Genomic DNA, 72,089 nt, shown 5'->3' with positions numbered 1-72,089 from the left:
CACCTTTGTTGCCTTGGCAAAAGATTTGACGGTACATGGCCCCGTCCATCGTCCCTTTGATGCGGTGAAGTTGTCCTGTCCCCTTAGCAGAAAAACACCCCCAAAGCATAATGTTTCCACCTCCATGTTTGACGGCGGGGATGGTGTTCTTGGGGTGATAGGCAGCATTCCTCCTCCTCCAAACACGACGAGTTGAGTTGATTGCAAAGAGCTCCATTTTGGTCTCATCTGACCACAACACTTTCACCCGGTTGTCCTCTGAATCATTCAGATGTTCATTGGCAAACTTCAGAGGGGCAGGTATGTGTGCTTTCTTGAGCAGGGGGACCTTGCGGGCGCTGCCGGATTTCAGTCCTTCACGGCGTAGTGTGTTACCAATTGTTTTCTTGGTGACTATGGTCCCAGCTGCCTTGAGATCATTGACAAGATCCTCCCGTGTAGTTTTGGGCTGATTCCTCACCGTTCTCATGATCATTGCAACTCCACGAGGTGAGATCTTGCATGGAACCCCAGGCCGAGGGAGATTGACAGTTCTTTTGTGTTTCTTCCATTTGCGAATAATCGCACCAACTGTTGTCACCTTCTCACCAAGCTGCTTGGCGATGGTCTTGTAGCCCATTCCAGCCTTGTGTAGGACTACAATCTTGTCCCTGACATCCTTGGAGAGCTCTTTGGTCTTGGCCATGGTGGAGAGATTGGAATCTGATTGATTGATTGCTTCTGTGGACAGGTGTCTTTTATACAGGTAACAAACTGAGATTAGCAGCACTCCCTTTAAGAGAGTGCTCCTAATCTCAGCTCGTTACCTGTATAAAAGACACCTGGGAGCCAGAAATCTTTCTGATTGAGAGGGGGTCAAATTACTTATTTCCCTCATTAAAATGCAAATCAATTTATAACATTTTTGACATGGATTTTTTTGTTGTTATTCTATCTCTCACTCTTCAAATAAACCTACCATTAAAATCATAGACTGATCATTTCTTTGTCAGTGGGCAAACGTACAAAATCAGCAGGGGATCAAATACTTTTTTCCCTCACTGTATATGTCACTCCCTTTGGTTCCTTCCCCAGGCGTCATTGTTTCTGTTTGTTCCTGTGTCTTGTCTGTGCGTTGTTCGGGTTTTCTTGTTTTGTATTATGTTATGTTTATTTATTAAAACACTCACTCCCTGAACTTGCTTCCCGACTCTCAGCACACATCGTTACAAGCAGCCATGGATGTAAGGACGCAGAACCACGAGCCACTGCGGCCCCTCATGATGTGTTCCTTTTTTTGTGGCCCCCACCCCCATCAAAGTTGCCCATCCCTGGTCTATAGAGCTCCGCTCCACGGTTCTCTAGGAGGGCCCCTGGATGGAGATGAGAGTCTAAGGAGGGCAGAATTGTTTATGTTTGCATACGACAGACAGAGGTTGCATCCCAAATGGCAGCTTATTCACAATGTAGTGCACTACTTTTGACCTGGGCCCATAGCGCATATTAAACCACTGTACCTCATTACTTTTGACAAGGCTTGTAGGGCTCTTGTCAAAAGTAGTGCACTATGTTAGGAATAAGGTGCCATTTTGGACGTTACCAGAGCCTTGTTTCCTCTCCAGGATGATCAATACATTTCCTGTTCTGAAAACTTTAATGAAAGTTTGCCGGTCCTTTTGACTGTTTTAACTGGTTTCATTTGCGCTAGCTAAAACATATCTTCTGAGTCAGCCATAGCTGGTTAGTGTGCACCGTTAACCCACACTGATAAGACTGTCAGTGATCCTCCAACAAGTGTGTAAATAGGGATTGTCTGTCAAGTTAACTTGTCTGTAAAGTTTAAATCACATGAAGAGACGCTGTCAACGGCGACAAAATTTGCATGCGAGAGTAGAGAGCGTGAATTCACATACACTGTGTAGAGTTTGCCAACCTAATTGTCATGATAAACATTTGTATTTGTTATGTTCGCTATGTAACCCTGGTAAATTATTGTTGTGTGTTTTGACTCACCTTATATGTCCTACGGGAGCCAGCGTACCTGCCTGTGCTAAACAGTTATTTTATGAGCTTACGAATGTGAGAGTTGTAGCTAGTACAGCTGAGCAGTTTATAAAGAATTTAGCTAGTCTCGTTCGTTTACATGACAGTATTCTCTCTTGAAATCAGAGTTCCTCTAGTTTCCCAGCCGTTGCCTGCCTAGGTTATACAGGTAGGCTGCAATGGTTTTAGAATATGTAGCCTATTTGACTGATAAACCTTTGCTTACAGCCAAATACATTTTAAACAACATCTTTAGTCTACATAACATAGGGAAGATCATAACAATTCCTCTAACTCCGTTTATACAAACGATCCACGCAATTGATCAGCTTATTTTACCAGCATTGCTCTGCTGTGAAAAACAGACTTGATTTTTAATTTCATACGTTACGATGCCGTAGCAGACACTCACAGCGGAGTTGTGCATTCTAAATCCAGCATGCACACGCTGGATTTGGGTTTAAGGCTAAATGGATGTGGATATGTATGGAGAGCAACAATACCCAGATTTAGCAATTTAGAGATAGTTTGTGGGCAGCATTGTCACATACTTATGAAACAGTGAGGAAGGGTGCTAATTAGATATACTTACAAAACTCTGTGAAGTGCAGGGTGCTAGAAAGCTGGATAGTGTTTACAAATTGGCGGCTGACAGGTACAGGACCCTGCTGGACATGCTGCAGGACCCTGCTAGAAACTCATAGATTAGTTAGGCAGCTCAGATAGATTGAGGAGCTGATAGAGACCAAACAGTTGGCCCATACTGTATCCTCCCTCTAGCAGGTGTCCATAAGACCTTGGACGTAATGCAATATCAAAACCAAGGACACGTGGTTAACTCCTTATCGTATACATTCAGGGTTTCCACAGCCTTTTTTGTTGCCTGTTTTGCATGTTATTTTGGCAATAATACGTGTCACAGATCAGTTTGCAAACAATGTAAAATAATAAGAATAATTCATTTAATACAAACATGGTCTCTTCTTCTCTTTCTTAGTAAGGCAGCTCCAAAATGCAGGTGTTTCAGCATAGCTCAGTGCTTTCTGTGGTGGTGGGGCAGCCAGCGGAAAATACAGAGCGTAGGGGTTGGTAATGTTCTCTAGTTGCGCAGTGATTGGCTCAGTGTTCTGTCACTTGGGGACACTAGGTCACCGCAAAATGTACGGGGAGAGCTCAAAAATTCAAGCGCCTTGGGTGCTGTCATGAAGCCACAGATAAAAGGACATATAATCTCATTATATCTACCATAGGTTTGATTGGACTGATCATGTCAACATAATACTTTCAAAATCTTAGCTAGCAGTCATCATCATGAATCAAGTCGACAATCTACTGGCAAATCCTTTTCAATCCTTGTCATGTGTAGAGAAATTATAGATAAAACTTATCGGTGCTCATCGGCCATTGGACATAAACATTACACAACAAACTGGAAATTGCAAATTCAACAATGAGTGATTTGGAAGGTATCAGTGGCTAACTGCAAGCGTTGCAAAGCAATCTCACGCCTGCTATTCAGTGGAGTGGGTGTGTGGTCCAAGTCTGGGTTTAAGGGTCTCTTTTCCAAGCTTAAAAGGATAAACATTCAACATTGGCCATGCTGTCAATCCAGCATGATTTATGCCGTGTTCAAAACAACTGGAAACTCAGAACTGGTAAATCTCAGACTTCAGTGAGTTCAAGACAACTGGGAACTTGGGAAAAAAATAAGCTCCGACTGGGAAAATACGCTTTGAACGGTCATCCAACTCGAAAATTAGGCTGAATTAATTGTTTCACTGCGAGACAAGGCTCGCTGATAGCCAGGTATAGCAGTGGTAAGGATTCGCTCCATGGTGCTGAAAAGAAAGCTCTGCTGTTGGGACAGATTTATGTAGGTGTAACAGAGTTGGTTATGTTTCCACTTGCCTCTAAAGAAATGTGTATTTCATGTTCAAGCATTCTTATTGGTTAGTTCAATTCCGATGACAACAAGGCGTGTTGTTATTGGCCCTGCTTGCAGATAGGGGGAGATCACAAACGTCAGGTCTCTCCAGTATGAAAATGTGATGCAAGGGATAGGTCACGTTCTGAATACTGAATACTGTATTCTATTTTTATATTTTACAATGTGTACAGTACAAGTTTACTGTACATTCCTGATTCATACATGTGTAGGTATATGGTACCTGTTAGGGATTGAGGGGATTTCTGGGATGTGCTTTCTGTATAAGTGTGTTAGCTAGCATGCGCTAATGTAATGGTCGCATAAGCTCACTGCTAACACTGCTAATTTTACCATCGACAGCCATCAACATCATTAAGCCCTGCACAACTAACGTGCTGTTTCCTATTTAACTACAAGTATTTACACATGTTATATTTTGTATTGTATTTTGTTTATGCCCAGTATGAAAATGTGATGCAAGGGATTTTTACCATTGACAGCAATCAACATCATTAAGACCTGCACAACTAATGTGCTGTTTCCTATTTAACTACAGATAATAAATAATGCTCAACTGGGACCACCGGCTGGGGTGATTTCTTTGAACACAACGCAAGTAGAGTACGATTAGCATCTGTTAAATAGGCCCTATGTAAAGCGTCTGTGTGTAGCTGGTGAGATGAGTCAGGCGCAGGACAGCAGATATGAGTAATGAAAGCAATTTTACTCAATATCACAATAGACGTTGTATAAATACAAGGCCACAAATACCGACCGCAATACAATAAACAATTACTCACAAACAAACATGGGGGAACAGAGGGTTAAATAATGAACAAGTAATTGGGGAATTGAAACCAGGTGTGTAAGACAAAGACAAAACAAATGGAAAATGAAAAGTGGATCGGCGATGGCTAGAAGGCCGGTGACGTCGACCGCCGAACGCCGCCCGAACAAGGAGAGGGACCGTCTTCGGCGGAAGTCGTGACACCCTAACAGTTTTTGGGCACCGTTATAGTGCAATTAATGTATTGTTTAATGTTGTGTAGTGGCTTTGCTGGCATGCATCTAAAACATGTTTGGGGAGTTTGCCCCACCAAGATTTACATGCTAAAATTGCCACTGCTTACTGTAACACTTAAAAGGCTGCAAAAGAATGACTGAGGTAAAAACTTTGCTAAAACACCGGTCAATTAAGACAAAATTAGCTGACCAATCAGAACACTCAAATAATTACACACATGACTGCAATGGTTGAATGGGTGGAAAAGTACCAGGAACTGGATGGTTTGGTAAATTACTGATGAAAGAAACATACACAAAACAACTTGCTCTTAAGTAAATACTTGAATAAATGTGCAACAAATAAATATTGTTCCATGAAGTGGCTCCTTAAAGTTTTTGACAGCGGTCTTGAGGCATACAGAGACCAACGCTGTCACATCCTGACCATAGAGAGCTCTTATTTTCTATGGTAGAGTTGGTCTGGGCGTGACTGGGGGGTTGGGGATCTAGGTTATTTAGTTCTATGTTGTTTTGATTCTAGTTTCTTTTTTCTATGTTGGGATTTTTGTATGATCCCCAATTAGAGGCAGCTGGTCATCGTTGTCTCTAATTGGGGATCATATTTAAGTAGTTGTTTTTCTCACCTGTGTTTGTGGGAGATTATTTTGAGTTTGTGCATGGTGCACCTCTTTCGTCACGGTTTGTATTTTGTTTGTAGTTTATTGTTTGTTTTGCAAAGTTTCAAATTAAAATGAAAGATGTGGAACGATACCCACGCTGCGCTTTGGTCTCCTTCCTATGACGAACATGACAGAATCTCCCACCACCAGAGGACCAAGCAGCATGGCCAGAAGTGGACATGGGAGGAGATCCTGGACGGCAAGGGGCCCTGGACGCAGATTGGGGAATATTGCCGTCCAAGGGAGGAGATAGAAGCAGCAAAAGAGGAAAGGCGAAGATACGAGGAATTAGCACGGCAACGACGGAAATCCGAGAGGCAGCTCCAAAAAAAATTGCCGGGGGGGCACACGGGGAGATTGGCGGAGTCAGGGTTTAGACCTGAGCCAACTCCCCGTGCTTACCGTGGGGAGCGTGTGACCAGTCAGGCACCGTGTTATGCGGTGATGCGCACTGTATCTCCAGTGCGCATTCATAGCCCGGTGCGCACTGTGCCTGCGCCCCGCATTTGCCGGGCTAAAGTGAGCATTCAGCCAGGATGGGTTGTGCCGGCTCAGCGTTCCTGGTCTCCAGTACGCCTCCTCGGTCCAGGATATCCTGTGCCAGCTCTACGCACTGTGTCACCAGTGCGCATTCACAGCCCAGTTCGTCCAGTGCCAGCGCCTCGCACTTGCCGGCCTAAAGTGAGTGTTCAGTCAGGACGGGTTGTGCCAGCTCTACGCTCCAGACCTGCAGTGTGCATCCACGGTCCAGTATATCCTGTACTGGTTCTACGCACCAGGTCTCCAGTGCGCCTCCACAGCCCAGTACGTCCTGTGCCTCCTCCTCGCACTCTCCCTGGAGTGCATGTCCTCAGTCAGGTACGTCCTGTGCCTCCTCCTCGCACTCTCCCTGAAGTGCGTGTCCTCAGTCCAGTACGTCCTGTGCCTGCTCCTCGCACTCGCCCTGATGTGCGTGTCACCAGTCTGGTGCCACCTGTCCTGGCTCCACGCATCAGGCCTCCAGTGCACCTTCCCGTTCCAGAGCTTCCGGCGACAGTTCCCAGTCCAGAGCTTCCGGCGACAGTTCCCAGTCCGGAGCTTCCGGCGACAGTTTCCCAGTCCGGAGCTTCCGGCGACAGTTTCCCAGTCCGGAGCTTCCGGCGACAGTTTCCCAGTCCGGAGCTTCCGGCGACAGTTTCCCAGTCCGGAGCTTCCGGCGACAGTTAACCAGTCCGGAGCTTCCGCCGACAGTTTCCCAGTCCGGAGCTTCCGGCGACAGTTTCCCAGTCCGGAGCTTCCGGCGACAGTTTCCCAGTCCGGAACCTCCTGAGACGGTCCACAGCCCGGAACCTCCTGAGACGGTCCACAGCCCGGAAACTCCTGAGACGGTCCACAGCCCGGAGCCTCCAGCAACGGTCCCCAGCCCGGAGCCTCCAGCAACGGTCCCCAGTCCGGATCCTCCAGCGACGGTCCCCAGTCCGGATCCTCCAGCGACGGTCCCCAGTCCGGAGCCTCCAGCGACGGTCCCCAGTCCGGAGCCTCCAGCGATGCTGGCGGGTTCGCAGGATGAGAGGGTTCTTCGTCCTGCACCAGAGCCGCCTCCTATGCTGGCAGATCCGCAGGATGAGAGGGTTCTTCGTCCCGCACCAGAATCGCCTCCGATGCGGGAGTCTCCGCGGGATGAGAAGGTTCTTCATCCTGCACCAGAGCCGCCACCAACACTAGACACCCCACCTAACCCTCCCTTTTGGTTTCAGGTTTTGTGGCCGGAGTCCGCACCTTTGGGGGGGGGGGGGGGGGGTACTGTCACGTCCTGACCATAGAGAGCTCTTATTTTCTATGGTAGAGTTGGTCAGGGCGTGACTGGGGGGGTTTATCTAGGTTATTTAGTTCTGTTGTTTTGATTCTAGTTTCTTTTTTCTATGTTGGGATTTTTGTATGATCCCCAATTAGAGACAGCTGGTCATCGTTGTCTCTACTTGGGGATCATATTTAAGTAGTTGTTTTTCCCACCTGTGTTTGTGGGAGATTATTTTGAGTTAGTGCATGTTGCACCTCTTTCGTCACGGTTTGTGTTTTGTTTCGGAATTTATTGTTTGTTTTGCAAAGTTTCACATTAAAATAAAAGATGTGGAACGATACCCACGGTGCGCTTTGGTCTCCTTCCTACGACGAACGTGATAAACGCGGAAATATTGTGACATGAACACTCAATCGATATAGAACACACTTTTTGCTCTGTCATAGTTCACTGAAGCGCTGTGCCATTGACATTTTGCTTTTCTTTCACTCAAACTGTCCCTAACTTTGTTCCACTATGCTATTCACTAGAAGTAAATGTTACACCCACTATCTGTCTATGTAGAATGTACTGCCCCTCTGTCTGTGGCCTTTATTGAGTGTGTGGGAGAGGGGGAACCTGATAGCTTTGTGTGAATGGCATTTCTCACATAGGGAAGGACAGCAGATGCTATGAGGGGACTTCCTCATTTTTAAAAGTCAATGGCACCCTATTCCCTACATAGTGCATGACTTTTGACCAGGGCCCATAGACAAGGACAGACACACAAAACCTTATCAGTGTTTTGTTAATTGTCATGTTTTGTGTTTTTTTGTGGACAGCAGAAAGAAAAGCTGCTGCCTTTGCAAAAGTTAATGGGGATCCAAATAAACAAACAAAATAACAATAATGAAAACACTAAAAACTATATAGGGAAAAGGGTGACATTTGGGGTGCAGACAAGGGTATTCTACCTAAGCTGAATGAACTAACTTGCTAACAATTGCTACCTCTTTGGCAGAGATCTCCCACCTCCCCCTCAAAACAATAATGGGCACTTGAGATAGTTGAGGAAGTTGCTACAATATAATCCTTCTGACATAAGACACACAGTAAATAACACAAACACACACTACCAGAGACATAGGAAATCATTCAGATCATCTGTTCCTCAAAAATTCAAGGTTAAATTCTGTCAAAGACCCGCTGACATGCTATGGCATTTTATCGAATTATGACATAAGGCAAAATAAAGATATGACCATACAATGTCGCTGTAAAACAAGAGACAATAGAGATATATGATGGCAGAATCTAAACAAAATACATGGAAAATGTCCATTCACATTTATCAAACACTGCTGACTGTCTGACCTCTTACAACCTTGGAATATATGACAGTGAGGAGCTGAGTCTGTCTCTGGGAGGGAACATGAGAAACCAAGAGGTCAAAGGTGACCTTCAGACAGAGTTATTTATGCCCTCTGCTGTTTCCCTTCCCAGGCAGACTCGCTTTGGCCCTTTTTTTGCCGTTCTTCAGGAAATGCTTTCCAGAGGTCAGTCCATCCCCCTCTCCACTCCATCTTCCTTTCCTCCTCCTTCTCCTCATCCTTCCCTTACTTTCCCTCCAACTCCTCCCTCTCCTTGACTTTATCTCCCTTCCTCCTCATCCTCTCCCCATCTATCTTTCCTCCTCTCCACCTCCTCTCCCCTCCTGCTACTGACCCCTTACCCTCCTCCTCTCTCCATCCTCCTCATTTCCCTGTCCTCCTTCTCGCTCCCTCCCCCTCTCTGTTCACTGTGGGAGTGCAGTATAGCACAGCCTCATTCCAGTAAAACAGCATGCTCTCTCTCTGACCAATCCAGGGCAGTCTGTGTTCAGCGGGGCAAAACTTATTCAGTTAGAAAAATATTATATTGAACAAACATGCTTCACTGACATGTAGTATAAAGAATCATGTCAGCTTATTTATAACATTTATAACTGCGGCATTCCACAACGTTTGCTTACTGAAAGTAGACTAAAAGAGTTTGCTACAGAGAGCCTCAATGTTGGACCAACGTGGGTTTGAGGCCTTTAAACATTATAGGCATTGACACACTGTCTGATAATGGTTAGCCGTTGATAGATTGAGTTATAAAATGGGCGCTACAATAGCTGTCCACGCTGATGAGGTATAAAACGTTTAACTTTATCTTAAGTGTTGATGGCTTTGGCTGCTCTGTCCGTCTAATTTACTTGGAATCACCATGAATCAGGACGTGTTATAACAATAATATTTCAATTGGAGCAGTAAAGTGATAAAAAAACAGAAAAAGGCTTTTAAAATGCACTGTAGATATGTTTACCTCACCAGCCCAGTACATATCAGTCACAGATGTTGGCATACACTTCACATGTTGACAAGAACCTTGGTGGTGTTCCTTTTTGTAATGATATATCGGAGAAGATGGGAGTTGTCATCTAGCAGCATGCTCACAGAAATGCACACACACACACACACACACACACACACACACACACACACACACACACACACACACACTAAACCAAATAAATAATATTTACACAACTACTACAAAGCTATGAGTTACAGCTGGAAATTCCTTCGAAGAGGGAACATAAATTAATCTGCTGACCCCAGCGAAATCTTAATCTACATAAACCAAGGGCCTGCCTGTGTTCTATCACACACACACGGACACACACACACAAGGTCTGGGATTCATTTCCTTTTAAAATAATTCCTATCCCTGTTATACCATGCAAATAAAGGGAGTGGGGGAGAGAGAGTGGGAGAGGGAGAAAGAAAGAAAGAAAGAAAGAAAGAAAGAAAGAAAGAAAGAAAGAAAGAAAGAAAGAAAGAAAGAAAAGAGAGGGCCAGATGAGGGTTTAGTGTGTCTCTTTCACCCGGGTGAGTCAGCGAAGCGAGGAAAGCCGTGTCACACACTGGGACTTGGCACATTCATCACAGCTTGAGGAGTGACCGCGGGGGGCAAGAGGGGGAACGGTAAGTCAGCTTGCCCCTCAATAGAGCCACACTTCCTAAGGGCCACTTCCCAACCATGTCTGGGCTGCCGGCTGGATCTCAGCCCCAGGAGGACATGCTCAACCCTCAACCCAGGATATCACTTCCAAAGCAGGGGAGAGGCAGACCAAAAGCGGGCCAGGTCAGTGCATACGGGGATACCCAGAGGCCTAGTCACTGCCAAAGAAGCCGCTCCTCTAAGCCTGGACAAACATCGATATGATGGTACAAAAATGGTGACACTCCCGAATCTATCAGGGAGAAAGCCACAGCAGATGAATACAGGGTGGAATATCATATCAGGGTCTGTATACATCAAGAGTCTCAGAGTAGGAGTACTGATCTAGGATCAGGTCCACCCTGTCCATGTGGTCTTATTAGTTGTGATTTAAAAGGAAAATCTGACCCTAAATCAGCATTTCAACTCTGAGACACTTGATACATACGGCCCCAGATGCCCAGTCAACTCCTTCCACAGACACCACAGTGAAAGTGTTAAAGCCCTGGGATAAGGTTAACCAGGAGTCTTACCACAAACCAGATTCTAGATGACCCGTATACACTGAAGTTATACAACTGAGGTACAATGAATTTGGCACAATGGTTGTGATCCAATGGATTGTTTCTGCACAAAAGCAATGACACAAACATTGTGGAGAGACACAGGGCAATGGTTGTGTAAACTTGTTTGTGCACACAAACTATTGTATCACAACCATTGTATCAAATGCATTGTACATCAGATGTACAACCTGAATGTGTATACGAGGCCATTGAGGTGCAAACCAGAGCAGGGTAATCTGAACTCACTCCCCTCATGAATACCCAGCTGGTGGATTTTGTACTATGTGAATTCTTGTTCTAGAGCTGCCAGTGGATGTCTTAGAAGGACAGGCTTGATGTGCTAGGAATATGGGACAAATACTAAACCTTTGACTACTTTAGTACACACAGGTGAAATTTCCCAATACTTTTGGTCCCCTAAAATAAAGCGGTCACCCGATATGGAGTCAGCACTTTAACGTCATAGTCATGATATAACTTCAAATCCAAAGTACTGGAGTACAGAACCAAAAGTAATAATAATGTGTCACTGTCCAAATACTTTTGGAGCTCATTGTATCTTGTAGTGAACCTACATTAAATTATCTGAACCTAAAGAAAAATGATCTATGTGTGAGTGAAAAAAATGCACACTACTGAGCTAAGCCAAACCGAACAAGCCACACTGTATTGGGCTGGCCTGGTTACGCATCCACCAGAGTTGCTGGAATCGTACTGGAAAGGACAAAGTGAAATGAAAATATCTGAGCCAGTACAGTACAGTTTGAGGTCAGCACGGTTAGGTAAAATAGATTTCTATATTGAGGCACACCTGTAGGGTGCCAAGAATGCTTGCTTGCCCCAATGCTGAGGTAGGTAGCGGAGTTGAGTGGTTGTGTTAAAGTTGTGGTCGCACTAGTTGATATGTGGTGGCAAGGTCTTATAATACACAGAGGTTTGGGAGCCTGAACCACACGCATGGCAGTGAAAGTGCTCTCAGTTCCTCTTTTATGAAGTTATATTCAGCAGTTGAGACTGCTGAATATAACTTTGTATTCAATGGAAAAATTGTATTCAATGGAATAAATTGGAACAGGGTTCAGATACAGTGGATACTAATTGACATTCATCATGACCAAACAAATAGTTCAATCAGCTTTTGCTATGACATCCCACAAGGGGCTTCCCGTGTGACCTCACTTCCTTATCTCTCTTAAGCCTTGTTCACACTGCAGGCCTAATGCTTAAATAAGTTTTGTTTTTCATATCCGTTTTGGAATACTGACTGTCCAAACAGCAAGTTACATGTGCCCAAATTGAATGTGTGTGTTCAGACAGCAGTCATTTGCTGACATGGCAACGCTAATTGTCACAGTAATGACAGGTGTGCACACAGTGGTGTAGGCTGATTGGTGGTGGTGCCAGCCAAGCTAAGGTTCCTGCCATGGATGTTTCTCAGTTGCTTTGAATGTTCAAAATCAGTGTAATAAACACTTTAAAAGCCTCAAAAAAGGATAAGATGATCCAACTGATCCAAGATGAACAACTACTTCAAGGTCTCAGAGCGAGTGACATCACCGATTGAAACGCTATTAGCGCGCACTCCACATCGGTTACTCTCGCCTCCCTTTTGACCTCCTCCTTTTCCGCAGCAACCAGTGATCCGGGTCAACAGCATCAATGTAACAGTATAGCTTCCTTCCCTCTCCTCGCCCCTACCTGGGCTCAAACCAGGGACCCTCTGCACACATCGACAACTGTCACCCTCGAAGCATCGTTACCCATCGCTCAAAAAAAGGCGCGACCCTTGCAGAGCAAGCGGAACAACTACTTCAAGGTCTCAGAGCGAGTGACGACACCGATTGAAACACTATTAGCGCGCACCCCGCTAACTAGCTGGCCATTTCACATCGGTTACATGTACTTACATACTTTGGAAAACTAAGGCTTTGAGGCATGATTAGCATGCTGCTAGGATTCATGTTAATTTTGAGGTATCATTTTACATTTTTATTTACAAAACAGGCGCTTGTCACATGTTCAGCCAGAACCACTTGAACCATCTTTTGACTACTGATGTCATTTGTTAGCACACAATGCTAACCTCTCCTCAACAAAGTCAATGAGGGGAGAGCTAGTTGTTGGCCTACGTCATCCTGCCTTGGGTATACTCCCTGTGGAATACGCTTCAGTGATATCCGGATATGGAAAGTCCCCAGACTTACATGGGAAGATTTGCAGAAGCCCGGAGAGAGAGTGCAAAATCACCCTATGAGCCAGTTGTACACTGATGCTCTGTGGGCTAGTTAGCACAATGGCAAGCCTCTAACCCCAATTGCTGATTACATAGCACTTAGCCCAACTATGTGGTATAAAACACTCACAAAACCTATATAGCTTGCCATTATACAATCCACACTATTATGGTACTATCATACGGGTGCTGGTATCCACCGAAACTTCCAAACGTACACATACCTTAGGCTAGAAACTGTATGGCATACATCTAGCCTCCACCACTGCCCACAAAGTCCTCAGTTGATGCTTTTTTTTTTACCCCTATGATATGATGCAGCATCTACTATGGCAAACAGTGACGTTTTAAAAAATTTATTCAGCCAAAAGAAAATGTTTCGCTTAAACATGGGTGATTTCCTCATGTTGACAGGTTGTTTCATTAATATGGACTGCAGGTCCCCGGATTATGTACAAAACGAAATTCATCAAGGGAACGCAAAATTGTGTGCAGTCCATCTTTAACCTTAGTTAAAGAGTGCAGTAAAGGTAAATGAGAGAACAGAAAAACAGTTCCGTTTTTGTATAAAAGTTTATACAGTTAAAATTCTAAACGTTACACGAAGAGAGAACACAAAACAGAAACACCATTGAAGGAACATGGGTGATTTTTTAAAATATTTTTCTTCCAACAATGTTCTTACCAACAATATCAACTACAAAGTGCTAATTCATCAAGGCTTACTACAAGCACTTTATCATTTACATTTGTGTTATTTAGCATGCACGTGCCCACTATAAACAAACGGTATGTGTACAGTTATGTCATGTATTAAAATGTACCTTAAAAAACAACAAAAGGCTTTGCCAATCAAAAATGGTGTTCAACAAATACCGCTATGCAAGCACAATGAATCAGCATAATTACAGCAAGGTCAGTCCAACTTCCTCTACTTATTTTGTTGAGTTAAGTAGATGCACATTCTTAAAATGTGGTCATGTTTCAGGCTAGGTCCCATTTCCAGTTTAATATTGTCTTGCTATAAAAGTGTTAAATAAAGTTTTAAATAAATGACCAGAAGAGCCACATCAACTTTTTAAGCTCCTGAACACAGCATTGCTTTACTAAAATGCCAATTCAGTGAATACAAAATGTCCACTTCGAAATTATCAAAAAACATTGTCCTTTTTTTCCTGGATGCAGTTCCTGGTCAACTTCACCTGTACACAAGGCAGCCATTCAGCTTAGCTAGGGTTGACTTAGGTCTCTCTTCGATTCCCTTTGACTCTTAAATAAAATAAAATAAAAAATTCCCTTCTTTCCAGGCCTTTAAGTTCTTCACAAAGCCTTATCTGACATCATCCAGGCATATTTATGAAGTTGCTGCTCAATGAAATAAAAAATAAAAAAACAGAAAAGTCCTTGCGCAGTTATCACACATTTGTGTCCGCTTGATGTTTAGTCCTTAGGTAACCATGATGACACAGTCATGATCATTTCCAAATCTTCCCTGTCACACCAAGATCATCCCCTTCACACCAAAGCCACAACGTCATTCCCGTCACAAGTGATGGTGTCACTGGGACTGGTCGGGGCAGCCCTCCTCCATGGGGCTGACAGCGGTGGCCTCGTCGTTGCTGCTGTCCACCTCCTGCTCCATGATGCTCTCCTCGTCCAGCCGCTGGCTGGTGTAGTCTGTGATCTCCAGGAAGCCGCTAGGCTCCACCACCACGTTGGACTGACTGGAGTCTGGCATGATGGAGTACTGAGGGATCACCTGGGGAGTGGAGTAGCGCATGTTTAGCTTTTATTGATGATAGATGTTTAAAGCTGAGATGATGAGTGGTGTTCTATAAAAAGCTATGTTTCAGAAATGTTTATCATATGTCTCACAGCAATTTACCTCAATGACGTCCATGTTCTCTTTGCTCTTGGCCGCTAGGCCCTGGATGCGGCTAAACTGGTCATGCAGGGGCTTGGAGTGGGACGAGTGATGCAGGGAGGCCCCTGAGCTGCTTATGACCGGGCCTGAGCCCCCAAGCGCCCCTGAGCCTCCCCCTGCCCCCAAGCCCTTTATGTAGGGGCTGCAGTCACTGGACGAGTCCACCACCATGGGCTCGGCGCTGGGGTCGATCTCTGCCTCCATCATGGAGATCTTAAGGATGTCCGAGACAGAGGGCTTCTCGCCACCGGACGAGCTTGAGCTGCTGGGCTCGGCAGGGACCAGCTTGGCAGTGGCCTCACCGCTGCTGGATACGGGCGGGGACTGGTGGCTGCTGCTACTGCCGAAGGTGATCTTGGTGACGCTGGCGCCCTGGGTGATGATTGGCGCCTGTGTTGGGAGAGAGAGGCAAAAACAGATGTGGTTGGAACCATAGAAATATAATTACTAAAACAGATATTGACATTCAAGTCAACATTTTGTAATGAGTGGACATGCAGCCATATTGAATGTACCCATGAGTGTTAGTCAAATTGCCATGGTCTGAAAGGGCTTTTCCCATTCTAGTAATTATATTTCTATGGTTGAAACTAGAGTAGGGCATGGGAAAACTAAAGCCCAGGTGCTCCTTTTGAAAGAAAAACAATGGGAATTTCTTTTCAGGTGGTCATAAGTGGAGGGCTTTGAAGGTTTTGTCAGGCTCCCTGCCCTGCTGTACAAATAACGATGATGTGATTGGAAGGGAATTGAGCATTGAGGCACGGTGCTCAGAGCTCCGTCTTATCTTTTTTATCTTAAAGGCATATCAAGGGACAGGTGCTGTGAATAAGCACAGGATTAACACGTCTTATTTCTGTATGGAATGGGAACTATGTACATCTGTGTATTGCAAATGCTTTTAAATGCGCAGGACAAAATCCATCTCGAGGGCAAATAAAGTTTAAATGAAGTTCTATTCTAAAGCATTATGGCACAACGCATCTGACTATTGATGATCCACTTTGTCAACCGGATCTGTCCCGGACAAATAAAATGTCAAAATAAATCAAATAGGCACATGACCCTGGATGTGCATCAAAGAGGGAGGGTACTCACCTGGCTTGTGGCAGGAGTCTTGTCTGCACCCACCGGGTGGTGGGCCTGTAATGGCGGCGGCTGGGACAGCTGTGTGTGGATGGGCCTGTGGTGGGAGGTGGGCGCCTGCTGCAACTTGGGGAGCTGGGGGGTGAGTGAGGGAGGCTTGGTGGGGGTGCCCAGGCTTGCCAGCTGGGGAGATCCCAAGGCAGAGGAGGGTCTCTCCTTCAGGCTCTGCCCTGGAGCCTGAGGCTTGGGCTGGTACTGCTCTTGGAGCTGGGGTGGCTTCTTCGCCACTGTGGCGGTGGAAGGCAGGCTCATCTGGGGCTTGCTGTGTAGCTGTGGGGGTGGGGTTTGGGTGGAGTGGGGTATGTGTCTGCCCTGCTCCAACTGGGGCGCCAGGTGTGACTGGCTTTGGTGGTGGGGGTGTGTGTGGGGCTGGGGGGCGGGGGGCTGGGCTGCAGCGGGTTGGATAGAGCGGTAGAACAGGCCCGTCTGGGGGTCCAGGGTGTCCCCCTCCAGTTCGCCCTCCTCCATCCCAGTCTCCTCCGCCTGCTTACTGTGGATCAGCTGGCCCGCCGAAGCCTGGAATAACAATGTACATTGAGACTAGTGTCACAAGTCAAAGAAACTAATGCATACCAGAATATATAATACTGGTAGATGGATAGATAGATATATGCATATTGATACACTGGAACACTTACCCAGTGAACAGTGGGATCATATGACAGTGAGATAATGAGTATAACATCCACTATCTATAAACTATACAATTTGGAAAAAAAATATTTTGATAAAAAAAACATAGGTGAAGAAGAATACAAAGACTGACAAGGTCATGCATTCTAGGTAGGCATTTCTCTCACCAGTTGGACAATGCGTGTGACGGTGACTGTAGAGGAGGTAGGGATGGAATTAACCACCACGGGGGTGTGACTGGTGTTTTGCGAGGGCGCCCCCTGCTGCTGGCTAGCGGACATGACCATGTCCTCCAAGCCTCCAGAGGACGGTCCGGCCCTGCTGGCTTTACCTGCACAAAGTTAGACAGTCATACACATGGAATAAAACTAATCGACATGAAATGCATCACTTCGAGCCATTCCTTAGTGAGCATGGGGAAGTACCGAACAGCCTGTTGTTTTTTCACTTAGCTAATTTTAGCCGGGTTAGGGCGGAGGCAACAATTGTGTGTAAACCCCTGAAGAATACATGAGCAGAAAATTGCATTATTTTACATCCATGGTGTAATACCTTTATTAAGTGGTGACTAAGTATGATATACTTCAATGTATTTAACAACACATTGTGAACAACATCCATTTAGGGCCGAAACACTTCTGGTTTTCATCCTCTCCTAATAGGGGACTAATTCAGACCTGGGACACCTAGTGAGAGCAATTCACTACTAGGTATAAACAAAAAACAGAAGTGTTTCGACACTCCAGGACCGGAATTGAACAGCCCTGCTCGATATAGTGCACTACTGTATAGGGTGCCATTTGGGAAATACTGAGTGGTCAGGTCACGTACCGGCAGTGATATATTTAATGGGTGGTTCAGCCTCTACAGTGGACATCTCGGGGGAGCCAAGGGCCTGCTGCTTCTTCTCCTGGGCCAACTGAAGGGGAACAGCCATCTGGCTCAGGTCTATGGTTTGCTGCCTGGGCTTGGCCTCCCCTTTCTCCTTCACTGTGCGGGCAATAGAGATTGATAGTGACAATCATCTCATAACCTACTCCATTTATATTGGAGGGAAGTGGGGTGACAAAGTACTGTCGCTTATATGGGAATTAGAGTTCGGAGCAGTCTGAAAACTCAGGTGTCGGGAGCTGGGACTATCGTCCCAAGTTCAAGTTTAATTGTCACATGCACAAGTACAGTGAAATGCTTAAATTGCATACTCTATCCAACAGTGCAGTAATCAATATCAAAACATACATACATACATACATACATACATACATACATACATACATACATACATACATACATACATACATACATACATACATACATACATACATACATACATACATACATACATACATACCATTCGGAAAGTATTCAGACCCCTTGACTTTTTCCACTTTCTTACATTACAGCCTTATTCTAAAATGTATTAATAGTCCCCCCCCTCAATCTACACACAATACCCCACAATGACAAAGCAAAAATATCTTTGCAAACGTATGAAAAATAGAAAACTGAAATATCACATTTACATAAGTATTCAGACCCTTTACTCAGTACTTTGTTGAAGCACCTTTGGTAGCAATTACAGCCTCAAGTCTCCTTGGGTATGACACTACAAGCTTTGCACACCTGTAATTGGGGAGTTGCTCCCATTCTTCTCTGCAGATCATCTCAAGCTCTGTCAGGTTGGATGGGGAGCATCACGACACAGCTATGTTCAGGTCTCTCCAGAGATGTCTGATCGGGTTCAAGTCCGGGCTCTGGCTGGGCCACTCAAGGACATACAGGGACTTGTCCCGAAGACACTACTGCTTTGTCTTGGCTGTGTGCTTCGGGACATTGTCCTGTTAGAAGGTGAACCTTCGCCCCAGTCTGAGGTCCTGGAGCAGGTTTTCATCAAGGATCTCTCGGGACTTTGCTTCTTTCATCTTTCCCTTGATCCTGACTAGTCTCTCAGTCCCTGTCGCTGAAAAACATCCCCACAGCATGCTGCTGCCACCACGGTTCACTGTAGGGATGGTGCCAGGTTTCCGCCAGATGTGATACTTGGTATTTAGGCCAAAGAGTTCAATCTTGGTTTCATCAGACCAGAGAATCTTTCTCACTCTGGCCGGGCGGCCAGCTCTAGGAAGTATCTTGACGGTTCCAAACTTCTTCCATTTAAGAATGATGGAGGCCACTGTGTTCTCTGGGACCTTCAATGCTGCAGAAATGTTTTGGTACCCTTCCCCAGATCTGTGCTTCGACACAATCCTGTCACGAAGCTCTACGGATAATTCCTTCAACCTCATGGCTTGGTTTCTGGTATGACATGCACTGTCAACTGTGGGACCTTAAACAGACAGGTGTGTGCCTTTCCAAATCATGTCCAAAAAATTGAATTTACCACAGGTGGACTCCAATCAAGTTGTAGAAACATCTCAAGGATGATCAATGGAAACATGATGCACCTGAGATCAATTTCGAGTCTCATAGCAAAGGGTCTGAATACCTACAGTTGAAGTCGGAAGTTTACATTCACTTAGGTTGGAGTCATTAAAACTATAGCTATAGTTTTGGCAAGTCGGTTAGGACATCTACTTTGTGCATGACACAAGTGATTTTTCCAACAATTGTTTACAGACAGATTATTTCACTTAAAACTCATTGTATCACAAATCCAGTGGGTCAGAAGTTTACATACACTAAATTGACTGTGCATTTAAACAGCTTGGAAAATTCCAGAAAATGATGTCATGGCTTTAGAAGCTTCTGATAGGCTAATTGACATAATTTGATTCAATTGGCGGTGTACCTGTGGATGTATTTCAAGGCCTACTTTCAAACTCAGTGCCTCTTTGCTTGACATCATGGGAAAATCAAAAGAAATCAGTCAAGACCACAGAAAACAATTGTAGACCTCCACAAGTCTGGTTCATCCTTGGGAGCAATTTCCAAACGCCTGAAGGTACCACGTTCATCTGTACAAACAATAGTACGCAAGTATAAACACCATGGGACCATGAAGCCGTCATACCGCTCAAGAAGGAGACACGTTCTGTCTCCTATAGATGAACGTACTATGGTGCGAAAAGTGCAAATCAATCCCAGAACAACAGCAAAGGACCTTGTGAAAATGCTGGAGGAAACAGGTACAAAAGTATCTACATCCACAGTAAAACGAGTACTATATCGACATAACCTGAAAGGCCGCTAGGCAAGGAAGAAGGCACTGCTCCAAAACCGCCATAAAAAAGCCAGACTACGGTTTGCAACTGCACATGGGGACAAAGATCGTACTTTTTGGACAAATGTCCTCTGGTCTGATGAAATAAAAATGTATCTGTTTGGCAATAATGACCATCGTTATGTTTGGAGGAAAAAGGGGGAGGCTTGCAAGCCGAAGAACACCATCCCAACCATGAAGCACGGGGGTGGCAACATCATGTTGTGGGGGTGCTCTGCTGCAGGAGGGACTTATGCACTTCACAAAATAGATGGCATCATGAGGCAGGAAAATGATGTGGATATATTGAAGCAACATCTCAAGACATCAGTCAGGAAGTTAAAGCTTGGTCGCAAATGGGTCTTCCAAATGGACAATGACCCCAAGCATACTTCCAAAGTTGTGGCAAAATGGCTTAAGGACAACAAAGTCAAAGTATTGGAGTGGCCATCACAAAGCCCTGACCTCAATCCCATAGAAAATTTCTGGGCAGAACTGAAAAAGCATGTGCGAGCAAGAAGGCCTAAAAACCTGACTCAGTTACACCAGCTCTGTCAGGAGGAATAGGCCAAAATTCCCACAACTTATATGTTTTTTCACTTTTTTGTCCTGAATACAAAGTGTTATGCTTGGGGCAAATCCAATACAACATATTACTGAGTACCACTCTCCATATTTTCAAGCATGGTGGTGGCTGCATCATGTTATAGGTATGCTTACCATCGTTAAGGACTGGGGAGTTTAACAGGATAAAAAAAATTAATGGAGGTAAACACAGGCAAAATCCTAGACAAAAGCCTGGTTCAGTCTGCTTTCCACCAGACACTAGGAGATTAATTCCCCTTTCAGCAGGACAATAACCTAAAACACAAGGCCAAATCTACATTGGAGGTGCTTACCAAGAAGACAGTAATTACTCCTGAGCAGCCAAGTTACAGTTTTGACATACATTTTCTTGAAAATCTATGGCAAGAAATGAAAATTGTTGTCTAGTAATGATCAACAACCAATTTGACAGAGCTTGAATTTTGAAAATAATAAAATGGGTAAATGTTGCACAATCCATTTTTTTTTTTTTACATGTTTACCAATGATTCTGTATCTCTCCCTTTGAAAGGATTTCTGAGGCAGGTGCCTTAGGAGAGCAGTTATTGAGACTGTACTATACAGTATAAAGGTACCCGGATCCGGCTGTTAAGGGCGCCCCCAAATTAAGTAAGGCCTGGCCATTTTGTTTATTTTTACCCTAACACCCACAAACAGCCCACCTGGTATGAATATTTGTTAGTAGTGTTAATACCGTTTGATTAATTGCGGGGTCTTTTTATTTGCTTTTAGTGGGTTTTTCATGGGTTAGAAAGATGCCCCTTAAAAGGGCACAGGAATGACATTTTAGTAGGTATCTATTATCCGAGTTTTGGTTGCACACGTGTAAATTCTCTTGATAAGAAATGTACTAAAAATCCAATGTAAACCTGGTACACTAAATGTTTCAAATGTCTTTAAATAATGGGTCTGAAGTACCGGGAAAGAAACTCACTTAATGGGGTTGAATGACCTCTGACTTCAGTTCTGACTTCCTGGTGAGGCCTGATCACCCTCACTAGAAAAGCTAGAGACATTGGGTGACATTTAAATGTAATATGTAAACACTGAAAATTAGGAAGAAGTTTATAATTTATCAACAGTCCTATGTGTGATTCAGACCACGAGAAGGAGAGAGTGCTGCCCCTGAATGAAGGAAACCTGTCTCTAGTCTATTTTACTTTGAATAGCGGTTAGTTAGAACGCAAGAATGCTTATTTTTGCGAGACTGACCTTAAAAGGTCATGTCTCGTTTTGTTTAGAATTTTCTCAATACAAAAAACATATGGCTGAGACGCAAAGAAAATTCAAGGAGAGGGGGTACAAAATGGTCAGATTAATACTGCCATTGAGAAAATTCTAAACAAAACATGACCTTTTTCAAGGTCAGTCTCGCAAAAATAAGCATTCTTGCGTTCTAACTACCCCGCTATTCAAAGTGCTCTGAACAAATTAAAGGAATCGTTCAAACATTGGCACGTTCTAAGATCTGATGACAATATCAGTAATGTGTTTTCGGACCTTCTCTTGGTCGTATTCTCGCGGGGCAGAAACCTCAGAGATCAATTGGTAAACTCTGATTTACCACCTCAAGATATCCCTGCACAACGTGTATTTGTGCCCCTACTGGATGGAAACTACAAGTGTAATGGCTGTGCTCAATGTAATGGCACTTATAAATGTAGATCCTTCAAACACCCCCAAACAGGGAAACAGATCCCAATAAAAGGTGTTATCACGTGCTCCACTAAGGCAGTTATCTTATAACTTGTCCTTGTGGTAAAAAAATATGTGGGTAAAACAAAGCGCAAATTAAAAGTACGTATCTAGGAGCATCGTAGCACCATTAGGTGCAAAAACTCGACTTACCCAGTTGCGGTCCACTTTTTGGAAGAAAACCACTTGATTTCGTCACTACGTTATATTGGCATCGAAAATGTCACCGTCCCTAGGAGAGGGGGTGACTGACAACTTATTGTTAAAACCAGAGGCTGCCTGAATCTTTAATTGAAAGACCCTTGCTCCCTTCAGTCTCAATGTAGACTGATCTTTTTTAATTTTTTATTTATTTCACCTTTATTTAACCAGGTAGGCAAGTTGAGAACAAGTTCTCATTTACAATTGCGACCTGGCCAAGATAAAGCAAAGCAGTTCGACAACATACAACAACACAGAGTTACACATGGAGTAAAACAAACAGTCAATAATACAGTAGAAAAATAAGTCTATATACAAAGTGAGCAAATGAGGTGAGATAAGGGAAGTAAAGCAAAAAAGGCCATGGTGGCAAAGTAAATACAATATAGCAAGTAAAACACTGGAATGGTAGATTTGTAGTAGAAGAAAGTGCAAAGTAGAAATCAATAATGGGTGCAAAGGAGCAAAATGAATAAATACAGTAGGGGAAGAGGTAGTTGTTTGGGCTAAATTATAGATGGGCTATGTACAGGTGCAGTAATCTGTGAGCTGCTCTGACAGCTGGTGCTTAAAGCTAGTGAGGGAGATAAGTGTTTCCAGTTTCAGAGATTTTTGTAGTTCGTTCCAGTCATTGGCAGCAGAGAACTTGGAAGGAGAGACGGCCAAAGGAGGAATTGGCTTTGGGGGTGACCAGAGAGATATACCTGCTGGAGCGCGTGCTACAGGTGGGTGCTGCTATGGTGACCAGTGAGCGGAGATAAGGAGCCAGTGGGTTTGGCGACGATTTTGAAGCGAAGGCCAACCAACGAGAGCGTACAGGTCACAGTGGTGGGTAGTATATGGGGCTTTGGTGACAAAACGGATGGCACTGTGATAGACTGCATCCAGTTTGTTGAGTAGGGTATTGGAGGCTATTTTGTAAATGACATCACCGAAGTCGAGGATCGGTAGGATGGTCAGTTTTACGAGGGTATGTTTGGCAGCATGAGTGAAGAATGCTGAAGCCATTCTTGTGATTGTGATTTTGCTATTGTAAAATGTTTGTAGACTTATGTAGCCAACTTGTATCTATGATCGTACGCTATCCATTTATGTTTTTTGTATGCTATTTTAATATATGAGAATTAACCAATGATATCAGGCAACACCCGGCCATGATTACAGACACCTGTGTGTCTTTTGACACTATATAAATGAGTCATCCCGCAGTGTTTGTCATTATACCCCGATGAAGACAGCTTGTCTGTCGAAACGTTGGACATAAATATTTAGCATCTGAGCTCCTAGAGTGTACGGCTCGCCTTTACTTTTTTAAGCGTTCCATTCCGTGAGCCAGCACCTCTCCTAAATAGGTGTTTGTTTCTTTCGCCTCCAGAAGTAATAATTTGTCATACAGTGAATAATTTGTCTGGATTTCCTGAATCAGAAATGCCCTAAACTAAACCATTGTTTTGGTCTGTCCGCTCTCAAGGTTATGGTGAAGGTGACCACAGATGGTATCTAGATGCATGGAAGGGATAATTTGACCAAGAACAGTGTGAGCCTCACCCCCTCTAACCGCCTGAAGTAATGGCAACAATGGCGTTCACTATGGTCCTTCACCACTTCTACCTGAAACCTGAGTCCGAGCCAGCAACATGTGCACAGTATCCAGTCGAAGCACTCTCAGGAGTGCGACATGAGATCACGTGCAGTGAGCATGGAGAGATCCCGTCCTAACTTCTCTCATGCGGCTGTTGTACTGGTCGGAAAATGGACAAGACATAATGGACTGTAAAATATGGTGGTGGCTCAGGTGAGAGATTTGTCTGCTTGGGGAAATCAGATTATTCCCCAGATATCGGAATCAGGATATTATCAAGGGCCATCCACTCGGACGAACTGAAACACTATCTGAAGAAGAAAATGAAGAAACGGCAGAAGAATGAGTGCCGGGAGGGAGAGGGGTGGTCAACTGCGCCCGTGATTGATTCAGGCTTGTCCAAAATTGTTTATTTGGGGGTATCAGGTTGATTGTAGAGGTCTGCACACCACAAAATGTATAGTAATTTAAACAAAAAATGCATTGAGATCCCGATCTGTCATTAACATGCCACTCGCAACAAAAGCTCCAGCTGAAATATCATTGGCAGAATCCATAAATTAAATTGTGTAATGAAGCATATGTATAACTGCATGAAGCGAAGGTCTTAAGTTATATTTAGTTGCTATATTTATAATCATATTTTTTCAATTGTATTATATATGCAACAAATTGTGCCAATGCACCACACAACCACTTAACAAATCATACAGACTTTGTGCACAAAAATATCATGGTTTGCGTTTAACACCACAATACATATAACTATATATATAACTATATATATAACTATCTCTTTCCAGTCATCAAATTGCTGCTACAAAATCTATATTGATCGATTGATTTTATTTGTTAGTAAAATATTTATAAAAATGTTATTAAAAATAAATAAAAAAATACCTTATTTATATAAGTATTCAGACCCCTTGCTATGAGACTCGAAATTCATCTCAGGTGCATCCTGTTTCCATTGATCATCCTTGAGATGTTTCTACAACTTGTTTGGAGTCCACGTGTGGTAAATTCAATTGATTGGACATGATTTGGAAAGGCACACACCTGTCTATATAAGGTCCCACAGTTGACAGTGCATGTCATAGCAAAAACCAAGCCATGAGGTAGAAGGAATTGTCCGTAGAGCTCAGAGACAATATTGTGTCAAGGCACAGATTTGGGGAAGGGTACCAAAACATTTCAGCAGCATTAACCTGTTGGGTCTAGGGGGCAGCATTTGCACGTCTGGATAAAAAAAATGTACCCGATTTAATCTGGTTACTAATCCTACCCAGTAACTAGAATATGCATATACTTATTATATATGGATAGAAAACACTCTAAAGTTTCCAAAACTGTTTGAATGGTGTCTGTGAGTATAACAGAACTCATTTGGCAGGCAAAACCCTGAGACATTTTCTGACAGGAAGTGGATACCTGATGTGTTGTATTGACTTTAAACCTATCCCATTGAAAAACACAGGGGTTTAGGAATATTTTGGCACTTCCTATTGCTTCCACTAGATGTCACCAGCCTTTACAAAGTGTTTTGAGTCTTCTGGAGGGAGATCTGACCGAACAAGAGCCATGGAACGGTGATGTCCCATTAGACACCTGGCGCGCTACTTCATGTTGGGTACCCTCGTTCCAATACGTTAGAAAAGAGTATGCATTCGTCCACCTTGAATATTATTCATGTTCTGGTTAAAAAAGGCCCTAATGATTTATGCTATACAACGTTTGACATGTTTGAACGAACGGAAATATATTTTTTCCCCTCGTTCATGACGAGAAGTCCGGCTGGCTTACATCATGTGCTAACGAGACGGAGATTTTTGGACATAAATGATGAGCTTTTTTGAACAAAACTACATTCGTTATGGACCTGTGATACCTGGAAGTGACATCTGATGAAGAGAATCAAAGGTAATGGATTATTTACATAGTATTTTCGATTTTAGATCTCCCCAACATGACGTCTAGTCTGTATCGCAACGCGTATTTTTCTGGGCGCAGTGCTCAGATTATTGCAAAGTGTGATTTCCCAGTAAGGTTATTTTTAAATCTGGCAAGTTGATTGCGTTCAAAAGATGTAAATCTATAATTCTTTAAATGACAATATAATATTTTACCAATGTTTTCTAATTTTAATTATTTAATTTGTGACGCTGACTTGACTGCCGGTTATTGGAGGGAAACGATTTCCTCAACATCAATGCCATAGTAAAACGCTGTTTTTGGATATAAATATCAACTTGATAGAACTAAAAATGCATGCATTGTCTAACATAATGTCCTAGGAGTGTCATCTGATGGAGATTGTAAAAGGTTAGTGCATCATTTTAGCTGGTTTTATGGTTTTGGTGACCCTGTCTTTGACTTGACAAAACATTACACACAACTCTTGTAAATGTACTGTCCTAACATACTCTAAATTTATGCTTTCGCCGTAAAACCTTTTTGAAATCGTAAAACGTGGTTAGATTAAGGAGATGTTTATCTTTCAAATGGTGTAACATAGTTGTATTTTTGAAAAATTTGAATTTTGACATTTATTTGGATTCAAATTTGCCGCTCTTGAAATGCACCTGCTGTTGATGGAGTGCACCACGGGTGGCACGCTAGCGTCCCACCTAGCCCCAAGAGGTTAAAGTTCCCCAAGAACACAGTGGCCTCCATCAATGGAAGAAGATTGGAACAACCAAGACTCTTTCTCGAGCTTGCCGCCCGGCCAAACTGAGCAATCGGGGGGAGAAGGGCCCTGGTCAGGGAGGTGACCAAGACCCCGATGGTCACTCTGACAGAGCTCTAGAGTTCCTCTGTGGAGATGAGAGAACCTTCCAGAAGGACATCCTTCTCTGCAGCACTCCACCAATAAGGCTTTTATGGTAGAGTGACCAGATAGAAGCCACTCCTCAGTAAAGGGCACATGCCAGCCCGCTTGGAGATTGCCAAAAGGCACCTAGGCACTAAGACCATGACAAACAAGATTCTCTGGACTGATGAAACCAAGATTGAACTCTTTGGCCTGAATGCCAAGCGTCACATCTGGAGGAAACCTGGCACCATCCCTACGGTGAAGCATGGTGGTGGTAGCATTATGCTGTTGGGATGTTTTTCAGCAGCAGGGACTGGGACACTAGTCAGGATCAAGGCACAGATGAACATTGCAAAGTACAGAGAGATCCTTGATGAAAACATGCTCCAGAGCGCTCAGGACCTCAGACTGGTGTGAAGGCTCACATTCCAACAGGACAATGACCCTAAGCACAGAGCCAAGACAATGCAGGAGTAGTTTCGGGACAAGTCTCTGAATGTCCTTGAGTGACCCAGCCAGAGCCCGGACTTGAACCCGGTCAAACATCTTTGGAGAGACCTGAAAATAGCTGTGCAGAAACGCTCCCCATCCAACCCGACAGAGCTTGAGAGGATATGCAAAGAAGAATGGGAGAAACTTCCCAAATACAGGTGTGGCAAGCTTGTAGCGTCATACCCAAGAAGACTTGAGGCTGTAAATCGCAGCCAAAGATGCTTCAACCAAGTACTGAGTAAAGGGTCTGAATAACTATACAAATGTGAACTTTAAATCCAACAGGTCCCAGACGTGCTCAATGGGATTGAGATCCAGGCTCGTCGCTGGCAGAACACTGAAATTCCTGTCTTGCAGGAAATCACACCCCCAGAATGAGCAGTCTGACTGGTGGCATTGTCATGCTGGAGGGTCATGTCAGGATGAGCCTGCAGGAAGGGTACCACGAGGGAGGAGAATGTCTTCCCTGTAACGCACAGCGTTGAGATTGCCTGCAATGACAACAAGCTCAGTCCGATGATGCTGTGACACACTGCCCCAGACCATGATGGACCCTCCACCTCCGAATCGATCCCGCTCCAGAGTACAGGCCTCGGTGTAACACTCATTCCTTCGACGATAAAGGCGAATCCAAACATCACCCCTGGTGAGACAAAACCGCGACTCGTCAGTGAAGAGCACTTTTTGCCAGTCCCGTCTGGTCCAGCGACGGTGGGTTTGTGCCCATAGTCGACGTTGTTGTCTGGTGAGGACCTGCCTTACAACAGGCCTTCAAGCCCTCAGTTCAGCCTCTCTCAGCCCATTGCAGACAGTCTGAGCACTGATGGAGGGATTGTGAGTTCCTGGTATAACTCGGGCAGTTGTTGTTGCCATCCTGTACCGTAGGTGTGATGTTCGGATGTACCGATCCTGTGCAGGTGTTGTTACACATGGTCTGCCACTGTGAGGACGATCAGCTGTCCGTCCTGTAGCGCTGTCTTAGGTGTCTCACAGTACGGACATCGGAATTTATTGCCCTGGTCACATCTGCGGTCCTCATGCCTCCTTGCAGCATGCCTAAGGCACGTTCACGCAGATGAGCAGGGACCCTGGGCATCTTTCTTTTGGTGTTTTTCAGAGTTAGTAGAAAGGCCTCTTCAGTGTTCTAAGTAACTGTGACCATAATTGCCTACCGTCTGTAAGCTGTTAGTGCCTTAACGACCGTTCCACAGGTGCATGTTCATTCATTGTTTACGATTCATTGAACAAGCATGGAAAACAGTGTTGAAACCCTTTACAATGAAGATCTGTGAAGTTATTTGGATTTTTACGCAATAACTTTGAAAGACAGGGTCCTGAAAAAGGGACGTTTCTTTTTTTGCTGAGTTTATATATATAAATAAAGAAAAGGAAGATAAGCTTAGGCCTATGCCCAGAGAGATAGAGATATGCCAGCGACATGCTATGACACCGACATGCATTTCTTTATGCTAGATGGCTACTGTGTCTGCGATACATATATAAACTTACAGGAGGTTAATTTGTACATTTTCAATCAGAATATTTTATATAAAGATAAGTATTATATTGTTCGATTTTAGGAGTAACTCAGGTAGGCCTGAAACATTCTTCGTCACCTCAAGTTCGACTGTGGTAGTCAATTGGAGTGCTGGTGCGCACTGCCTTCATATCACAGGTTTGCAGTAGCTAAAGCTTAATAGCCATACCAAACCTTTACAAATGTTTCTGAACTTTATTAGGGTAATATCAAAAGTAAGTCAATCCATTGTTTATAACGAATATAGGAGCAGGCTATAATATTGCGCAAACACAGCATGACAGTTAGAACTTAATTTGGCCAAAGAAAATGTCTCAACAGAATGAAATAGTTTAAACCTTCAAAAGTTCTGAACAGGATACAGTATATGGCAGCAATTACCAAAAAAGGCAAGTGCCTACCCTACCCAACAAATTACTGAAATAGGCTGATGTTATTTATTTTACAACAGACCCTTATAACCCATCTTGAACTAAATATGGAACAGACAATTAAAAATACAGATCTAATTTAATTTAGCCAATGAAAATGTCTCAACAAACAATTCTCAGACTGGATATTTTGCATTGCTTTGGTAAGACTCTTAGCTCTGTCTAAATTGTTATTTTGCTTTGTGTTAATTATTATAACGTATTTATTGAAATAGGCTATAGCAAATAGGAATATAAGCAATTTACTCAGAATGTCAACCATGTACTCCCCTGCTGTGCACTACCTGATCCAATTCTGATCGGAGTAATTGTTTGATAGTGATTTTGGGGTGATTTAAAAAAAATCGATATTCTGGATCTCCTTCAATTATTTGTTTTACTTGCCTCGGACAAGAGGACAAGTCATAATGTCGAGCCCTTTAGAGAGTATGTTAGAGTGTATGCTTAATGACTAAAATGTAATGTTGACATGAGAGAGAGTAGAGTTAGTGGCAGGGCCAATTCCAATTCAATAAATTCAGTTTGTGAATTGAAATGGAATTGACCCCAACCCTGGTAAGTGGCGTGATAGTTGCCATGATGACGACGGTCAGTCACCTGTGGTCTGCTGCAGTTCCAGCAGGGCCTTGATGGTCGAGGTGGCCGACTGGGACACGTCACCCGTAGACACGTCCCGGTAGATGATGGTTGGGCTGGACTCCACCGACACCTCATGCTGCTCGGCCCAATCCTGCCCCCTGGAGGAGATGATGTGCACTACGGACTGGGAGTCTGATCGAAGATGACAACCATTGCAATTCATGTTTTTTATCAAATTGGGTTCATTCCCTTTAGATTCCAGTCGATTTAGGCATGGCATTCAAGTAGAAGGAAATAACTGAAACAATTATATTATGTGAGTGGACCTTTTACCATTTGAAACTTGAAAGTGAAGGGAAATGTTGAACACTAGTGAGAATAGATACACTTTCATATTACGGCTGTAGTAACGGCTGTGTGAGACCACAATGCAAGAGCTATACACAGCAGTTTTAACTTGACCATGACTTATGTTCCCGTAATTAGCCTGCAGACTATATTACGGATTTCTTGCTCTGTGATGTGGAGTGATGCAACGTACCGTGACCGCTTCCGTGGGAGCCCTCGGCAGGCGGGGACCTGCCCTCAGCGATGGCACCCGACTCATCCTTGAGTGCCCTCTCCTGTGCGTAAGCCGGACCCGCATCGGCCACCCGGGACGCCTGCTGCAGGGTCTCGCTCACCAGCTGTCTGGTCTGCTCGCTCACAACCGCTGTTTGGAAGATGGGCTTGGGCTTGATTAGCACCTGGAGAGGCATAAAAGGTTAATAAACATTATTCAATATTACACACGTAGAATAGTCTCAGTGAATGGCACCAGGGACATTTTTTATTTTTTTTATTTGACTTTTTCCATAATGTAAAGCAGAGATGAGACCATTGTCAAGTGTCCTGGCTGGTGTTCCTTTTTTACATCATACAGTTAATTAATGTGCCTATATAAAGTAGTACAGACTTAATATCTTAAAGCTACAGCATTGATTTGTTGAATTATAGCTCCACTGACTTGATGTATTGGTAATTCAAGACAGAGATTTAAATATTAAGTAATTCAAATAACCAAATTCAACCTAGCTAATTTCCGATTTATACGAAATTGTCTGACTACAGAGGTAGCAAAACTGTACTTCAAATCTATGATACTCCCCCACTTAACATACTGCTTGACTAGTTGGGCCCAAGCTTGCTGTACAACATTAAAACCTATTCAGTCTGTCTACAAACAGGCTCTCAAAGTGCTTGATAGGAAGCCCAAGAGCCATCATCACTGTTACATCCTCAGAAAGCATGAGCTCCTGAGTTGGGAAAATCTTGTGCAATATACCGACGCATGTCTTGTATTCAAGATCCTAAATGGCCTGGCTCCCCCTCCACTTAGTATTTTTGTTAAACAGAAAACCCAAACATATGGCAGCAGATCCACAAGGTCTGCCATGAGAGGTGTCTGTATAGTTCCCTTAAGGAAAAGCACCTTTAGTAAATCCGCTTTCTCTGTGAGAGCTTCCAAAGTCTGGAATACACTGCCATCAGACACACATAACTGCACCACATATCACACTTTCACAAAATGCATGAAGACATGGCTAAAGGTCAATCAGATTTGTGAACATAATCCCTAGCTGTGTATTGCCGCTTTCCAGGTCCTTAAACCTCTGTTGTCTGTAGCTTGTGAGGTGTGGAAACACTTTGTTGCTTTTTGTTCTATGTTGCTCTGTCTGTATTCTATGTCTTGCTTGTCCTATGTTGCTCAGCATGTGCTCACTGCTCAATGATTGTCTATATTATAATTGTTTTTAATAACCTGCCCAGGGACTTCGGTTGAAAATTAGCCGGCTGGCTAAAACGGCACTTTTACTGAAACGTTGATTAATATGCACTGTCCCTGTAAAAATAAAATAAACTCAAACTCAATATCCAAGACAAAGGAGCTTTGAGTGCAAACTCCACACTTGTTGACACTACTTGTTGGGTGGCTGAGACTCTACGGGGTGAAGTTTCCCCTGGGTACAAACAGATATAAGATCAGTTTCCCCTCCCCCAATCCTAACCATTAGTCGGGGGAAAGACAAAACAGACCCAAGACCCAGCGTCAAGGGGCAACTTCCCCCTACACCGGCTGAAACGTCGCTGGTCTGGTACTGACCTGGGTCTTGCCCTGCTGGCCGTACACTATCTTGGTGGGGATGATCTTGGTGGTGGTGGGCTGCACCCCGGAACCCATGCCTTTGGGCTGTGTCACAATCATCTTGGTGATGGGTCTGGAGGCTGTGATGATGGCTGGCTTGGACCCCGGAACACCCTGTAGGGTCTTCTCACCCTAAGGAACAGAGAAATTCATATTAGGATTAGGGCTGTCAAACGATTAAAATAATGAATCGCGATTAAATTCTGCTCAAATTTGGTGCTAAATAAAGATTTTTCAATTTAAAAAAAAAAGTTATAGGCATGTAGTGACTGAAACACAAAACATTGTGTCAGAATGTTTTTAATGGCATAGTCACCATTAACAACTTAATCAATACAAAAGTCCTGTAACTTACTAATGCTCACAGTAGGCCTACTAATGCTCCCTCAAATTCACACACACACAATTAAAGCTTCATCCATTCCAAATGATTGTTCTCCCAATTACTTATTGGAGGGTTGGCTCTAAGACAAAAAAAGACAAAGAGCAAAAACCTGTCCAAGAATGTCATGAATTCCACAGAACATAAACCTGTGACTATACATTTCAGACATCCTCCTATTTATTTTGACTAAGCCAGTTACAAAGACAAACAAGCCTGTTGACATGATGATAAAGCTGCTCTCTTCTTTTGTACGATATGTCCAGAGAGTGAAAACAACAAGGCACTGATGTGGCAGGCGTTGCCAGGTACCTTGGTGCAATTCAGGCCAGCCTGGTGTGTGCACCTGCATACTATGACCACCACTCTAGTGGACATACCTCCATGTTGATGCTGGGCTCTACTTTGTAACACCCCATATATTTCTCAATGGACTCCTCTTCATCAGGCTCAGAAGAACAAGAAAAGGGCAGCTTTATTCTTTGGTGGCTCTGACTCTGTTGCTTTATCAGGTTGCTGTGCAGGCCTCTCATCCTCCAGCAAGTTGCTGACCAAAGCCCACACCTCACCCGTCAGGCTGGGAAGGCACTTCAGGTCCTTAAACCTTGGGTCGAGTGCTGTGGCGATCTTCATCCATGTGAGGTTGGTGTTTTCCTTGCGTTTCTCCAGGTCTGTTGTGAATGTCAGCATGAATCTTACCACTAAGGCAGGGTCATCATCAGAGCTCTCCATCACCCGAAGGAGATGGCACAAAGCAGGCACAAAGCGGGCAACACCACTGAGCAGGAAATGTAGTTCAGTCAAGTGCCTGCAATGGAAGATCATTCAAAATCACTTCAGTCAATTGTGAGAGACTAATACAGACACACCGCTCTCTTTCTCGCACACACAATTTACACACTAGCTCTCTCTCTCTCTCACACACACAAAATATTATTATAACACTGACAGTGAGATAAAGATAACCGGCAGGGCTCCAGTTGCGGCTCCAGCTTCTGCAGTTTGTCCAGTTCAGCTGTGGTTGGCATGGTGATGTTCGTTTTCTGTTCGGCCAGAGCATCTCTCAGTGGTTGTTGGTTTCTGCGGACACGCTTTACCATTTCCAGAGTGGAATTCCATCTTGTTGTGACATCTTGTGCAAGTGATGACACCTTTTGCCCATTTGCAACTTGTTGTTGTCCTAGTTCTGCAATGTTTGGTGGGTTGTGTTTGAAATGCCCAAAAATAATTCAGCATTTGGCTAGGGCATTGTCGAACCCGCTGTTCTGTAGGGACACTGATGGACCTTTGGAGACTGTGCATGGTGCAGGGCAGGTGTTCAAAAGGAAGATGTCTCGCAGCTGCAATCATGTTCCATGCACTGTCTGTGCAAAGTGTGGTAACTTTGTTTTCAATGTTCCCACTGATTTGCTACATCCATGAAATGCTTGGCGTACGTTTCAGCATTGTGCCTCTTCTGTCTTCATTATGGCCAGAGGGTGTGAATGCAGTGACCAATTTTCACCGATGTGGTGCGCAGTAACCCCAAGGTAGTTGTGGTTACTCACCAAAGTAGGTGGCAGGTAGCCTAGTGGTTAGAGCGTTGGACTTGTAACAAAAGGTTGCAAGATCGAATCCCCAAGTTGACAAGGTAAAAATCTGTTGTTTTGCCCTGAACAAGGCAGTTAACCCACTGTTCCTAGGCAGTCATTGAAAATAAGAATTTGTTCTTAACTGACTTGCCTAGTTAAATAAAGGTAAAATATGTACATATATTTTTTTAAGTCCATTGGTCTCAAGTGAGAGCAACAGCCGCTGCATGTTTCAACTCCTCCGCTTTCATTTCCCTCTCGCTTTCATACAGCTCGTGAATTCTTCTGGCTCGAGGGTAACTCATACTTTGAGTGATTCGATGAGATCCGAATGATATCCCTCAAGCCTTGTCGACTGGCCTGCAAGCTGTAGCTATCCACTTGGCTATTGCTTATGTGATGCTCGTCGACTTGTCCACAGGCCTCCTGCGTGCATACACTTCTAGCTTAGCCTGACGAAGATGTCCTACATTGCTACTAGTCACGTTACTTGTATTTCTGGCGTCTGTTCGCTTGTAAATTATAACGAAGACTCGATGTACTTCGGTGCTAAACAAATTCAGCCTTGCAGTAGATACAAATTAATTTGGTTTTTATCCAGAGAGCCATCTGGGAGGGTTTTAAAATAGAATTTGCCATTTAAAAGCCCCTTAATAGCATTATCCATCAATCAGTCATACAAGTAGCTAGCTAGTAATCTAGTTGTCAAACTAGCGCATTGGCTGCCGGGGCTTGAATTTGAAATAAGGATCAGGGGATCAAACTAAGAAAAATGCGTTAATGGCGTCAACAAAATGAACGACATTAAAATTGTAACGCATTAAAGCTAGCATTAACTTTGACAGCCCTAATTAGCATACGTACCAAATGGAACCCGTTTCCCTATATAGTGGACTACTTTTGACCAGAGCCCAATGGGCCTTGGTCAAAAGTAGTGCACTATAACAGGAATAGGGTGACATTTCTCACGCTACCATAGTCATTTGCCTTTCTTGCACCAACACTTTCACTGGTCTTTTCTTACTAGCACTGACTTACTATGACTGTGATATGTGGTTGTCTTAATCTAAGTTGCTATTAATACTAGTGTCTGCTAAATGACTAAAATTAAAAACCTTCACGTATAATATGAAACTTAAAGCAATAGACTGATCAGACGGAAAGGCTAAACTAAAACTACCTGTAAACCTGAAATAAGTTGTCGGGTCAATACATTTGAAAGATTCTGAAATAAATCATTACAATCTAGATAAAATGTAACATCACAAAAATGGCTTAATCAATAATAAAAAATTAATGTTGAACTGACCCCTGCGTTCAATAATGTGGTGACCACATTCTTGCCAGGCAGACCCTGGATGGTCGTTCCTTTGCCAGTAGTCTTCTGCACCACGATAACATTGGGTTTGGACGTCATGGGAATGGTGGTGATCTTAGTTGTTGTACCTGCAATGGAGGGGCAAAGAAGATCTAAAAGGTTTGCCAAAACACAACCTTTTAAGTCACTATAATTTGAACATTTAGTTGCAGAATTGTCTGTCAGAATTGGTAACACTTAGGGTTGCAAAACACCTGGTAATTTATCAATATTATCAGAATTTAAAATTCGTTTTTGGTAATTAACAGATAATATTGGTAATCTATGTAAACGTTGGTAATTTACTTAACCTTTTAAAATATGTATTAATATATTTTTCTATATCTGTGTCCATGTTGTCCATGAGTTTCTTCCAACTATTGACTTATTTCACTAGTTACACCAGTTAAGGCCAAAAGCATTTACAACAAAGATATTATGTACTAAAATAACACACGCAGAAATGTTTGTATTAAACAGCAATGGTAATGGGTTATACATAAGATAATGTTTCACAGCTTTGTGATTCTATTTTTCATTTAAAAAAAAATATTTTACATGTTATGACAATTACCCAAAATCCCTGAAAGCTTCCAAAATTCTGTAAACGTTACTGGTTATATTCCTTCTCTTTGCAACTCTTGTAACACGAATAAGGAAATTGCCAATTTTTTATAACGTTATTTTCCTTTAAAACAATAAGGGAAAAAAAACATAAATTAGACCCAAATTCCAAATGTAGATGGTCTACATCGCACATCCCGCGGAGAAAGATATATATTTTTACATTTATGCTGCTGCTGCTCTCGTTTTTCACGAGAGTGATCTGTGTAGCTTGTTGCGGTCGTCGTCCAATCACAAGTCATCAAATCGGCACTAGGCAACAGTCAGAGCTAGAGCCTCAGTGTGGCAAGTTATTAGGAGATATCTAGGCTAACCAATGGAAGATGAAAATAAAATGACAGAACTAAAAGTTAAATGGGAAGGACAGGCTACAACACCAAGAGGCAACAGGTAGGCTGCTACTTAAAGGGGAATATCGGCACATTTCGAAAATGTGTCCATGTTCCTAAACCCCTCTGACTCATTGTTGGACTGTGTGTTAAAGTGCACACCCCTCTCACTCAGGGAGAGCGAGCTAGAGCTACGTCACAGGGTTATACTGCGCCCGACTCACTGCAGCGCTAGATAGAATTTTGTGGAATAACGCAAAAAACATTATGTCACAGCGAAAATACTAAATTTGTGAAGTCCAATCGATTGTGAGATATGGCATATACATTTTGTGATACATTTGGGTTGTGGGTTCTGAGAACTGCCAAGCAAGGAAGAAAGGAGGCAACCTAATCCTACTTCCCACTTTTACCTTGCAACCCCATTGGACATGATTTCACCTGCCAATTAACATTGTCCATCTTGTCTCTGACTGTAGGCTACATCCCTCGTTGCATGGTGTGATCAGATCATTACGGCAAAATATGTCTTCTAAAATTAGAGGGAAAGACCAGTGAGTGTGCAACATAACGTCCACTTCAGAGGATTACACATACGGGATGAAGGCTAATTTATGTAACAAATATTTCATTAGATTGTAACTTTCCTACAGTAGCCAGATGACAGTGAACATATCCTTGTAAAATCAGATATAATAGACAGATGCATCAGTACCTAAGCTATCAAAATGCAATTTATGCTCAATGTCCAATATGGTATTATGACATTTATTATTAGCCTACATTTACATTCTCAAAAATAGATAGAATAATCACAAATCATTTACAAGATGACGCAGGGGATTTCGTTTGCAAGCCAGGGCCAAATTGCCTTTCTCGAGCGAGCAAGATGTGATAATGTAGGCTAATAATTTTTTTTTTTTTAAGTATAAATACCCTTGCATCAAATAACCTAATTGTGTATTGATTACAGTGGTTCCTCCTTTAAAAGTTGCGTCATACTGCAGCACACCTTGCGGAATGCAGCAGCAATCTGTGGCACGTTATCTAATTGTCAGGCATTTTTTCTGTTAAATGCAAGTTAGTGCTAGTTTGACCACCAGAGGGCATCTTTGAGAAGCATTTGAAAGTCTTCCATATTGGCATAACCAGATAATTTAAAACCTTTTTTGTAATAACATAGTATATGGGATTGATAAAGGAATTTGGCTTAATTAACTTGATTAATATTATGGTGTTTCTATTCCAAGAAAAAAATGAAAAACGAAATCCTCATAGGCTGACCACACCGCTCGCGTCGCAAAATAAATTTAGAAATTCATGTTATTCAATTATTGCGCACGAGCGCCTGCGTGGCCAAGGGCTAAAATAGAAGTCGTTCCTATTTCTGACGCAGATCGCGCTGCAAGTCCTGCCTCTCCCATCTCCTCATTGGTTTATAGAAGCAGGTACCCACATGCCATCTCCTCATTGGTTATACCCACGTGGGTGACTGAAAGACGAACTGTTTTGCCGGTCGTCGTGGTAATACTATTAAAGTTTAGATGCCAATCACCATTGGAGTTCAATGATGAAAAAGCCTGGAAGGAGGAGAGATGACTAGAAACTATTTGGTTGACCGTTTTATGTGTGGATTAATTGTCGGAGTAGAGGACCTTGTGCATTTCAGGTAAAATAACAACTCAATGTTTATATCCCAGGACGAATTAGCTAGCAACAGCAAGCTAGCTAAATAGGACAAATTAGCAAGCAAGTGCAAGCTAACTAGCTAACAAGCCATAAATGTTTAATGCTTTTCAACCTGTCCCCAAATTAATGTAATTGGTTCAGAGTTTGTTTTGATATTTTAACATGCGTGTCGTGATCGCGTTTGGTGTTGGGGGACAAAATATATTTATGCACGATGGTGCACGTGCGCAGCTTGTTTGGGTTCCGTGTCAGGGTTTCCATTAGGATGGAATGGAAAATATGGCGCTATACGGTCGGGAGTAGGCTATAGCATGAGGACCGGATGACTCTAAATTGTTTTCCTTTATTAGGCAACTTTGTTACAATAATTCTGTAAATCAGTGACATTTATTCCCATAGTAATTCATTATGGATCCATAACTAAATCAACATCTGCATTTTGAAAGAGTAATTTTCTCATTATTTGATTAACGAAAGCATGCAGATGAAGAAATACAGTACTGTACAGTATATGCTTTAACATTTGGATAAAGTATTATGAAGAAATACGCCACCTGCATTTGTTGATTAGGCTACTGTGCAGTCTACAATACAAACTGTAGTAAACATGGGAAAGTGCCTAATTCCTTACATAAGGGAGCGCAGGCCATGTCTGTACTGCAGAATGCCGGAGACCGGGGTTCAAATCCCCGACAGGGAGGAAGGAGTAGGCTGTCCTTGTAAATAAGAATTTGTTCTTAACGAATTCTACATGATTCCATAGGTGTTATTTCATAGTTGTGATGTCTTCACTATTATTCTACAAAGTAGAAAATAGTAAAAATAAAGAAAAATCCTGTAATGAGTAGGTGTCCAAACATTTGACTTGTACTTGCTTAATTAATATTATGTTTTTTCTAATCCAAGAAAAACCCTCTGGGTTTCAATTAGGATGGAACGGAAAATATGGCGCTGTACAACGTGACGGTCGGCAGCACAGTACTGGGCTATTTAGCTAAAGAATCCCTGCGGGGCACGCGCGAGACCAGTGTTTAATTCCTTGTTTTCAGATTAGCCTTGTTAAAATCCCCAGCTACAATAAATGCAGCCTCAGGATATGTGGTTTCCAGTTTACATAGAGTCCAATGAAGTTCTTTCAGGGCCGTAGAGCTGTCTGCTTGGGTGGGATACACATGACTGTGATTATAATCGAAGAGAATTCTCTTAGTAGATAATGCGGTCGGCATTTGATTGTAACCGAATTCTAATTTGAGGGATTTTCACAAGAGTAGCCGGGCTATAAAAAGTATATTGTCCTGCTAATAGTTAACATTTGCATGATGGGCTACACCTGCTACAGATATGAAAAGTCAGCATCCTGTTTCAATTCTTTATTGTTACCACAATGTCACAATTTGTATCTACCTTCTCAATTACTTTTAGAGTTTGGGATTTACAAATGTGCACTTTTCATTATTAGTTACATTGTTTTATGTAGGATGATACATTTTTGACCAGTTGCAATTGCAAGTAGGCCTAAAAAAAAAAAAAACATAACAAGTTAGCTATATATTCAGCACCAGCCACTGTTCACCTCCTATTGATTGCGCTGCAGTTGCCGCCAGTTGTTTTTTTTTATTTAACCTTTAACTAGACAAGTCAGGTAAGAACAAATTCTTATTTACAATGACGCCTACCCCGGCCAAACCCGGATGATGCTGGGCCAATTGTGCACCACCCTATGGCAATCCCAATCACGGTCGGATGTGATACAGCCCGAATTCGAACCAGGGACTATATAAACTCAGCAAATAAAGAAACGTCCTCTCACTCCACCTCCAAATCGATCCTGCGCCAGAGTACAGGCCTCGGTGCAACGCTCATATCCTTGGACGATAAACGCGAATCCGACCATCACCCCTGGTGAGACAGAACCACGACTCGTCAGTGAAGAGCACTTTTTGCCAGTCCTGTCTGGTCCATCGACGGTGGGTTTGAGCCCATAGGCGACGTTGTTGCCGGTGATGACCTGCGTACAAGCCCTCAGTCCAGCCTGAGGCGGGGGGTTTCACACCTAGCTCGACTATTAGACAATTCTTTAGTAAAAAGGTCGAATAGTCTATTGTTCAGCTAATAACCCATCCTGCTACGCTTGTGAAAAACGAATAATACTTTTTCCCCTTTCCACATGTTAAAGATTCCAATTGATACGTTTTTTTTTTTTTTTAGCCCCAATCACCCCAACCCCAATTAATACATTTGGGCACAGTCGATAGCGTGCTGGACTTCGGGCTAGAATGTCAAGAGAGTTTGAAACCTGCTCCCTGCTTGTTTCATTACATTATTCTGCCAGTCTCAGAGCAAATAGCCTGGATTATTACTCCCATCTTGTTCCTCACTCTCTTCCATGCGTCATTCTCCACCTCCGCTCGCTTGTGGGTGTGCTGGCAGGATGTACTGTTTTTTATTCTGTATATACGAATTACAAATCAGCCTTTACTTAAATCATGTTTCTAGTCTATTGCATAGTTACAATGTGTAATCATTGATGTCCCAGGACCGGTAAACACTGTTGAAGTGTATAATTGTAATACATACATGCAGACATAGCATCATTCAAATAATGGAGTTTGATACACCTGGTATCGGATATGATTGAGACGAAGAAAAAAAAATAAAGATTTCCATAAATTAACTTTGCCAAAAAAATATGCACAATCGTTTGTCTCTACATTAACTAACATATTCCTCTCAATTGTACATTTTTTGCTTGACTCATTATGACATAATTACTTACATTTGCTTCCACCATGTTTTGTCAGCCATCTTTGCTGAAGAAAGTCACCAGGGACAGGTGGCTCGCGTCAAATTGGAACCACTCGATATGATTGGTCATATAAAAACCTTGGGACCCAAATGCATATAATGAGTGCTCTAACTCCGCCTCGCGGTGGTCTGGAGCAATAAAGCCATGACGCTGGGTACCTCTAAATCCCGCAGTGTAAGCTCACAACTTTTAAAGGAGGCACCACTGTATGTATGTATATATATGTATATATATGTATATATATATATATGTATATATATATATATATATATATATATATATATATATATATATGTGTGACTCGTTTCAGGAAACTAGGCGTATGTCGCACATCACAGGAGAGCCATTTGAACGTAAACATTATTTATTTTATAAAAATGCATTTTTGGTCAGAAATGTGTTCTGGAACAAGTTAACCTCTATGGGACCGGCGGGACGAATTCGTAACAGCCAGTTGAATCCTGTGGCGCGATTTTCAAAACCTTTGAAATGCTATTACTTCAATTTCTCAAACATATGACTATTTTACAGCTATTTAAAGACAAGACTCTCGTTAATCTAACCACACTGTCCGATTTAAAAAAGGCTTTACAACGAAAGCAAAACATTAGATTATGTCAGCAGAGTACACAGACAGAAATAATCAGACACCCATTTTTCAAGCTAGCATATAATGTCACAAAAACCCAGAAGACAGCTAAATGCAGCACTAACCTTTGATGATCTTCATCAGATGACACACCTAGGACATTATGTTATACAAAACATGCATTTTTTGTTCAATCAAGTTCATATTTATATCAAAAAACAGCTTTTTACATTAGCATGTGACGTTCAGAAAAAGCATACCCCCCCGCAAACTTCCGGGGAATTTACTAACAATTTACTAAATTACTCACGATAAACGTTCACAAAAAGCATAACAATTATTTTAAGAATTATAGATACATTACTCCTCTATGCACTCGATATGTCCGATTTTAAAATAGCTTTTCGGATGAAGCACATTTTGCAATATTCTGAGTAGATAGCCCGGCATCACAGGGCTAGCTATTTAGAGCCCCGGCAAGTTTAGCCTTCACCAAAATCCCATTTACTATAAGAAAAATGGTCTTACCTTTCCTGTTCTTCGTCAGAATGCACTCCCCGTACTGCTACTTCAATAACAAATGTTGGTTTGGTCCAAAATAATCCATCGTTATATCCGAATAGCGGCGTTTTGTTCGTGCGTTCAAGACACTATCTGAAAGGGTAAATAAGGGTCGCGTGCATGGCGCAATTCGTGACAAAAAAAATCTAAATATTCCATTACCGTACTTCGAAGCATGTCAACCGCTGTTTAAAATCCATTTTTATGCCATTTTTCTCGTAAAAATGCGATAATATTCCGACCGGGAATGTCCATTTAGCTAAACAGAGGAAAAAAACAAACCTTTCGGTCGACGCGGGCACGAGCCTGAGTCTCACAGTACTGTAACCAGCCACTACCCAAACGCGCTGCTTTGTTTCAGCCAGAGCCTGCAAACCCACGATTCAACTTTTTGCCGCCTTCTGAGACCCTATGGCAGCCGTAGGAAGTGTCACGGGACAGCTAAGATCCTCACTCAATAAACAGAGACAAGAAGAACGACACCTTGTCAGACAGGCCACTTCCTGCATGAAATCTTCTCAGGTTTTTGCCTGCCATATGAGTTCTGTTATACTCACAGACACCATTCAAACAGTTTTAGAAACTTTAGGGTGTTTTCTATCCAAAGCCAATAATTATATGCATATTCTAGTTACTGGGCAGGAGTAGTAACCAGATTAAATCGGGTACGTTTTTTATCCAGCCGTGTCAATACTGCCCCCTATCCCCAACAGGTTAACTTCCAAGTGAATTAATAACAAACTTGTATTCCATCAGTAAAATAAATAACGAGCTTAAATTACGAGACAGGAACCTTCCCACTAGGCATGGCTGGCTGAGATAATGGATGGGCTGGACATGAGATTAGTTTGGATTGGTCTGCCATGTAGCATGCTCAGTATGTGTTGATATTCCTTTCTACCACACCGTTTTTGAAAGATATAACATTAGCCATCGGGAACTACAAAAGTTTAGCTACTTTTCTCAACAACACTGATGCCCTGAATTTTTAGCAGGCGTTAAATGGACAGATCAGTTAGAAAAAGTGACGGGCTACTTTCTGCACACGCCACAGTCAGTGTGAACCGGAGAGACTTGACAACACTGGCCAAACAAGCTACAAACAAAACTGAGTTAATGGTTTTGGTCTGCCGTGAAGCATTCATCCATGTATACGGGTAAGAGTCTAGCTATATTTTCAGATATTATACATATCTAATTTGATCAGAAAGTCATTTTCATTACAAGTTAAAGCATACTGTTAGCTAGTGAACGTTAGCTTGCTGGCTTGCTAGCTAACTTTACGTGTATGACCTGTGTAGCAATATTATTTGAGTCAGAAAGCCATTTGCATTGCTAGTTAAAGCCTAATGTTAGCTAGCTAGCTAACACTGAACCTAGTTGTAAGCTTTAGCTACCTGCAGATTCATAAAATAGCTATGACAATGTTTGTATTGGTAGTAGTACGAGTTTGGATTATGCCAGTTCATTGTTTAGCTAGCTAGCTACATGTATAAACTTCGCCAAATGATTACATGACCCATCAAGTTAGCAGGGTGCGTCTGGGGGTGATTACGGCCATCTATCTACATGTCTAGAAAATAGTGACCTATCCACTAAACTAGATGTGGCTGAGGGGTGGTTGTAGTATTTCCTTCACATAACCCTTCTGTATCCTGTGAATGTGACATATAAACTTTGATTTTATTTGATAGTGTGTTTACCAGAGATGGTAATGTGAACAACAACATTACCTGCACCAAAGTCAGATTAGGATACAGGCAAAGGACTAGATAAAGTGTATTTTTACCTGGAGTTTTTCCCTTATTGTAGGCTACTACTTTGTCCACTTTCAGTCTTGAAATCGTTGGATGTTTACTAAACTACTCACTCTGTTTAGCACATGGCCTCACATGTGAATCCTTAAAGAGATGGGTGGGGCTAAGGCTTATGAGGGTGTGAACGATGCAGAATGGGTGTAGACAAAGAGCGCTCCAGTAGATGAACCATTCAAGGGCCATTTTCTCATAAATGAGATTACAAGTTTATCAACTTTCAAAGCAGAATTACTGTCCCCATTGTTCCTCAACTGCAATGTATGATACCATTTTCTCGCTCCGAGTCTCTACCTTTATCCAATGTAAAAAAATAATAATAATAATTTAAAAAAAAGATTACAAATTTTGCTACATAAGACCAAATCGAGGCGGTGGGTCAAAAACTCAGCAAAAAAATAAACGTTCTCTCACTGTCAACTGGAGGGTCCATCATGGTCTGGGGCAGTGTGTCACAGCATCATCGGATTGAGCTTGTTGTCATTGCAGGCAATCTCAACGATGTGCGTTACAGGGAAGACATCCTCCTCCCTCATGTGGTACCCTTCCTGCAGGCTAATCCTGACATGACCCTCCAGCATGACAATGCCACCAGCCATACTGCTCATTCTGTGCGTGATTTCCTGCAAGACAGGAATGTCAGTGTTCTGTCATGGCCAGCGAAGAGCCCGGATCTCAATCCCATTGAGCACGTCTTGGAGCTGTTGGATCGGAGGGTGAGGGCTAGGGCCATTCCCCCCAGAAATGTCCGGGAACTTGCCTTGGTGGAAGAGTGGGGTATCATCTCACAGCAAGAACTGGCAAATCTGGTGCAGTCCATGAAGAGGAGAAGCACAGCAGTACTTAATGCAGACTGTTACTTTTGATTTTGACCCCCCCCCCCCCCCCCCCTTTGTTCAGGGATGCATTATTCCATTTCTGTTAGTCACATGTCTGTGGAACTTGTTCAGTTTATGTCTCAGGTTGTTGAAACTTGTGTAAATATTTGTATGAACATATGTCAAGTTTGCTGAAATAAATGCAGTTTAGTGAGAGGACGTTTCTTTTTTTTGCTGAGTTGATGATATGCACTGAGCTTGTATGATAATTTAAGCACACCGTTTGATTCAATAATTGACACAAAAATGACTAGAGGGAGTCCAACCAGCAATTGATTTGATTATGCCAGGCTGGGCTCAGACTTGCTGCTCTGTGTACATTTCTTAAAATAATTTCTTTAAAAAAAAAGAGAGAGTCACTTGCTATGTGACTAGCACCCGTTCTCTCTCGCCTCCCTGGTGCAGAGAACACCACAGAACATCCGTGTTTATCGCGCTGTAGGTGTTGCTGAAGCTGCAACATAATTAGAGCCATTTCTGACTGAAAAGTTCTGTTGCCGAAATCCCTCATTTGTTTAGGAAAAACATTCCCTATTCCTTTAACCCTTTCTCTCTTTACGTGACTCATGTATGCATCGCATGCACGTGACCAAAAACGTATTCGCATGGGACTAATATTACTAAAGAACGTTGGTTATGTAATTATTACTCCAGAATGTCCGTTATTCCAGAGGACAATTCTGACAGGATCTGTTTTTTTACAACTGACCCCTGTAATTCAATTTGGGTTTTTTTTCTCAATAAATTGGCAGTTATGACAGAATAGTGAAGTTATGACGTGAAGATTTACATTTTAGTAATTTAGCAGACGTGAGTCTATACATTTTCATACTTTTTCCCCAGTACTGGTCTCCCGTGGTAATTAAACCCACAACCCTGGCGTTGCAAGTGCCATGCTCTACCAACTGAGCCACACGGGATACAGCATTTCAACATGTGGAGGTGATAGGGTCACACTGATAACTCAAGTTTCTAAACCATCTTTGGTATAGTGACGCCATAATATTTGAATTGATGAAGTGTGATCATAATCATTAGGATATTTTAGCAATCCACAGTATGTACTACAATGCCCTCCAGCCTTCAGATGTGAGCTAAACAGTGCAATTGCACTTGAGGTGCGTTATAAGGCTATGGATGACAAAGTTAAACTTATCATTTCCAAACGTTTAGGTTAGTTGTACGCTGCTTTACGATCTATTAACAGAAAGGGTTGCATGAAATATTTTTTTACTAATGCATTTCGCAATATTAAATTAATTTGCACAAAAACAAAGAAAAGCATTCACTGTGAAAGTTCATTGGCCTACATGTATTGATATATAGCTTATGCGCAGCACTTAGTTAAATTTATCGAATCAGTTATTTTCTTGCGCAAACCGGAGCAACACCTGTCAAACTCAGACATTTCTCTTAAAACACAGGGATGTCGATTTGCACTGGACTAGTATTATCCGAGGACATTGGAGTTCGCCCCCAAAAAGTAGGTTATTCTGGCTGGAATTGTTACTCTCCTTCCATGTAGAAATTACTGACATGGCAGATTTGGACAGGACTAAAATTACAGATGTGGTGTTTTGTGCTTGTGCACATAATTACATTACCCCAGTAAAATGAATCCTGTCTGAATAGGGCACAATATGTCCTGACCTATAGCATCATATCACATCAATAAATTGGTTATAAACTCTGAACACCGTAACACATGAGAGCAAAATGGATGCAAAGGATGTGACAAAAACTCAAAATGGGGAATGTTTACTGGTTGCTCAAGAGGTGAAGGGAAAGTAAGATGTGTGGAATAAATTTGCCAAGTTGTGGAAAATACTGGAGATCAAGAAAAAGAAGATAAAAAGCAAGCACTGCGTGCATATTATGTGTGCCAAACATGTGCTGCGTAGATTAAATTATAGTTTTTCTGACCGTTTGGAACAATGCAAACACTAAATAAATAAATAATACCAGAGAAGCTGTTTTAATGAGAAAAAGTGTAAAGCCTTTATTAAAGCATTGAAAAGACTAAACGCAGCCGAATTTGTGAAACTTTTTACTTGACATGTCATTGCATGAGGCTTGGTGCTTGCAGAATCAGTAGGTTATTAACCTGTTGGGGCTAGGAGGCAGTATTTTCACGGTCGGATAAAAAACGTACCCGATTTAAACTGGTTACTACTCTTGCCCAGAAACGAGAACATGCATATAATTAGTAGATTTGGATAGAAAACACTCTACAGTTTCTAAAACTGTTTGAATGGTGTCTGAGTATAACAGAACTCATATGGCAGGCCAAAACCTGAGAAGATTCCATACAGGAAGTGCCCTGTCTGACAATTTGTTGTCCTTCTGTTGCATCTCTATCGAAAATACAGCATCTGTGCTGTAACGTGACACTTTCTAAGGCTTCCATTGGCTCTCTAAAGCCGCCAGAAAGTGGAATGGGGTGTCTGCTGTCTCTGGGCAAAAGTACAGCAGCAGAGTTTGTAAGTGGTCAGCCTGGGGACAGTGAGACTGAGATGCGCATTCACGAGAGTTCTCAATTTTTTTCTTTCAGCCTTTGAATGAATACAACGTTGCCCGGCTAGAATATTATCGCTATTTTACGAGAATAAAATCAATTTTTATGCTATTTAAGCTTCTAAGTACGGTAATGGAATATTTCGATTTTTTTTGTCACGAAATGCACTCGCGAGTTACCTTCGGATAGTGACCTGAACGCAAGAACAAAACGGAGGTATTTGGATATAACTATGGATTATTTGGAACCAAAACAACATTTGTTGTTGAAGTAGAAGTCCTGGGAGAGCATTCTGACGAAGAACAGCAAAGGTAATCCAATTTTTCTAATAGTAATTCTGAGTTTAGTGAGCCCCAAACTTGGTGGGTGTCAAATTAGCTAGCCGTGATGGCCGGGCTATGTACTCAGAATATTGCAAAATGTGCTTTTGCCGAAAAGCTATTTTAAAATCTGACATAGCGTTTGCATAAAGGCGTTCTGTATCTATAATTCTTATAATAATTGTTATGTATTTTGTCAACATTTATCATGAGTAATTTAGTAAATTCACCGGAAGTTTTCGGTGGGTATGCTAGTTCAGAACATCACATGCTAATGTAAAAAGCTGTTTTTTGATATAAATATGAACTTGATTGAACAAAACATGCATGTATTGTATAACATAATGTCCTAGGAGTGTCATCTGATGAAGATCAAAGGTTAGTGCTGCATTTAGCTGTGGTTTTGGGTTTTGTGACATATATGCTTGCTTTTAAAATGGCTGTGTGATTATTTTTGGCAGGGTACTCTCCTGACATAATCTAATGTTTTGCTTTCGCTGTAAAGCCTTTTTGAAATCGGACAATGTGGTTAGATTAACGAGAGTCTTGTCTTTAAAATGGTGTAAAATAGTCATACGTTTGAGAAATTGAAGTTACAGCATTTGAGGTATTTGTATTTCGCGCCACGCGATTCCACTGGCTGTTGACTAGAGGTTAACCTCACTAGGGTAGGGGGCACTATTTTCACCTCTGGATGAAAAGCGTGCCCAAAGTAAACTGCCTGCTACTCAGGCCCAGAAGCTAGGATATGCATATAGATTTGGACAGAAAACACTCCAAAGTTTCTAAAACTGTTAAAATAATGTCTGTGAGTATAACAGAACTGAAATGGCAGGCGAAAACCTGAGGAAAATCCATCCAGAAAGTGCCATTATTTTGAAATGGCTGTTTTTCCAATGAAAGCCTATCCACCATTTAAAGGGATAGGACCCAGATTCCGTTCCCTATGGCTTCCACTAGTTGTGAACAGTCTTCAGACATTGTTTTAGGCTTTTATTCTGAAAAATGAGGGAGAAGGACAACTTTGAGTGAGTGGATAGTGGGATGTCCCCAGAGCTGTTTCCTGCGCACGACCGAGAGCGCGCCTTTCTTGTTTTTCTTTTATATTGACAAAGCTATTGTCCGGTTCAAATATTATCGATTATTTAGGCTAAAAACAACCTGAGGATTGATTATAAACATCGTTTGACATGTTTCTACGAACTTTACGGATACTATTTGGAATTTTCGTCTGCCTGTTGTGGTTTTTGGATATAAAAGAGGGAATTTATCAAACAAAACAAACATTTGTGTAACTGGGAGTCTTGTGAGTGCAACCATACAAAGATCAAAGGTAAGTGATTAATTTTATTGCTATTTCTGACTTTCATGACTAATCTACTAATGTTATGTGTACTGAGCGCTGTCCTCAGATAAATCGCATGGTTTGCTTATGCCGTAAAGCCTTTTTGAAATCTGACACGGCGGCTGGATTAACAACAAGTTCAGCTTTATTTTGATGTATTACACTTGTGAATTCATGAAAGTTCAATATTTATAGTAATTTAATTTGAATTTGGCGCTCTGCAATTTCACTGGATGTTGGCCAGGTGGGACGCTACCGTCCCACACTCCCTAGAGAGGTTAAACAAACACTCAAACAGGCAACAGAAGCTGCAACTCACTGCCTTCCTGAAGACAAACAATGTATAGAAAACGCTTCAGTCTGGTTTTAGACCCCATCATAGCACTGAGACTGCACTCGCGAAGGTGGTAAATGACATTTTAACGGCGTCAGACCAAGGCTCTGCATCTGTCCTCGCACTCCTAGACCTTAGTGCTGCTTTTGACACCATCGATCATGACATTCTTTTGGAGAGATTGGAAACCCAATTTAGTCTACACGGACAATTCTGGCCTGGTTTAGATCTTATCTGTCGGAAAGATATCAGATTGTCTCTGGATGGCTTGTCCTCTGACAAATCAACTGTAAATTCCGGTGTTCCTCAAGGTTCCGTTTTAGGACCACTATTCTTTTCACTATATAATTTACCTCTTGGTGATGTAATTTGGAAACATAATGCTAACTTTCACTGCTATGCGGACAGCTGTACATATCGATGAAACATGAAGCCCCAAAATTGTCCCCTCTGGAAGCCTGCGTTTCAGACATAAGGAAGTGGATGGTGGAAAATGTTTTACTTTTAAACTCAGACAAAACAGAGATGCTAGTTCTAGGTCCCAAGAAAGAAATAGATCTTCTGTTTGGTACTGACAATTAATCTTGATGGCTGTACAGTCTCAAAGAACTGAAGGACCTGGGCATTACTCTGGACCCTGATCTCTCTTTTGACGAACATATCAAGACTCTTACAAGGAGAGCTTTTTTTCAGCTTTGTAACATTGCAAAAAAAATCATCTTTCTGTCCAAAAATTAATACATGCTTTTGTCACTTCTAGGTTAGACTACTGCAACGCTCTACTTTCCGTCTACTCGGATAAAACACTAAACACACTTGTTAGTGCTAAACACGGCTGCTAGAATCTTGACTAGAACCAAAACATTTGATCATATTACTCCAGTGCTAGCCTCTACACTGGCTTCCTGTAAGTGATAGGGCTGATATCAAGATTTTACTGATAAGCATTACATGGGCTTGCTCCTACCCATCTCTCCGATTTGGTCCTGCCGTACATACCAACACGTATGCTACGGTCACAAGATGCAGGCCTCCATACTGTCCCAAGAATTTCTAAGCAAACAGTTGGAGGCAGGGCTTTCTCCTACAGAGCTCAATTTTTATGGAATGGTCTGCCTATCCATGTGAGAGATGCGGACTCGGTCTCAACCCTTAGGTCTTTATTGAAGACTCATCTCTTCAGTAGGTCCTATGATTGAGTGTAGTCTGGCCCAGGTGTGTGAAGATCAACGGAAAATCACTGGAACAACGAACCGCCCTTGCTGTCCCTGCCTGGCCAGTTACCCTCTCTCCACTGGGATTCTCTGCCTATTAACCCTATTACGGGGGCCGAGTCACTGGTCTCTTCCATCCAGTCCCTAGGATGGATGCGTCACTTGAGTGGGTTGAGTCACTGACGTGATCTTCCTGCCCGGGTTTGGTGCCCTCCTTGGGTTCGTGCCGTGGGGGAGATCTTCGGGAGCTATACTCAGCCTTGTCTCAGGGTAGTGAGTTGGTGGTTTGAAGATGTCCCTCTTGTGGTGTGGGGGCTGTGCTTTGGCAAAGTGGGTGGGGTTATATCTTGCCTGGTTGGCCCTGTCCGTGTGTATCGTCAGACAGGGCCACAGTGTCTCCCGACCCCTCCTGTCTCAACCTCCAATATATATGCTGCAATAGTTTGTGTCGGGGGGCTAGGGTTAGTCTTACGTCTGGAGTATTTCTCCTGTCTTATCCGGTGTACTGTGTGAATTTAAGTATGCTCCCTCTAATTCGCTCTCTCGCCCCCTCTCCTCCCGAAGGATCTGAACCCTGGAACCATGTCTCAGGACAATCTGGCCTGAAGACTCCTTGCTGTCCCCAGTCCACCTGGTCGTGCTGCTGCTCCAGTTTCAAACGTTCTGCCTGCGGCTATGGAACCCAGACATGTTCACCGAACGTGCTACCTTGTCCCGGACTTGCTGTTTTTCGACTCGCTCTCTCTACCGCACCTGCTGTCTCGAACTCTGAACACTCGGCTATGAAAAGCCAACTGACATTTACTCCTGAGGTGCTGACCTGTTGCACCCTCTACAAACACTGATTATTATTATTTTACCCTGCTGGTCATCTATGAACATTTGAACATCTTGGCCATGTACTGTTATAATCTCCACCCAGCACAGCCAGAAGAGGACTGGCCACCCCTCATAGCCTGGTTCCTCTCTAGGTTTCTTCCTAGGTTCCGGCCTTTCTACTGAGTTTTTCCTAGCCACCGTGCTTCTACATCTGCATTGCTTGCAGTTTGGGGTTTTAGGCTGGGTTTCTGTATAGCATTTTGTGACATCGGCTGATGTAAAAAGGGCTTTATGAATACATTTGATTGGTTGATTGATCGATCTGACTTATTTTTGTAGATATACTGATTATTTATAAAGCCAGGCACATTTAACAGTTAATTAGGTCGAAAATCAATAGCTTAACTTGTGGTTTGCTCCAGTGTTGTAGTTTGAGACCGGTGTCGAGACCACATATTGAGAGTCTCGGTGCCGGATGCATTTGTACTCTGTCTTGACTTGGAATAAAAAATGATCAGCTTCCATTCAGTCAGCGCACAAAATCACTTCGCCAGGCCAAATATATACAGTCCTTTCTTAAAACATGAATATCTTAACAGCCTTTATATACCGTACCAGTCAAAAGTTGACACTTACTCATTCAAGGGTTTTTGTAACATTTTTACATTGTAGAATAATAGTGAAGACATCAAAACTATGAAATAACACATATGGAACCATGTAGTAACCAACAACAAAAAATAAAAGTGTTCAACAAATCAAAATATATTTAAAAATTTCAGATTCTTCAAAGTTGCCACCCTTTGACTGGATGACAGCTTTGCACACTCTTGGCATTCTCTCAACCAGCTTCATGAGGAATGCTTTTCCAACAGTCTTGAAGGAGTTCCCACATATGCTGAGCACTTGTTGGCTGCTTTTCCTTCACTCTGCAGTCCAACTCATCCCAAACCATCTCAAATTGGGTTGAGGTCAGGTGATTGTGGAGGCCAGGTCATCTGATGCAGCACTCAATCACTCTCCTTCTTGGTCAAAAAGCCCTTACACAGCCTGGAGGTGTGTTTTGGGTCATTGTTCTGTAGAAAAACAAATGATAGTCCCACTAAGCACAATTCAGATGGGATGACGTATCACTGCATAATGCTGTGGTAGCCATGCTGGTTTAGTGTGCCTTGAATTCTAAATACACTAGTGACAGTGTCACCAGCAAAGCACCCCCACAACTCCTTCTCCATGCTTTACAGTGGGAACCACACATGCGGAGATCATCAATTTACCTAATCTGGATATAACAAAGACACGGTGGTTGGAACGAAAAATCTGAACATTTGGACTCATCAGATCAAAAGGACAGATTTCCACCGGTCTAATGTCCATTGCTCGTGTTTCTCTTCTTATTATTGGTATCCTTTAGTAGTGGTTTCTTTGCAGAAATTCAACCATGAAGGCCTGATTCAGAGTCTCCTCTGAACAGTTGATGTTGAGATGTGTCTGTTACTTGAACTCTGTGAAGCATTTATTTGGGCTGCAATCTGAGGTGCAGTTAGCTAATGAACTTTTCCTCTGCATAGGTAACTCTGGGTCTTCCTTTCCTGTGGCGGTCCTCATGAGAGCCAGTTTCATCATAGTGCTTGATGGTTTTTACGACTGCACTTTAAGAAACTTTCAAAGTTCTTCAAATTTTCCGGATTGACTGACCTTCATGTCTTAAAGTAATGATGGATTGTCGTTTCTCTTTGCTTATTTGAGCTGTTCTTGGCATAATATGGACATGGTCTTTTACCGAATAGGGCTATCTTCTGTATACCACTCCTACCTTGTCACAACACAACTGATTGGCTCAAATGCATTAAGAAGGAAAGAAATTCCACAAATTAACTTTTAACAGGCACACCTGTTAATTGAAATGCATTACAGGTGACTCCCTCATGAAGTTGGTTGAGAGAATGCCAAGAGTGTGCAAAGCTGTCATCAAGGCAAAGGGTGGCTACTTTGAAGAATCTGAAATATAAAATATATTTTTATTAAACCATTTTTTGGTTACTACATGATTCCATAAAAACCCTGGAATGAGTAGGTGCCCAAACCTTTGACTGGTACTGTATATTTTTCACTGCTCAATTAAAGAAATCTCGGTCAACTGATGGACTCTGCGATCCCAACGGCCTCCACAATGGATCAGTCCACTCAGACAAGCGTGAATCAGGTATCTTGCGCACCATGACATTTTTTTATAAAAAAGGTTTTGCTACTGCTCGACTAAAGAAATCTCAGTCGACCAACAACCTATCGACATGAGGACAGCCCTATCTCTCTGACAGAACGTTTATATAAGTTCTATCTAGTGCTGCAGTATAACCATGTGACATAGCTCTCGCTCTACCTCGCTCTCCCTGAGAGGGGTGCACACTGACAGACGACCCCTCTGACTCGTTGTTGGACTTAGGAACAAACACATTTTCAAAATTTGCCTATATTCCCCTTTAATATGGAGTTGAGTTTTTATTTACTGTAGGAAGGTGAGAAAGTGCACAGTTACGTAGTCTTAATTAGCCTAACTAGTGCTACCTAGCTAACTTCACTTGGTTTGATACAGTCAAGACAGACACTATGTAATCAGATGAGATGATAACTAACCAGCAATAAGTTAGTCTACCAGCACGAGTCGGCTTAGTTGCCCCTCCCTGCACCCCTCGTTACTCACACCACATGGTGTGAGTAACTCTGCTGCTTCTCTCCCTCGTACATTACAGCTCCGGTTAATGAAGTAGCAAAAAAGATACACTGCTCAAAAAAATAAAGGGAACACTAAAATAACACATCCTAGATCTGAATGAATGAAATAATCTTATTAAATACTTTTTTCTTTACATAGTTGAATGTGCTGACAACAAAATCACACAAAAATAATCAATGGAAATCCAATTTATCAACCCAGGGAGGTCTGGATTTGGAGTCACACTCAAAATTAAAGTGGAAAACCACACTACAGACTGATCCAACTTTGATGTAATGTCCTTAAAACAAGTCAAAATGAGGCTCAGTAGTGTGTGTGGCCTCCACGTGCCTGTATGACCTCCCTACAATGCCTGGGCATGCTCCTGATGAGGTGGCGGATGGTCTCCTGAGGGATCTCCTCCCAGACCTGGACTAAAGCATCCGCCAACTCCTGGACAGTCTGTGGTGCAACGTGGCATTGGTGGATGGAGCGAGACATGATGTCCCAGATGTGCTCAATTGGATTCAGGTCTGGGGAACGGGCGGGCCAGTCCATAGCATCAATGCCTTCCTCTTGCAGGAACTGCTGACACACTCCAGCCACATGAGGTCTAGCATTGTCTTGCATTAGGAGGAACCCAGGGCCAACTGCACCAGCATATGGTCTCACAAGGGGTCTAAGGATCTCATCTCGGTACCTAATGGCAGTCAGGCTACCTCTGGCGAGCACATGGAGGGCTGTGTGGCCCCCCAAAGAAATGCCACTCCACACCATGACTGACCCACCGCCAAACCGGTCATGCTGGAGGATGTTGCAGGCAGCAGAACGTTCTCCATGGCGTCTCCAGACTCTGTCACGTCTGTCACATGTGCTCAGTGTGAACCTGCTTTCATCTGTGAAAAGCACAGGGCGCCAGTGGCGAATTTGCCAATCTTGGTGTTCTCTGGCAAATGCCAAACGTCCTGTACGGTGTTGGGCTGTAAGCACAACCCCCACCTGTGGACGTCGGGCCCTCATACCACCCTCATGGAGTCTGTTTCTGACCGTTTGAGCAGACACATGCACATTTGTGGCCTGCTGGAGGTCATTTTGCAGGGCTCTGGCAGTGGTCCTCCTGCTCCTCCTTGCACAAAGCCGGAGGTAGCGGTCCTGCTGCTGGGTTGTTGCCCTCCTACGGCCTCCTCCATATCTCCTGATGTACTGGCCTGTCTCCTGGTAACGCCTCCATGCTCTGGACACTACGCTGACAGACACAGCAAACCTTCTTGCCACAGCTCGCATTGATGTGCCATCCTGGATGAGCTGCACTACCTGAGCCACTTGTGTGGGTTGTAGACTCCGTCTCATGCTACCACTAGAGTGAAAGCACCGCCAGCATTCAAAAGTGACCAAAACATCAGCCAGGAAGCATAGGAAGTGGTCTGTGGTCCCCACCTGCAGAACCACTCCTTTATTGGGGGTGTCTTGCTAATTGCCTATAATTTCCACCTGTTGTCTATTCCATTTGCACAACAGCATGTGAAATTTATTGTCAATCAGTGTTGCTTCCTAAGTGGACAGTTTGATTTTACAGAAGTGTAATTGACTTGGAGTTACATTGTGTTGTTTAAGTGTTCCCTTTATTTTTTTGAGCAGTGTATATTCCCCTGCCTAAAGTTACAGCTTTGTTGGGTTAAGTATTTGTTAATTTAACTTTTTTTCCTATGATGTGGATCGGGACCCGTTTTATGACCGTTTTGTGATAACTGCACTGTGAATAGAATTTGATATGTTTTTCAGTTAGGATTTTTCAAGTTAAAGATGACAATTTTTTTTAAATGTTTAAATGTTCACACCCCTAAACTGTATAAAAATAATAATACCAGTCTCACCAGACACAATGTTGCTGCTGATGATCTTGCCGCCCAGTGTGGCTAGAGACTTCGGGACCACCGTGATGATACTGCCACTGGTGGTCTTGACATAGGTGGCACCACTGGCAGACGTCGCCATCCTGGCTCCAATAGTGGAGCTCATGGCGGGCCTTGAGTAAGTGGCCTGGGTGCCTGAACAAAAACAATGTTTTTCCTCAATTTAAAAAGGGCCTTGCTTATCACAGTTTTCTTTCACCACATCAATATTTAAAGATAGAATAAAGGATAAAAGCACACAGAACAACGCCTAAACAATTAACTTAATTGAGTATTATATACACATGCTTGGACAAGAGTTCTGTCTGTTTAGGGAGTTTTCTATGAGAAATTACACCTGTGGGCTGGGACACCAGCTTGGTGGTCATGATGGCCCCGTTGCTACTGACGACCATGATGGGGGAGGAGCTGCTGCTGGGTATGCCTGCAGAGGAGGGCTTGGGCAGGATCTTACTGGGCTGCATCTGCTGGGTGATGATTTTCACACCTATAGGAACAATTAGACAAATAAGTAATTACATAGGTCACATATTTGTCTTCTCCCCAGATTTTCTGTACACTTAAAGTTCAGGCGAGAACGTCCAGAAAATGAAACATTGCACACTCATTAAAAAGAAAATGGGAAACTCAGTGTAGAGTACTAACGCCAGTGGGTTTGGGGTTTACGCCCTGTACTCACCTGACTCCTGCTTGATCTGGATGATGGGCTTGGAGCTGGGGGGAATGTTGGAGGCCTGGCCCATGGCGCCAGCCCCCATGGGGGAGCCCTGCTGCAGCTGTTTGGGGGACTGCGGGTGCTGCTTGGGGAACTGGGACAGAATCTGTGTGGGAGAGCCCACCATGGTCTTAGGAGAGGGGAGCCTGGCAGAGGCCACCTTCACCCCTGCCGATGAGCCACCTGGCACAGGGAGAGGAAAGGGTGTTCCAATCAGAGATGCACAATTCCAGTTTAAAATGTGTACTTAATAGATAGATACAAAAGTATGTGGACACCTCAAATTTGTGGAATTGGCTATTTCAGCCACACACTGTTGCTGACAGGTGTATAAAAATCGAGCACAGTCATGTAATCTCAATAGACAAACATTGGCAGTAGAATACCTTTACTGAAGAGCTCAGCAAATTTCAATGTGGCAAAGTCATAGGATGCCACCTTTTCAACAATTCAGTTTGTTACATTTCTTCCGTGCTAGAGCTGCCCCGGTCAACTGTAAGTGTAGTTATTGTGTAGTAAGTGGAAATGTCTAGGAGCAACAACGGCTCACCTGCGAAGTGGTAGGCCACACAAGCTCATAGAACGGGACCGCCGAGTGCTGTAGCACGTCGAAATAGTCTGTCCTCGGTTGCAACACTCACTACTGAGTTCCAAACTGCCTCTGGAAGCAAAGTCAGCACAAGAACTGTTCGTCAGGAGCTTCATGAAATGGGTTTCCGTGGCCGAGCAGCCGCACACAAGCCTAAGATCACCATGCGCAATGCAAAGCATCGGATGGAGTGGTGTAAAGCTCGCCGCCATTGGACTCTGGAGCAGCGGATACGTGTTCTCTGAAGTAATGAATTACGCTTCACCGTCTGGCAGTCAGACAGACAAATCTGGGTTTGGCTGATGCCAGGAGAACACCACCTACCCCAATGCTTACTGCCAACTGTAAAGTTTGGTGGAAGAGGAATAATGGTCTGGGGCTGTTTGTCATGGTTCAGGCTAGGCCCCTTAGTTCCAGTGGAAGGAAATCTTAATGCTACAGCATACAATGACATTCTAGACAATTCTGTGCTTCAACTTTGTGGCAACAGTTTGGGGAAGGCCCTCTCCTGTTTCAGCATGACAATGCCCCCGTGCACAAAGCGATGTCCATACAGAAATGGTTTGTTGAGATCAGTGTGGAAGAACTTGATTGGCCTGCAGAGCCCAGACGTCAACCCCATCAAAAACCTTTCGGATGAATTGGAACACTGACTGAGAGCCAAGCCTAATTGCCCAACATCAGTGCCCGACCTCACTAATGCTTGTGGCTGAATGGAAGCAAGTCCCTGCCGCAACGTTCCAACATCTAGTGGAAAGCCTTCCCAGAAGAGTGGAGGCTGTTACGGCAGCAAAGGGGGGACCAATTCCATATTAATGCCCATGATTTTGGAATTAGATGTTCAATGAGCACCAGTCCAAAGTTTGGACACACCTACTCATTCCAGGGTTTTTCATTATTTTTACAATTTTCTACATTGTAGAATAATAGTAAAGACATCCAAGCTATTAAATAACACACATGGAATCATGTAGTAACCAAAAGTGTAAAAATCAAAATATATTTTATATTTGAGATTCTTCAAAGTAGCCAACCTTTGCCTTGAGGACAGCTTTGCACGCACTTGGCATTCTCTTAACCAGCTTCATGAGGTAGTCACCTGGAAAGCATTTCAATTAACTGGTGTGCCTGTTAAAAGTTAATTTGTGGAATTTCTTTCCTTCTTAATGTGTTTGAGCATATCAGATTTTTTGTGACAAGGTAGGGGTGGCATACAGAAGACAGCCCTATTCGGTAAAAGACCAAGTCCATATTATGTCAAGAACAGCACAAATATGCAAAAAGAAACGACAATCCATCATTACTTTAAGACATGAAGGTCAGTCAATTCAGAACTTTGAAAGTTTCTTCAAGTGCAGTCGCAAAAACCATCAAGCGCTATGATGAAACTGGCTCTCATGAGGACCGCCAAAGGAAAGCAAGACCCAGAGTTACATCTGATGCATAGGCTAAGTTCATTAGAGTTACCAGCCTCAGAAATTGCAGCCCAAATAAATGATTCAAAGATTGCAAGTAAAAAACATCTCAACATCAACTGTTCAGAGGAGACTGCATGAATCAGGCCTTCATGGTCAAATTGCTGCAAATAAACCCCTACTAAAGGACACCAACAAGAAGAAGAGAATTGCTTGGTCCAGGAAACATGAGCAATGGACATTATACCGGTAGACATCGTGTCTTTGTGTGTGTGTGTGTGTGTGTGTGTGTGTGTGTGTGTGTGTGTGTGTGTATATTTTGGCTTGGCCTATAAAACCCTCAAACTTTTACAGATGCACAACTGAGAGCGGCAACTGCCCCGCATGCAACTACAGAGCTATCCAGAGGGTGGTTCGGTCTGCCCAACGCATCACCGGGGCTAAACCACCTGCCCACCAGGACACCTACAGCATCCGATGTCAAGGGCATCAACCACCCGAGCCACAGCCTGTTCACCCCGCTATCATCCAGAAGGCGAGGTCAGTACAGGTACATCAAAGCTGGGACCAAGAGACTGAAAAACAGCTTCCATCTTAAGGCTATCAGATGGTAAGATAGCTGGCTAGTGATGGCTTCCACCCAGTTAAGCAACTCTGCACCTTAGAGGCTGCTGCCGAGTGGCGCAGCGGTCTAAGGCACTGCATCTTATTGCTAGAGGAGTCACTACAGACCCTGATTCGATTCCAGGCTGTATCACAACCGGCCGTGATTGGGAGTCCCATAGGGCGGTGCACAATTGGCCCAGCATCATACGGGTTAGGGTTTGGCCGGGGTATTGTATTGTAAATAAGAATTTGTTCTTAACTGACTAGCCTAGTTTAATAAAGGTTAAATTAAAATATACATAGAATTACTGGCCACGTTAATAATGTTTACATACAGCTTTACTCAACTCATATTTACTGTATTTGCTTGATCAAATATATATATAGATAGTTGAAGTTTACATACACCTTAGCCAAATACATTTAAACTCAGTTTCACAATTCCTGACATTAAATCCTAGTAAAAATTCCCTGTCTTAGGTCAGTTAGGATCACCACTTTATTTTAAGAATGTGAAATGTCAGAATAGTAGTAGAGAGTGATTTATTTCAGCTTTTATTTCTTTCATCACATTCCCAGTGGGTAAGAAGTTTACATACCAAATGAGTATCATTGCCTATACATTGTTTAACTTGGGTCAAACATTTCGGGTAGCCTTCCACAATAAGTTGGGTGAATTTTGGCCCATTCCTCCTGACAGAGCTGGTGTAACTGAGTTTATAGGCTTCCTTGCTCACACACGCCTTTTCCAGTTCTACCCACACATTTTCTACAAAATGAAGGTCAGGGCTTTGTGATGGCCACTCCAATACATTGACTTTGTTGTCCTTAAGCCATTTTGCCACAACTTCGGAAGTACGTTTGGGGTCATTGTCCATTTGGAAGACCCATATGCAACCAAGCTTTAACTTCCTGACTGATGTCTTGAGATGTTGCTTCAATATATCCACATATTTTTCCCACCTCACGATGCCATCCATTTTGTGAAGTGCATCAGTCCCTCCTGCAGCAAAGCACCCCTACAACATGATGCTGCCACCCCCGTGCTTCACGGTTGGGATAAGGTTCTTCGGCTTGCAAGCCTCCCCATTTTCCCTCCAAACATAAGGATGGTCATTATGGCCAAACAGTTATATTTTTGTTTCATCAGAGCAGAGGACACTTCTCCAAAAAGTACAATCTTTGTCCCCATGTGCAGTTGCAAACCGTAGTCTGGCTTTTTTTATGGCGGGTGTGGAGCAGTGGCTTCTTCCTTGCTGAGCAGCCTTTCAGGTTATGTCGATATAGGACTCGTTTTACTGTGGATATAGATACTTTTGTACCTGTTTCCTCCAGCATCTTCACAGAGTCCTTTGCTGTTGTTCTGGGATTGATTTGCACTTTTCGCAACAAAGTACGTTCATCTCTAGGAGACAGAACGCGTCTCCTTCCTGAGCGGTATGACGGCTGTGTGGTCCCATGGTGTTTATACTTGCGTACTGTTGTTTGTACAGATGAACGTGGTACCTTCAGGCGTGTGGAAATTGCTGCCACAGATGAACCAGACTTGGAGGTCTACAATTTTTTTTTCTGAGGTCTTGGCTGATTTCCCATGATGTTAAGCAAAGAGGCACTGAGTGAAGGTAGGCCTTGAAATACATCCACAGGTAAACCTCCAATTGAATCAAATGTCAATTAGCCTATCAGAAGCTTCTAAAGCCATGACATAATTTTCTCGAATTTTCCAAACTGTTTAAAAGGCACAGTCAACTTAGTGTATGTAAACTTCTGACCCACTGGAATTGTGATACAGTGAATTATAAGTTAAATAATCTGTTAACAATTGTTGGAAAAATTACTTGTGTCATGCACAAAGTAGATATCCTAACCGACTTGCCAAAACTATAGTTTGTTAACAAGAAATTTGTGGAGTGGTTGAAAAACGAGTTTTAATGACTCCAACCTAAGTTTATGTAAACTTCCGACTTCAACTGTATATATTCCATTCTTTTACTTTTAGATTTATTGTTGTGAATCGTTTTTAGATACTAAGGCACTCAGATACTACTGCACTGTTGGAGAACAAGCATTTCTCTGCACCCGCAATAACATCTGCTAAATGTGTATGTGACTAGTAAAATTTGATTTTGCGGGACACTCAAACCTACTCTGCGCTATGGTCGACATGAGCACAGACGGGCTGGAGGAGACCACGGTGGTCACAGCGACAGTGTTGGGGGCCAAGGAGGGACTTGAGCTGGCCGGGATGAACACCGTCTGTTTCTGGCTGGCCGAGGTCAGCATGGAGGTGGAAACCAGCTTTGACATGGCCGCCGCGTAGTTGTGGGAATGAGACTTGGACAGGATGTTGGGAACGAAGTTGGAGCTTGGAGAGGTCGTCACAATGATTACCTGACAAATCAGACATTAAACAGTAAGTTATACAGCCACGTACAATCAAGTTCATATACTAAACAAAAATAGTAACGCATCATGTAAAGTGTTGGCTGAAATAAAAGATGGGATTGTCTGGGGGGTGCTGAGAAGTATTTCTGTCTGTAATAAAGCCATTTTGTGGGGCCCCAGCCCAGTCAATTGAAATACATAGGGCCTAATGAATTTCTTTCAATTGACTGATTTCCTTATATGAACGGTAACTCAGTAAAATCTTTGAAATTGTTGCTTTATATATTTCTGTTCAGTGTGTGTACAAAATCACTTGCACATCAAGTTTGCAGACATTATGCAAAAATTACGATCATACAAACATATTCAACCATTCCTATAGTATTTGTCTTACACCTAGCTATATTGACTCTGACTATAGAACAAGAGTCTTTTTTACGAATTACAGACAGTTCTCTCCTGCTCACCTTCTGCGTGGTGGTGTTGGTGGTCTGGGTGGTGGGCTTGGTGAAGGTGATCTTGACGGGGGACATGTGCGGTGGCAGCGAGTTGGCGATGCTCTGCATGATGTTGCTCATCTTGGGGCTGCCGCTTACTGGCACGGTGATGGTCTTGGACAAGGGAGGGGCAACCTTGGCCAGCTCCTTCAGCACCACGGGGGAGGAGCTCGAGGAGTTGGTCCGCCTCCGCTTGCGTGGCTTCTCGTCCTCGTCAGAGCAGCTAACGCCTGGGAGTGAGAGTTTGACAGAGGGAGAGAAAAACTAAAACATACAGACAGAGACAAATGGAATTTGAGACAAAAAAATTCATTGATACATTAAAAGGTTTTGCACTGTTCTGATTTACAGGTTCTGTTTAAGGAGTGTTACACCGGAGATCCCTTAACCAATGCAACGCTCTTAAACAGTTATTTTTCTTTCCAAAGTAAAGGAATAAACAAACATGGAATCTCTGTTCTGACACTCACTTTTCACATAGACAGTGCTCCCGCTGGGCAGCACCACCACGTTGGAGGCAGGGCTGGCCGGACGGGGGGATTTCACCGTGGCTGTTGCACTGCCGCTGGGCGCCGTGGCACTGGTGGGGGTGGACGTGGTGCTTGTGTAGGAGTAGCAAACAACCACTGCAAACAAATAACAACCATACTTCATATAAAAATACACTATAAGGCGAGATAAGTCACTGATAATTTATAGTCTTCCTCCCTCTTCCGTTGATCCTGCAGGTATATTTTTTCATCTCCAAAATCCCTCCGGTTATGATTAGGAGTAAAGTATTCTGATCCTAAATCTGTGGTTAAGGGCAATTTCCACCTTGAGCTGTCGGTGATCTTACCTTCTTTATTTCCTGTTTCCGCAGGCAGCAAGAGAGAAGCATTCTGATTGGCTGTGGCGCTGGCCACTGCGTTGGCAGTCACGGTGAATGCCGTCTGGGGGACCAGTCTGGGCATCAAGGGGACCAGCCGACGTCCCTCGATTGACCACTCTGAGGAGCTGTTGGGACCCGACATGCTGTGACAAATGAGAATTGTCATGGTAAATTGATGGACTGATGAGTGTACTAGTATTTGGTAGTAAGTCATTATGTGTATGTAGTTTTAGTATTGATCATCTTGGGGGGGTAACATGACTTACTGATAGGCAATGGTGGTAAGGCGCTCATCATTGACGGCCCTACGGACCTCGGCACGATGACGCTCTGTTGAAATGCTGTGGGAGACAACCATACAATTAGCTAAGTAAGAATGAGCAATTAAGTCACAGACAAAGTTTGTATTTACAAAGGGACATATATTTCCTAGGTTCCTCTAGCAATGGAGAAGAAAAAAAATACAGTGACTTTGCAGGTTTACCTGAGGACTCTAGTGAGTTCTCCGAGGAGGTCCTTCTTGTCCTTGGTGAGGTCGCCTTGGGCTCGCAAAGCACTGATTACTCCGGCGTATGCCTCCAGCTCTGTTGAAGCAATACAGGCTATCATTAAAAACAACTTTGCTTTCACTCTGAAACATCAGAAACATTTTGGGTCCTTTGAAAGTGACAAGTCACTTAACGCATGAGGCAAGCCAGAGAGGCCGGAGAAGTAGAAATGGTCTTACCAAGTTTACGGAGGATTCTCTTACACTCATCCCTGCCCAGGTCAAGGAGGGTGGGCCACACCACAGGCATGGTGCCGATCAGATGCGGTTTCACCTGCTGAATCAGCAACTACATTTAGAGTGAGCAGAGGAGGAGAGGACATGGCACATATGTCATCTTCTAGACCAGTGTTTCCCAACCCTCGTCCTCAAGTATCCCAAACAGTACACATTTTTGTTACAGCCCTGGAAACCCCATCTCATTCAGGGCTTGACGATTAGTTGACAAGTTGAATTAGGTGTGCTTGTCCAGGGTTACAATAAAAATGTGTTCCAGATTATCCATACCATACAAATCCTTAATTTGAAATATAAATGAGTTTCTTCAATTCTGGATGTTACTATAAACAAGCACGGCCAGCGGCTTCCAAATCAGGATTGATACTAGCTTCGGACTGCAACTAGCATCTTGACAGGATATTGGGCACAGAATGTCCCGTCAAGATCCTAGTTGCTGTCCGAAGCTAGATTGAAACAAGCCAACTAACCTAAGGTCTGTTATGAGTACGCTTATTCCCTGAGTTGGAACCTGCTGACCATGCTTTCAGTAAGAGGTTTAAATAATCCAAAAATCAGGGTTAGCTATAATGTTACGATCTAGACATCAATGACATAGCTAGTTGGCTAGCTCTTTCAGTAGCCTAGGGGCAATTACACAGTAACAGAATGATGCTAAGCTTCTGATTTTCCCCTTTAAAATGTATGCCAAACAAAAACCAATGATTGCAAAGTTAAACAAACCCTACAACCTGGTAGACTCGATGTAGTCAGTGGTACACTCCACTGACACTCATCGCAACTAAACTCTGTTGGAAGGAGTTGAGTTTACTAAGCTAAGAGATCCTAAACCCAATGTTCTGTCAATCCTATTTGTGGTCCGAAGCTAGGCACCCGTAAGCTAGACCCGTAGGCAAAGTTAAACCATAAATCTATGCACAAGGACGACTTTTAACAATTTCAATTGAACATTTTACAAAACACATTTACTTAAATAACAGTGCAGATGCAAAGTTTGGTAACAGAATGACGGCACCAACGGCACATACCGTCAAACTTTACATCTGTTATTCAAGTAAAAGTGTTTTTGTAAAATTTTCTGTGGAAATGTTTAAAAGTCGTCCTTGTGCATAGATTTATGGTTTAACTTTGCCTACGGGTCTAGTTTACGGGTGCCTAGCTTCGGACCACAAATAGGATCGACAGAACATTGGGTTTAGGATCTCTTAGCTTAGTAAACTCAACTCCTTCCAACAGATTTTAGTTGCGATGAGTGTCAGTGGAGTGTACCACTGACTACATCGAGTCTACCAGTCGATGTCCATTATTTCATGCTTTCCTTGTACCTATGGTTTGTCATGTGTAACTGCAAGCTTTTCTTTGGGTGCTAAAATCCATAGTTTTTGATAAAAGTATCATTTTAATTGACCTCTGCCAAGGGAGCCGGTGTTTGTTAATGAAGAAGGAGAAGCCCGTCATTACTTTGTTTTGTCAAGGGACACAAAGAATGGAAGTGAAAAATGTAAGGTTGTACATAGGCTGCTGTTTGGCTGCAATAAGGAGATACACTTTTTTTCTAGTAATGCATTGTTATTGATTATTGCATTGTTGGGTTTTGAGTTTGCAAGGAAGGCATTTCACTGTACTTGTGCATGTGACATTAACTTGAAACTTACTTGGCAACACTTTTGTCGTATCTTGAGTCTGAAGAAAATGTTACCATAAACGTCGGTGTCCAGTTGCAGGTGGCTCTAAAAAAACAAACAATAATAATAGACAGATATTAAATCCACCTTTTGCACTGACAGGAGTTCCCTCGTCATTTTGGCTGCCAGACATCTCGCATTTCTCAACACGGCCACATGTAGAAGTGACAGGGTGTCACAGTGCAACCAAAACAAAGACCTACACACATGCATGAGTCATTGCTCACTTGGATTTAAAATCTTTCTGCATTTCTCTGTTTTTCTTTAGAACCACATGCAACTGGACAGACCTTTATAAAATACACTTTTCTTCCAAATCAAGAACTTAAGAAATATTGCCAAGAATAGATTAACTTTACACTAGCGAAGCTGTAATTGCAATATGGAGACTCACATATCCCGTTACGACTGTAGCTATCTACCTAGTCTAGATCAAAGTTGCGGTCCGAAGCTAAAGGGTGCCATATATAACTTACCAACTTTAAACATTACAGCAAATAAACACTGTGTACAAAATATTAGGAACACCTGCTCTTTCCATGACAGTTTTCACCTGGTCAGTCTATGATCCCTTACTGATGTCACTTATTAAATCCACTTCAATCAGTGCAGAAGAAGGAAAAGTTACAGGTTAAATGATTTTTAAGCCTTGAAACATGGATTGTGTATGTTTGTCATTCAAAGGGTGAATGGGCAAGACAAAATATTGAAGTGCCTTTGAACGGGGTATGGTTGTAGACGCCATGCGCAATGGTTCGAGTGTGTCAAGAACTGAAATGCCGCTGGGTTTCACACTCAACTATCTCCCGTGTGTAACAAGAATGGTCCACCACCCAAAGGACATCCAGCCAACTTGTCACAACTGTGGGAAACATTGGAGTAAACATGGGCCAACATCCCTGTGGTACACTTTCGAAACCTTGTGTAGTCCATTCACTGAATAACTGAGGGTGTTCTGAGGACAAGGGGGGGGGGGGGTGTAAGTCAGTGTATATTCGTATAATATCTTGTTAAACTGTGTTTGCATATCTGATGTTATCAATGATTTAAAATTGTCCAAGCATCCCCCAGAAAAATGTAGCAAGTAAGCTAGCTAGATTCGTTACCGAAGTTATTCGGCTAACTCGGAGTGAACTTCCCGTCTTCCAACTTACCATGTAGTGTTGAGACAAGCACAACGTCGTTATTACAGTCCTGATTTACAGGATGAAGCGATTCGCTACATATTAATCCAAAGTCAGTTGCACCCGCCAAAACATGACAGATACATGTTTTTATTTACTGAGGATCCACCTCAGTTCAATAGACCTTCCATTCCGCCATGATTGAACGACGCCAAAACACTCGGGCCTGAAATAATACTGTCTAAACATAAGCCTGGATTGGATTGACACATAACTTGGAAATAATCACCATTGTTTCGAACAAATATGGATCCAGTTAGGAATCGCCATCACCAATATTTTTTTTAACATACAGAATAATTTAAAGACCTCTAAAAAATAAACTCATGAAGTTATCCACTGACATCAATCCAAATAGGCGCTTTTTTTACCCCTAGTTTTAGGACCATTTACGTCACTGTTGACGTTCTTCGTACCACCATCTTTGGGTATAATTGCGCGTTCACAAACAACTGGGAACTGAGAAATCGCCGACTTCAATGCGTTCAAACAACTGAAACAAAAATAAATCGATTTGAGCGGTCATTCAACTCGGAATTCCAACTCGGGAAATCGAGCCTCTTTCTATTGATGGGTTCAAGACAACTGGGAACTCGGGGAAAGAAACTAGGTCAAATCATTAATGTCGAAAAAACCGCGCTCTAGAAAAAGGCCTGAGTTCCCGACTTGGAATTCCGAGCTCGTTTTTGGTCCGAGTTCCCAGTTGTCTTGAACAACTGAAGTCGGAAACCGAGTTCCAAAGCTCGAAATTGCTTTGAACTCGGCATAGAGTTCCGACTTTCCTATGGAACGCTGTTTGGTCTTTGCGTGTCAAAAAGATACGTAAAATAAAATGAAAAGCTTATTTAACATGTCAAATAGTGTTATTTGACGTGTATCTTTTTATGGAACGCCGTTTGGGTCTTTGCGTGTCAAAAAGATACACGTCAAATAACACAGTTTAATTGTAGAATGTTGGGTAGCTAAATTTAGCTTGGTACCTAGCTAGCACAAATACAACCAGCCTGAAAACAATGACCAGTATAAACTGCCGTCATTTTCATTATTGTTGACAATGATTTAGGAATTCTTGTGAGTAAGTATTAGCTAGGTAACCACTTGTTCGCCTATTGAAATTGAACCAGTTCTTGAAAATAAATAGCTAGCCATCCACTAAACCCTGTTGCCAAAAGCTAAGGTTATAAGCAGCCAGCTAGCTTCATGACGCTCGACTGGACAGGGTTATGTGTTGTGACGCTAGCCACAATAAGGATTAGGCACAATGATGGAATTTGTGGGTTGCTTTCAAAATAAAAGTACTGTAAATTAAACGGAAGGGAGCAGGTCTCCAACCCTCGCCCGAATTCCAGCGCGCTATCCACTGTGCCGCAAAAGCATGCTCGAGCGCAGAGTCGATATCCGTGCTTATAAACCCAGTCAAAGAGTGCGTCCTCGCGATAGCTTGCCAAGCACATGCACTGTCGTGAATGCAAGGTCCGATCACTTCTGACACCAACCCTCGACCTAGCCCGAAGTCCAGTGCGCTATCGACTGTGCCGTAAAAGCATGCTCAAGCAGCAGAGTCGATATCCGGGCTTATAAACCCAGGGTTGTTATAACCCAGGGTCGTTACAGTACCTATTTAAAAGTGATGCAGAAGTTTACAATTCGTGGAATAATGCCATATTTAGACTAGACAATGTTAAACAAGGCTGGAATTTGAAACAATGAAATGGGGCATCAGTCTACTTGGTGACACCCATAGAACACAACTGTGAAGAGTTTACGCAAATATTAGCGTTATAGCTCTTATCGTGGGACTGACGGAGTGAAATCCCCTCCGTCAGCCTATTGTGTGTATTGACATTCATACTGCACTGTACAGCTTTACCTAAGGATTGGGGATCAATGAAATGGGGTATCAGTCTTCTCAATACCCAATATATGTTTTCCCAACGTCCTCCTAGGAGTTATCAGACTCAAAAACATCCACGCAGTATTGTTTTCCCTCTGGAATAGTGTTCATTGCACATAGGTTGACAAATGTGGCTCAATTCACAGTTGTTTCAGAGTCCCACAATAAGAGCTACGAGCTAATGTTCTCTGGGTGTCACTGAGTAGACTGATACCACATGTCATTGATCCACACTCCATAGGTAAGGCTGTACAGTGAAATAAGTATGCCCCCAATGCAATTCTAAAGTATAATACATCCAGTGTGATTTGAACAAAGTTTTATCAAATTAACAAATTATTGTCTTTTGTTGATTTTATATAACATTCCAACCACGTTTAGCGTGATCTATTCAATTATGGCATAATTCTACTATTTGTATTCATTTGCATCACTGTCAATGACAAACTTTTATTTTGAAGGCTAACAGCAAAGTCCACTACTGTGGCTAATCCTTATTGTGGCTAGCTGCACATAGATGGGTTCGACCGCCATTTACTTCACCTTTATTTAACCAGGTAGGCTAGTTGAGAACAAGTTCTCATTTGCAACTGCGACCTATCCAAGATAAAGCAAAGCAGTTCGACACATACAACAACACAGAGTTACACATGGAATAAACAAACATACAATCAATAATACAGTAGACAAATCTATAAACAGCATGTGCAAATGAGGTAGGATAAGAGAGGTAAGGCAATAAATAGGCCATGGTGGCGAAGTAATTACAATATAGCAATTAAACACTGAAATGGTAGGGTGTGCAGAAGATGAATGTGCAAGTAGAGATACTGGGGTGCAAAGGAGCAAGATAAATAAATAAATACTGTATGGTGATGAGGTAGATTGGATGGGCTATGTACAGGTGCAGTGATCTGTGAGCTGCTCTGACAGCTGGTGCTTAAAGTTAGTGAGGGAGGTAAGAGTCTCCAGCTTCAGAGATTTTTGCAGTTCGTTCCAGTCATTGGCAGCAGAGAACTGGAAGGAGAGGCGGCCAAAGGAAGAATTGGCTTTGGGAGTGACCAGTGAGATATACCTGCTGGAGCGCGTGCTGCTATGGTGACCAGTGAGCTGAGATAAGGCGGGGCTTTACCTAGCAGAGATTTAATCAAATAAAAACTGTTTTATAAATTAGGGTTATTTTAGATGATGACACCTAGCTATATTGTTAGCTAGCTAACTATAGCTACTGAAACAGATGATGTCATTTTCTAAACTGGTACCTGGCTCCCTTCAGACTAGTGTTGTGTTTGTGAGATTTTTGTAGGCCAAACCGGCTGACAAACACTGCTCTAGCTCTGTCACCTTTAACCACAGATGCAGAAGGGCAACATCGGCAGATGCGGTGGATTGAGACAAACCCCATTCTAAAAACAGATAGCTCTATTTTAAACTGACAGATTTTCATAGGTATTTTTTTATTATGCTAATTCGATTTCCACGCGGGTGAAGACATCGACTTTCCACGCGGGTGAAGACATCGCAATACTGAAATTGCTAAATATATTTCCAATAGATGGCAGCATAAGACCACAAACCATAAGACCATTTTCAGAAGATTATCTTTAAGTTAGTTATAGGCTTCAAACAGCAATATGATTGACATAAAATAGCATGCATCTATATATCTACCTTATTAGGCCTGTGTTGCTTTTGAGAGAGGAAAGAAACAACAACTATAGCAGCTATTGAGAACCCTGCCCAAATTATTACTGTTCAGATGCACTAACCTCACACTACACTAAATGTGTGTATTTTTGTTTAACCAGACGCAATAGCTCATATGCCAGTGTGAATGAACAGCCTCGGAGTAGAAAAGTCTCAAGAGAGTGCATCTTCCATAGCCCGCCAAGAGATTACATCATGCAACCCCCTCTGCTAGCAAATTATACTGAATGAAAATATAAACGCAACATGCAACAATTTCAATGATTTTACTGAGTTACAGTCAATTGAAATAAATGCATTAGGCCCTAATCTATGGATTTCACATGACTGGGAATACAGATATGCATCACAGATACCGCTTCATGCAACACGACACATCTCCTTCGTGTAGAGTTGATCAGGCTTTTGATTGTGGCCTGTAGAATGTTGTCCCACTGCTCTTCAATGGCTGTGAGAAGTTGCTGGATATTGGTGGGAACTGGAACATGCTGTCGATCCAGAGCATCCCAAACGTGCTCAATGGGTGACATGTCTGGTGAGTATGCAGGCCATGGATAAACTGGGACATTTTCAGCTTCTAGGAATTGTGTACAGACCCTTGCGACATGGGGCTGTGCATTATCATGCTCAAACATGAGTCGAAGGCTGCGGATGAATGGCACAACAATCTCGTCACGGTATCTCTGTGCATTCAAATTGCCATCGATAAAATGCAATTGTGTTCATTGTTCGTAGCTCATGCTGGCCCATACCATAACCCCACCATCACCACAGGGCACTGAAACCGCTCGTCCACACAACGCCAAACACGTGGTCTGCGGTTGTGAGGCCGGTTTGACATACTGCCAAATTCTCTAAAACAACGGAGGTGGCTTATGGTAGAGAAATGAACATTCACTTCTCTGGCAACAGCTCTGGTGGCCATTCCTGCAGTCAGCATACCAATTGCACACTCCCTCAAAACTTGAGACATCTGTGGTATTGTGTTGTGCTCACTAATATAAACAGATTTGTGCACAAAATTTGAGAGAAATATGCTTGGTCCCATGACGCTTTACATGTTGCGTTTATATTTTTGTTCAGTGTACCTCAACAAGCCCTTCACTTGTGCAAGAAGACAGAGAGTTGGCTTCTTGTGTGAGAAGGCAGAGCGGCTAACCGTGCCCTCTTGAAAGTGCCAGTACCAATTTAAGTCACCTGCACATGAGTGTAAAGATAATCATTTGTACCGTAGTGGACTTGCTCACTTGACTCGTGACACTTACTTCACGAGTTCGAATCTTGCATGCAGCAAGTTTTCTTTTACATTTTTTAAGCCTTTTACATGAGATTTCAGGCAATGGCATACCATTTCAAGGTTATTGATATCTCGTGAAATATGTAAATTAAATAGATTAGCACTCTATTGTCAGAAGCAAGAGTCTGAAATCTGCTTTTCACTAGATAGCACATTCACAAAGTAAATCTCAAGGAAACATCAGAAAATGTCATTTGTGGTCGTGCTCCCACCTTATAGTTTAATTGAGAATTGCAGTACCTAATTTGATTAATTAGATAGGGATGTAGAACTGTCCAAGGCCCTGGCCCTTCTCTCCGTGCATCCATTGCACCTCCAGGTCTATAGAGAAACCATATAGAGGTTATATAACATGGATCACACCATGGCTATAGCCAATGGCGATTTTAGCATGTAAATCTTGGTGGGCCCCCCCCCCCCAAAATTAAAATACCAGGGGATGTATG

At 42.8% G+C, this 72,089-nt stretch overlaps 1 protein-coding gene across 5 annotated transcripts; it reads right to left on the bottom strand.

Annotated features, from left to right (window-relative positions):
* Positions 1-13,773: 13,773 nt before the first annotated feature.
* Positions 13,774-67,970, bottom strand: LOC106567549 (BRCA2-interacting transcriptional repressor EMSY). Of its 5 annotated transcripts, none has more exons than XM_014136993.3 (21): positions 66,716-67,970; positions 65,532-65,606; positions 63,820-63,928; positions 63,577-63,676; positions 63,359-63,433; positions 63,060-63,235; positions 62,692-62,847; positions 62,192-62,451; positions 61,487-61,730; positions 56,694-56,912; positions 56,352-56,501; positions 55,976-56,149; positions 35,501-35,637; positions 32,197-32,370; positions 30,595-30,799; positions 30,072-30,245; positions 17,751-17,909; positions 17,087-17,250; positions 16,239-16,802; positions 15,105-15,533; positions 13,774-14,978 (listed from the first exon to the last, which is right to left on the bottom strand). In XM_014136993.3, the coding sequence occupies exons 1-21, from the start codon at positions 66,716-66,718 to the stop codon at positions 14,778-14,780; spliced, it is 3,948 nt and encodes a 1,315-aa protein (XP_013992468.2). In that variant the 5' UTR covers positions 66,719-67,970; the 3' UTR covers positions 13,774-14,777. The 5 variants fall into 5 exon arrangements, with proteins under 5 accessions (XP_013992468.2, XP_013992469.2, XP_013992470.2 ...); XM_014136994.3 differs by having other exon boundaries at positions 63,820-63,916; XM_014136995.3 differs by having other exon boundaries at positions 63,820-63,913.
* Between the last annotated feature and the right edge of the window lie 4,119 nt (positions 67,971-72,089).

Source organism: Salmo salar, chromosome 13 (assembly GCF_965601325.2).
Source record: "Salmo salar chromosome 13, fSalSal1, whole genome shotgun sequence".
Lineage (NCBI taxonomy): Eukaryota > Metazoa > Chordata > Actinopteri > Salmoniformes > Salmonidae > Salmo > Salmo salar.
This window is presented reverse-complemented; position numbering and strand designations above follow the sequence as displayed.

Coding starts and splice junctions, on each gene's coding strand:
- LOC106567549 (XM_014136993.3), bottom strand. Junction 63,677..63,819: donor GAGAATCCTCCGTAAACTTG/GTAAGACCATTT, acceptor TTGCTTCAACAG/AGCTGGAGGCATACGCCGGA. Junction 30,800..32,196: donor GCCAGCAGGGCAAGACCCAG/GTCAGTACCAGA, acceptor ATGCCTCTCCAG/GTGCTAATCAAGCCCAAGCC.